The sequence below is a fragment of the Coffea eugenioides genome, chromosome 2 (assembly GCF_003713205.1).
Source record: "Coffea eugenioides isolate CCC68of chromosome 2, Ceug_1.0, whole genome shotgun sequence".
Classification (NCBI taxonomy): Eukaryota; Viridiplantae; Streptophyta; class Magnoliopsida; order Gentianales; family Rubiaceae; genus Coffea; species Coffea eugenioides.
In genome coordinates this window covers 67,144,797-67,213,118 of record NC_040036.1, presented here as the reverse complement: position 1 = coordinate 67,213,118, position 68,322 = coordinate 67,144,797, and the positions used below count along the sequence as shown (strand labels likewise).

The window sequence follows — 68,322 nt, the reverse complement described above, 5'->3', positions numbered from 1 at the left end:
TTTGGATTCCAAACCACTATTTGATAAGTATTCTTGCTTAAGCAATCCCTAACAAATACTCCAGCCATTGCCAACCCATCATTAGCACCTTTGGACATAATAAAGAAATATATATATATAGTTAAAGGTTGGTGGTTAAGAAGTTGGATTTGGGTGACCAACAACAATGGACTTAGATTTGATTATAAAGATTAGTTGGATCAGTACCTTGGACAAAAGGCATATTCAGCCTTTGTTTTTCAACTTTAATTATTACTATTTTTTTTTCTCTTCTCTCTTATCATCCCTTGGAATATTGCAGGCTATACTTGAGTAGTTGAGTGTGGTGTCATTATATGCTGGATCCACATGGTTTTCGCGTGCAGGACACGCTCTTTTCGTAGAAAAATGCTCGAAGGATAGAACAAATTGTCTGTAAAATTTTTCTCCCAATATAAATGGTCCCAAGGACTTGTCCACACTAAGGCTGTCAACGGGCCGGGTCCGGGCCGGAATTCATTATTCCGGACCCGGACCCGAATTACTATAGCGGATCCGGATCCGGATCCGACCCGTTTATCCGACGGGTCTTTTATTTTATGTTCCGGATCCGGGTCGGGTCTACCCGAACAAATTTAGCAAAATTTATAATTTCTAATAAAAATGAGAAAAAAATATATTTGTAAACTAATTTCTAACTAATGCAAAGAAAAAACAAAATAAGAAAAGAAATCAAATTGACTTTATTCAAATACATCACCCTAATCAAATTATATTCATAAATATATATTTTTTAAATTATTAATTCATTTATATCCGGATCTGGGTCTAATACGGGTCGGAATACTATATTCCGTATCCGACCCGTTTTTTTGTTTGACAAAACGGATCCGGATCCGGATCCGGGAAACGGAATTAAATCCCTACCCATACCCGCAATAATTTCACGAATCCGGTCCGGATCCGGGTCTAGACCCGACCCGTTGACAGGCCTAGTCCACACTGCTTTTTAGGGGTGGCAATCGGGCCGAGTTGGGGTTAGCGGGTCGAGTTGAGACCCGGGTATAACAGAAAACCCGCTGACCCGAACCTGACCCGTGCAACTCGAAACGGGTCAGGATACCTGACACGAACCTGAAAATTTCTGGTTGGCTGGTCGACCCGAAATGACCCGAAACTTAATTTTAATTTTTTAATTTATCACTGTAATTTCTAATAAAATCAATTTCTGACAAAATTAATTACATAATCAAGTAATAAAAATTTAAATAAATACTTTCAAACCAAATCTAAATTAAATTAAACACTGTAAAAGTGTTTTATCCCAAACCAAATATAAAATAAATTAAAACAGTATAAAAGTAAAAAAATAATATAATATATTATTTGTTCAAATATAATAATTTCAACTTCACACAAGTTAAATAAATTCATTTAGGATTAAGTAATTAATGCCTTTGAAAAAAAGAATAACTTAGTTTAGTTAGATAAAATAATTTTTATGTTTATTAAATTATTTTTAATTCGTAAACGGGTCATATCAGGTAACCCACGGATTGACCCGAAATCGACCTGTTTTCTTTTCGGGTTCGACCCGATTCTGACCCGAACCCTCGAAACCTCAACCCAAATCCATTAATTTCGTGTTAGGTTCGTGTCGTATTTTTGGGTCTTGTCGAAAATTACCACTCCTACTGCTTTTCCAGGGAGACAAGGGGAGCTTACATTTCATTGTCAGGAGTGAATAGTCTGATGGGTTCTAAAATAGATCGAGTCTTTGCATGTTACTCATATTGCATGAGGAAAATTGATTGATTTGGAGCATTTTGATGCACTTAGGCAATGTGTTAAAAATTGCCCAAGAATGTCCCTCATATATATTTTGTGCGTCTCTGTATTAAAATTACTAATTTAACAATTGATTGTGTTTATTAGGCCAATTGGTAAAGAACAACTTGATTATCTAATTACTTACTGAAATTTGAAATCTGAAATCTGAATATATTAAGTTATTGAATTGTTAAGTGTTAAATCAAATATTTTTGAGTGTATATCACATTCAGTAATAACTGAATAGTTTATCACTTATTTTTTAGAGTAAGTTTTACCTAAAAAATTCAGTGCCACTTAATTAATTTAGATGTTCAATTTTTTGTTATCAAATATGACTAAACATATTAAGATCTGAACCCCTTATATTTAAGTGTTGAATTGGGTTATCAAACAAGGCCTAATCTTATGTATACTGACGGTATATATACTATTATCCATGACATGTGTGCAAAAGTTGGATCCATGACATGTGTACAAAAGTTGAATTTCAAATTTAAATTTTGTATAATTATCATTCATCCAATACTTGAGTACATACACTGTTAATGTAAGAAAGATTAATCCTTAATTTTGTTTATCTTCGGTAAGATGGTGTAAAGTCTATTTGGATGAGTGCAGTAGTGACTTTTCGTTAACTTGGATGGTTGCCTTATGCTATTTACTTGAGTGCTAGTTATTATATTGACTACTATTTGCTTCTTTACATTGTACGAATATTTGTCATGACTAAAGTACTGAAGTATTAATGCAACACATTTATGATGTATAGCTTTATATTTTAGCATAAACATTCATTTAAGCATTATAAAACAAAAGCCCTAAGCCCTCTAGTCGAGTTTGGGGTTTTCTACTATATATATTTTCATATTACACTATGTTATATAATTTCTCAAAGTAACAAGAATTTTTTTCAATACTCAAACTCCCTATTTTATTAGTTACTACAAAATTCCAGTGATTGGATTTCTATGTTTATTTATATAGGAAATAAAATATTCAAATTCAAATAAATAAATTTTGGATTGAATTACTATTCATCTATTGTATTTTCATGCAAATGGAAGGCAAGAATAGTCTATGGAAAGATGATGGTTTAATTTGATATTATTTAAGAAGAAGTTCAAATGTCGGTGTGGGCTAAATAAATCAACGGAAAGTCTTGGTTCTATTAAAAAAGTCAGTGAAGGTGATGAGCCAGATATAAAAGATAGGACTAAAAACATTCAAAGTTGGGGGAGTCATGATGATTCTAGTTACAGCAAGGTTAATCATTTATTCATCATTAAAGACATTCGAAATTTCATCTCTGATGACACTTTTTTAGTTAAGGATAGTAATGGAGACAATTTTTTCATATATTTTGATATTGAAAATCAAATTTTTGAGATTGACAACAATCAAATTGTTCCAGACAGTGAGATATTTTAAAAGTTGAATTCTTGTTAATTATTGCATGAACGTGGTGTCAATCAGATAAATAGTATAGCAAGAGCGAAACATAAAAAGTTCTAATGGATTATTCTTTGCCCTCTAGTCGGAGGAACCAATCAGTTACAAATCGCTGGTCGAGCAAGGATTTGGTTGACATTTTGAATTTTTTTTTTTCAGCCTAGAGGGTCAATAACTTCATAACCATAAAACAATATGTACACCATGTAAGTACAAACTGAGGTAATGACCTACCGTGGCAAGCCACAGATGGCAGCAAAGCTAGCATATCAAAGCTTTGACAATTTGACATCAACTCTTTTTTGGCTGCAACATTTCATTATTCAATTTTTGAATAATGAAGTAGTTAAAATAGAATCTACATGTATGATTTAGAAACCTCAAAGTTACTACCTTACTCTTGGCTTTATATTACTCTTGACTCTTTTTTTCCCCCTTTTTTTGGCCCTATATATCGAGAGGATTGGAGGAATCGTGCCGGGTTAAAACTGTTAAGTGTAATGACATTTAACCCCTTGAATTAGGGGCTGGTCACATTTTGCCCAGTAAATTTAATATATTAGCTGTTTATCCCACGACTTAATGATACTATGACAATATGCCATACATATCACTTTGTGCCCTTGAGTATGCCTAATGCATGGACTAATATTTCTTCCATGTGTTCCTCTCTTTTTTTTTTCTCACTTTTACTCCATTCTAATATGATACCCCTTTTTCTGTTCTACTAATATTAATCTTAGACTTAAATTAGATACTTTATATGACCTTTAACTCATTTTTGTTTCCTTTCTAGTTGGTTCACATTGAATAATTATTTTTTAGGACTAAATTAATGATTAATATAGTGACTATATAAGTTTTTTGTTACCATTAATTGATACCGCTAGTATAGATTAACATTCTTGTTCTTGTTAGCCATTTTGTTGATGTAATAGAAACCTAGTATAAATATGACTAATAAAGAATTTTGTCATGATGAATTAATTATTAACAATGACATATAAAACAAAAAAAAGGGAGAGAATTAAAATCCATTGATAAGGTAAAATAAGTATAAAAGTTTATTAATAGTAATTGAGGAGAGATAAGTAAGGCATGACGAAATGGATTATAGAAAAAAATAAAAGTGCCTAGGTATATAGAATGGATTAACTTTTTATGCACTAATAATGTAGTAATTTTTCACACTAGCAATTTTGGATGAATGCCACGTGTATATGATTTGCATTTCAAATTTGAATTCATGTTATGTGACAATGGTCTAAACCCGCTCATGTAAATAAATAAATAAATTATAAACCGATAGTATATAAAAAAGTTATGCATAAAGAATTTCACATGACGCAAGTAATGTTAAACTAATCTTTTTGGCTTTGTATGGATTAAGAGTATTGTAATGGATAATTTTTTTTATTCGGTCAAATGGCTTGACCGGATAAGAATAACTCAATCTCATATGGATAGTCAATTTTATGAGAATACAATATAGGATTCGCGTTTGGATAGTATGTTCTATCCTTGCAAGTATAAATTTTTTTTTACCACCGATTTTTTGACTATATCACATTATTCACCTAAATTTGCAACCTCAGGCAACAAAAGTTGACTGTATGTGCATTTAATTTGCAGGGGCTAAATAGTTTTTCATTAAATTATATGAAACCAGCATTAATACATATTACATCACTTTCAATACAGAGAATTGGACACACTCTTGTGATGCAAGCATATACCAATTAGGAAACGTACACACATGACAGAAACAAGTTGAACTCTTGCAATTTAAAATGAGGCTGACTACTTGGATTAACGTTATTCGCCTCACATATTTATTAATATGCAATGGTCATAAATTCATTTACCCTCTCACCTTCGTCTCGCACTCCAATACGAATTCCACATTCCGTTTGCCAGTTCATCCCTCATTTTATGCCATTCATTGGCCTCTTCTTATGAGGCACTTAGGGGTTGAATTTCTGGCATTGGTGGGACCCCTCCTTCTCCCTCGATATCCATCTCTTGATCATGATAATTGAATATGTCATCATCTGGCAATTCATCCCGTATGAAATTGTGTAAAGTGCAGCAAGCTATCACCACATTTATCTGTGTATTCATATAAAAATTAGGTACAGGACCGCGTAGGATGGCGAATCTCCTATTAAGCACCACAAAGCATCTCTCAATTACATTTCTAAGTGATGAATGACGAGTATTGAAAAGTTGCTTCGGGGAGGAAAACCCACGTCGACCCTGTGCAGGTTGTCGAGATGTTCCACGATAAGGTGCAAGGAATCCAGGAATATTTCTGTATGCTGAGTCCACAAGGTAGTATTTTCCTAGAAACACCAGAATAAAGGTCAAATATAAGTAAAAACACACTCGGTCTCAAGTCATATACTCACATACCACAGTTGCACAGAAGCAAAACAATTTGAAAAAGAATTGAGTGCACCTGGAGGGGGTATCGAAAAATGTGTAGGTCCTGTTAGTGCTCCATCCAAGACGCGTGCATCATGGGCGCTTCCTTCCCAACCAGTATAAATATATGAAAAGCGCATATCAAAATCACAAATGGCTAGTACATTTTGAGTTGCTTGGCCATGCTTATTCGTGTACGCCACTTGCTCTCCGGGTGAAGGATGTGCTGGAACATGTGTACCATCCATTGCACCTACAACATTCTATAGATTTTGAACCCAAAAGTTAGTTGCTTAGCGCATAAGTCACAATTTGAACACAATCATTGGATTATGATGTAATATTTTTGGAAAAAAATCACAAGCAATACTATATATTACTAGTATAAATTTCTTCTATAAATACTATACCATAAACCACTGGGCGAATTTCCGACCGGTGTAAATCTTAGGATGAACCTCGTTCTACCGTCTTGGACGAATGAGAATTTTCCCAACTCACAAAGCCCCCGTAACACCTCGTGAATGTTCCTACATATGGTCTCCGGGGAATGTTGGAATCGCTCAGCAAGGCACCGCATTCAATGATTGTGACTTAACATAACTAATGTCATGCATAATACTTCCTCTACGAGGACTCTTTTTTGGGAATTTTGCGAGACATATCCCCCACTCACAAGAATGTCACATAGGCGCATGAAAGAATCCATTGTTATTCTACAGTTCTCAAGTACTCTTGCAGGATGGCCATGAATAACTTCTTGCACATAATCTCTGCTAGTTAGCATGCTATTTTGGCATGGTAGAGGCAATATATATCCGGCAAGCCGTTCAGCCACAGGGTTGAATAGAATAACCATTGCCCATGGATAAGTTGCTAGTCCTTGTCTTCGTTATCATCATAATTCGATGATGATCCCAAGTATTCCATCTGCCATCCATGTTCCTAATTTGGTCGTGAATCAAACCTGGTGTACAATTCATTAAAGAAGCTCTGGCTAATTTGTTGCAGAATGACTAAAAAGTATTTTTTAATCAAATAAATCGCTTGGGAAACGTAGAAATGATTTTAGATGTATCTAATGTATAATACCAAACATAATCCGCTTAAAAAATTTGAAAATCATCAACAACCAACAATAGTATCCAACATTAATTTAAGAAACCGACTAGGTAGTAATTAAGTATATGCATATACACATATACATCTCCAAATTTTCCAGGTTTGTAACTCTCATGCAATAAATAATTTGAACTACAATTACATATATATATATATATATATATGAGTATGAATACGGACCATGACCATTTCACCTTAATTTTAAAATTGCCCAACACCAGAGATATGGCTATGATAAGTTATAAATTAGCAATACTGGGGTATGGAAGTAGATACTGAGAGGTTTGGTCGCCGTAGACGAAGCAGGATTCCTATAGCAGCTTTTCTTATTGGGTTTGTGAATTTAGTAGCAACTATGAAAACATAGTAGAAACTGCTATAAAATTTAGCTTTATATAAATTAGACTGGAAACATGTTTTGTAACTATTTGATGCTATCGACACTACACATAGTGTACACTTTGAATCATTATGACGGGCTGGGTAAAAAAAGTTGCTGCCAAATAGTGCATCGCGTGTTAGTAGCTTGTTATTGATTGATAGATCTTTACTACTACTCATACAACTTAGTGGAAAAAGCCAATAGTGAGCAGAATCCTACTGGGGCCATAATTAATGTTAAAGGCCATCTGAGCTCCCGTGAAGATCCAAAGACCCATGTGCATTTCCTGCAAATAAACTATTGAGCGACTTATGTGGGACCATCTGCATCCCAAAGTTTCAAAAAAATCCAGCAAACTGTTTAATTCAGGTGCAAACTTGCAAATTTGTCCGTATTGAAAAGCTACTCAATTCCATATTTAGCCCCTTTGGCTGCGGGACAAATTGTGGGCCAGGAGTTATTAAAAAAATGATATGGACATAAGCAGGGGCAAACTGAATTTGTGTGCCATCCATGGGTTTCAGACTATAGAGTTTACACAAGTTTCAAATTCCTACTTTTAGGCACAAGTTAACATATATATATATAAGGTTTACCTGTGACATATATATATATATATACAAATCCAAAATAGCTGATCAACATTTTTGGTTAAGAACTGGAGCTAAAAAATCTGCTGGTATGTAAATGAATACAATTGTCCTCAGTCATAAATTGTAACCCAACAATGGGAGTAGCAACCAGCTCGAACAACATATAAAATTAGTACAAGTACACCATCAAATTCATAAGTCATAGCGATTAAAAGTCTCAATTACATACATACTACAACTGTATCTCTAATGGCAAGCTAATTAGATATAAATCCGCAGGACTGGAAAATTTTTTGGTTGAGACAAGCAATCCAAAATTGGTCACCAATGACACGGTTATCCCAACCCAGCCAAGTTTCCTCAAATAGTAAATGACACCAGCAACTCGCAACAACTATTTCGGGTCAAGAATGGTGTCAGCATACCAATATTGGAAGCCTTCATCGGACTGAAGAAACATGTGGCAGCACCTCTAACTATTTTCAAACTCTTTCATGCATGCAAGTGGTTTTCAGAACCACAGATCAATTGGCTCATGTTTTGGGTAGCTTTGGTCCCAAATCTTTAGCGCCACTACACACCACTCATTTCGTCTAGCGTTTTCCTCAATTTTGATCTGTGACAATTTGCCAATGTTGGTTGCTGCGTCTCGCAGAGCTTCCCCGGTCTTCTGAGACTTAGTGCTTCTTGAACCATCATAGGATGACGTCCCCCGACTCGATACCGGTCGTTTACCCGGCTGCTAGCAATGAATTTGACTTCTTCATCAAGAACAAGAATATAAACATCCTCCCCCCAAAGTCTGAAGTAGGTCCGTCTACCTTTGCCTTTCTCTTGTGCCTTGATGCAGAAACGGTGGTCTTTTCGGCAGACCAAGGAGAGTGGTAGACATCACTCTGAGCAAATGATTGGGCATGCTTTCCTGTGGCTGATTGACCCTCAAGAATGTCTGTCAATTCATAGAAGCAACTGCAGCTGCGCCCTTCTTTGAATCTAGCATAGAATTTGTTTTCCTACAAGTCATGTGAAATGCCGACTAATTCAAAACGACAACTACATACAATTGATAGAACAGGCATGGAAATGTAATTACAGGCCATACTTCAAATAAGTAACAATTTCTGTGACCCCAAAGCAATATTTAAATTGCAGCACTAATGGAAGATATTTAGGCCAGCAATGAACCATAACCAGGGCAGCTTAAACCATAACTTGATTGCACCAATTAATCTGGTTGGTAACTATTTCAGCGCCCCATCCATTGCAAAATTTAAATCCCATAAGCAATCAAGGGAGTTGATAGTGCTGACATAAAAAATACACCCTCAGTTTTTATAGTATCAACCAAGCTCAGCACTAATCAAAAATAAAAAATCTTGCAACTTTTAAATAAGTCATAATTCGAGTGACTCTCAAGCAGTGACAGATCCACATTATAATTGCTAAAACAGGGCAGCAATTTAATAGGGCAAACTATCCAGTTGGACTATGAAAGCAATTTGGGAAGCCCAAAATTTAATCATATTAATTTCTCAAGAATTAAGGGGAATGACTAGAGGTGCAAACGAGCCGAGTTCGAGTCGAACTTTGGCTAATCGAGCCGAGCTCGAGTTAATTTTGTGAAACTCGAACTCAAGCTCGAGCTCGACGAGCTCAAAATATCAAGCTCGAGTTCGAGCTTAAAAAATACAAAAATAATTATTATTATTTTATTTTTAAAAAATAAAAAATAAATATTTATTTTAAAAAATGAATAAAATAATAATTTTTTAACAAATAATAAAAAATTAGGGATATATATGTAATTTTACTATTAAAATAAAAATAAAAAATAAAAAAAAAATATATAATTGAGCTCGTGAGCCGCTCGCGAGCCAACAAGCTTAATGTTTTTGAGCTCGAACTAGACTTAATTAGCTCGAGCTCGACTCGAACTCGATATTGACGAGCTCGAGTCGAGCTCGTATTCGAGCCGCTCGCGATCGGCTCGTGAGCGGCTCGATTCGTGAACACCCCTAGGAATGACCAACTATATCTCAGAAACAAGCAAAAAACTCTAAGCACACTGATGAAAAGAAGTGACAACGAATAAAGTATGCAACTGATGAAAAGACATAGAAACGCCTTTTCATCTCCCAAGCCTGTTACTTGCAGCATGTTACAAGGCCAAAAAAAATGTTGAGTTTAATTGTACCATCTCATTCATTCCAAAATTTATGGAACTGTACTGAAGTTATACAAAATTTTGGTCAATTGAAGCTGAAAAATGAAGACATAGTGGAAGTTTACCCGCTTTAGAGCGCTTCTTTTTTCCTTCATAGCCTGAAAGCACAGAAGCTTCAAATTAAATCCAACTCCCGTCTATGCTGTTGACTGTGACATCCCCGATAAGCGGACAAAACATTTCCACTCGGCTTCTAGCCTATAGAATTTTGACTGATATTGCTCCCACCTCAAGCTGACGTGGCACTTGTCATTCATGTGTAAGCTCAGATGGTGCCAATTTGACCTGCCCATTTGGTGCCTGTCCCAAGCATCATTCCTATGCCATTCTACAAGTGTCGCTACAAAGGATGCCTCAAGTGTAGGGTGATTTTTTCAATCGGCCACTTCAGAATCATCAGTCATTTAATGCAATAAACGTATATAATCCATAGTCAAGCGCAGGTACATTGTAGAAAAAAACACAAAATCATAAATAGGTGCTGATACAGCAGTTTGTGGAATCATTTACATATCTTTATGAAGTAGTTTCTCGCACAAGCACCCAAATCGTTTGAACCGCTCTCGGAATGTACTTGTTGGACTGCATTAAAGTGAAATATAAACAATAGGACTGCAGTTAGGGGCTTAATAAGGAATGTGAACCATTCATATGTGTTAGCTTACAAATACTTTTGGTGTTAGTATTCAAAAAAATATGAAAGAGTTTTTTTTGGTAAGTAATATATACAAGTAGTAATCTGGCCAGAATTTTACATGACCGAGGGTCTTACCGCTGCTATTACAGACTCGACGACGCTTATGTGGCATATAAACGTGGGTACGACGAAGAATGGAAGAACGTAACAGTTCCACACCAACTGGCTGCTAAAGTAAAAAAAATGCAGCAATAACGAGTGAAATTCAGGCAACAAAAAAGGATTGCATATGGTAATGAATTTCAGGCAACTAAGTGCACAAACTGCAGCTATGAGGACATACAATACAATTTTTTCAACTAATGTCATAACTAAGGTTTTTTTTCATATATCTGTACATATAATTTGAGACAAGCCTTCATTTCTATGAAATTAAGTGTAGATTTATTTTGTGCAGGGATAAGTACTTGATTTTGCAATCTAAACAAATGCGAAATAGGATAAATAAAATAGGCATGAAAAAATCACCAAATGAAGTGTAATCCTCTATTTGTGCAAGTATAACACCAATATTGTCTCCCCCAACTAACAACCAACACCAACAAAAAAAATCATTAACACATCAAAAGCCATATAGCTGACATAGAGAATACCTAGAATACACTCACATATGTCGTAAAGAGGCGTCTCCATTCATTGGCAGTAGGTTTGAATTGCTTCACGGAGCAAATTGCTCTAGTGGGCTAGGTAAAACATGGAATTACCAAACTGAATTTTTGCTTGGGCTTAACAATGTTGGTTCCATGCCGGTAGACTTGTGCGACTTTTTCAAATTAAGTGCATTTAATTTTTGAAAAATGGCAAACTTAAAATAAAAAAAAATGAGCTAGTGCAGCAGAGATCCACAAGGAAATATATATCACCAAATACTATGAAAGTATTTACAATGTAGGAATTTGCATATGTTTCAGGAACGAAGATTTGGCTCCGATATGTTGCCGAACCCTAATTAAATTGAAAAATACGACTCTGTTCATATGCTTCTGTTTATAAAATCGAACTCAAAAGAATCAGCACATCCTTGCAAGAAAAATCCCAAGTATTGTTGGCAACCAAGGAAACGTACCTTGAACACTATAAATTGGGAGGAAACGCAGAGAATTAAATACGCCGGAGATGATGACGGTCAGCGGTGGAACAAGCCCTTGAGCGATGCTGAACCTTAATCGAACTGGACTTGATTGAAACTATCAGATTGGTGTAATAGGAAGTGGAAGGTTTTTTCACCCAAAGCTAGTTACTTCCTTGATCGAACAACTACAAAGCCGGAGTCTAAGATAATGCTATGTCAGTGAATAGTTGGGGGTGATGAAGAGGAGGAGTAAAGAAGAAGACAGAGAAAAACTAGAAGGTGTTTGTCAGTTTGCACAGACTCAGTACAACGGTCAGAAAAATGTTTTGGCTTTTTACTATTTTGGGATAGAAAAGTTGGGATGAATTATTGGGTCACAACAAGTCGGAAGACATTTTGAATCCTACTGTTCCAAAAGTAAAAAAATGAAATACACTATAATACTAGTAGTCCAAACAGAGCCTTTCATTTCTCTTTGTGTTAATTTTAAACTAAACTTCTTCATTTCTCTTTGGCTTAATTCTACCTTACAGTCTTACACTCTTCAATAATACTCTAATTTTCACTTTGGTCCTTGAACTATAAATTGAGATGTTTAGTCCCTAAAATGTAAAACTCATCTTACTTAAGTACAATCATTATTAGAAGACCCAAAACCAATGAAATACTAGTCAAGTGAGAAGCAATTATAACCCAAAAATATCCCAAAATTAGAGAGAAAATAGAAGTGTGGGAACAAAGTAAGAATCAGAGGATAGTTTGGAGACTAAAGTATCTCATATTAGAGTTTAGGGACCAATGATGCATAGGGAGTTTGATCTTTAATTGCTTCCAAATTTTAAATATGACTCAAACTACCACGACTACAAGTGCATCGATCGTATACGATTATAGGGAATATTTGAGTGTCGATCCCACAGAAAACATTGTCAAATACCCGTGTGATTCAAATTCTTTTATTATTTAGACTACTACAAATAAAGTACGTAAATCTACACTAATAATATGCAACAAAAGTAATAAAAATGACAAGAAAGAGGTTCCTAGGGTTATGAAATTCCTAATTACTCTTGTAAGTGAAAATTACTAGTTAATTGAGTTTATTATCTTGGTTAAGTCATGGCTAATTTCCTAATATATGTGATATCTGCTTCCGCAAGTACACCAACCATATTTATAACTATTCCACACCTACTAGTGTGACATGAAATTAGTTATAGATTCATTAAATTATTTGAAATTATAAAATTAAAGTCACACAAGTTCAACCCTACATTAGTGAGTAAACTTTTTAGGTTTAACACTTCCGTAAACTAGTATTAGATCTCAAAGTTTATTGATGAAACAATGCCTTTACATAATCACAACTAATGACACCAAATTAATCATGATTGTAGTAACAAAAGTGCTAAATAACCTATATAAGATCTAACTCAATTAACTATGAAAAATTCATGTGACAAGCATAGATAATTCATCCATTCCTAAGTATATAAACTAGCAAAACATAAAAGATAAAAAAACAAGAACCTAATTTGTATTATAACCAAATATAAGAATCGATAAAAGAAATAAAGTGATAGGAGAGATGTCACCCTTGTCACATGAGTTTTCAACTTCTCCATTTTCATTCTTAATTTTCATCTATGTTAGCTAGATACAGGATTGATAAACTACTAATCCACACTAAAATAATGAATTAGGAAATTCTACTGAAAGCCTACATTTGGCATAGTTCCTTTAGGTTTTAAAGTTACAAAAATGCTTCACAAGAAGGCCGATATATAGATGAATCATACACCAAATAATCTTGTTTCAAGTTGCCCAAATAACTCCTTGGAATCTTCAAAATTTATTTCTTGAAATCTTTAAGATTTCTTGAGTAGCTACAGCTGAAATTCAATTTGGAAATGAGCTATAAAAGTTGTGAGAAAACTATGCACTTGCATAGCCGCCATCAGAAAATGTAGGTGAAAATATGCGAGTGATGACCTCGTTTTTCCTCTCCTGCATTTTCCTTGTTTTTAATGGTTTCATCCCAATCTGAGGGTCAAAACATGGGTTACCCTTATCTTGGTCCTCTTTTTTTATGAGCACAAGATATGCATACAACAATAAAGTTCAATTCACAGTCAACTTTTAAATTTATAAAATTCTAAATATCCTATATGCAATTTTCTACAAGTATACAAGTTTTGATTGAATAAAGGGTATTAAGGGTTGAACCCACAAAGAAGAATGGATAACTATCGGTACTACTAATGCTCCTCTATTATTTAGATAATCAACAAATTAAAAAAAAACTAAGCTAAACTGTGCAATAAAATAGCAAATGAAAACTCCTTAGGCCATAATATTCCTAACTATTTATGTTAGTGCAATTTTTGGATCATTAAGCACTATTACGTTGACTAGTTATAGTGCAATTTCCTTATGTATTTGAAACCTACTCTTGTAGTGAATCAACTATATTCATAATTAATCCAAACCTACTTTCGTGGTTATAAAATTAGCTAAAAGTTCATTACCTATATGAAATTATATGAAACAAAGCTACCAAAACCACAAAGGTGCAGCTCTACTGTCATGAGTATATTTCCCAGGTTTAACACTTTTTCGAACTAGTGTTAAATCCCAATTTTTATTGAAGAGACAACACCTTTAGAAAATCACAATTAATGATACCAAGTTACTCATGATCAGAGGAGCAAAAGTGCTAAATAACTTGTTTAAAATAATAGTTCAAATAACTAAGAAATCAATATAATATAATCATAGAAAGTTCAACTAAAAACTTTAGAAACACATAATGAAGATAAAATCCAAACTTGTATATTAACCAAATTTAGAATCAATTACAAAAGATAAAGAGTTAGGAAGGTAAAGTAACCCTTATCATATGAGCTTCCTCCTTACTTTATTCATCCTTTAACTTTATTTTCATCTAACAAATACACAAGAAAGGATGAGCTAATTAAGCTAAACTAACTATCCTACACTACATAAACTAAAGAGTTAAGAAACTACGGCCCCGTTTGGAACCTGAGTTTTTTGAAAATTTGTCTAAAACTTTATTGTAGATCACTGTAAAAATTATAAAAAAACTTTACTGTATAAGTTTTTTAAAAACTTTACTGTAACACTTTTTTAAAAACTTTACTGTAGCAAAAAAAATTTAAAAAAATTTTACTATAGCAATTTTTTTTTTACTTTTTTCAACTAATTGATACAAATAAGTAAACATGTAGATTTTCATATATTTCACAGTAATATGGAATCTCAAATAAGTATGCAAATAATTTAGCCATTCCAAAATAATTTGGAGAAGTTGTGAAAATCTATTACATTCATACAAGTACCAAAGAATCCGGTAAACAAGTATATGACCAGAAGGCTTCAATTGCTACATGACCTAGTTTGGGCTACGTGGGAATCAAGTAATCAGCGTGAAAATTAGGACAGGCAACCATATACTACTCGTTTCGGTGAAGGAACATGTGATCAGCCACTGCATTTCGTAATTCCTTCCAATCATGGAGTACTTCTGGAGTGACGTGGAATTGTGACATTTGAACTCCCTCGATACCTCCGCCATCCATATTAGTTTCATCCGTCAAATAGACGTCATATGGCTGTATCTCCCTAATAAAATTATGCAGTACACATCATGCCACTACAATGTTCTTCTGTGCCTCAATAGGATAGTTTTTCATAGGACCTTCCAAAATTTTAAATCTCATTTTTCATACCCCCAAACGTCCTCTCTATTATATTCCGAACCGAAGAATGACGGCGATTAAATAATCCTTTCTGTGCAGTCTGTGATCTCCCTCCTGGACCACTCTTGAAAGGGGCCATGAAACCTGGCATGTGTCTGTATGCTGCATCAACTACGTAATACTTTTCAACCGGTGGTACGGAAAATATTGCACTTGGATTGGAAATAGCATCTGACAAGACACGACTATCATGGGCACTATCTTCCCAACCAGCTCTGACGTATACGAACTTCATATTATGGTCACTTACAGCTAAAATATTTTGTGAAATCGTGCCCTTTCTGTTACGAAAGGCATCATGTTCCTCTCTTGACACATTTACCGAGACATGGGTTCCATCAATAGCCCCAATGCAGTCCTACATTAAAGTTTGGGTAAATTAAACATAAATTTAACTTATTAGTTTTTGGATGAGGGGCACGTACCTTAAACTAGGGATAAAATCGTCTATTATTCCGTATTCTGGGGTGAGTAGCATTTGTGTTCCTATGTCGGAATGCAATAGGTGCTAATTGGACTAAGGACTGACACAGCCGGCGCACGTGTCGATGAATTGTCTCAATGGAATGCTGGAATTGCTCACCTAGCACTCTTTGTGTCAAATCATGGCTCACTCCATATAACGCAACTGCTACTCCTTCCTCTAAAGTCACTTTATCACAGGAGCCCTCAGTAATGTATCCACGTTCTCGCAATATCCGGCATAATTGAACAAACGTGGGCATATTCATGTGCATGTTCTCGAGCATCCTAATGCAATGTTCCTCCAACAACTCGTCAACCCAACCCTGACTTGACATAGCATTTGTTCGGACTAACTGCCTTATCCTTGGTAGCTGTTGTCTTTGAAAGTGGTACAATAGTATTAGCACAGCAGTTGCGGCTTGTCTTGCATCATCTGGGTCATCTAAATTCACTCCAAAATTAGGCGGAACCGTAGCCATTTATACTTTGTTTGGGCAACACCTGTACCTTGAATACATATGACGGATAAACACCAAATGAACCATAACAAGGAAGATCAGAACTTAGAAACTACTCTTATATTGAAGTAAAACTCTATTTATTATTCGCCATGAACAAGTCAAATATTTGAAATAGAGAAATATTATGGTAAGTCTTAAAATGATCCAAACTACGTAATAACACAACGAAAGTGCAAATTCTTGTCCCAACAGGGAAAACAAGCATCTTCCAATCACAAATAAAAATCTATTACATTAATACATGCAAGTGAAACCTTCCAAAAGGGGATGACCCCCCTAGGCACATGCAGGTTTCAGTTATCTAGTTCGCCCCCCCAATTTTCTGTGCATATAACCGCTTCCTAGCCTCACTCTTCTGACTCAAAAATATTCTCCGATGCTCATCGAAATCAGCCAACTGGAAAGCTGCTGTGACCGCTATTTTATCGGGAAAGCCTTCTATTTTTTCTAAGGCTTCATTTGCCTTTGTCACCGAGTAAGGGTCATCATCCAAGTAAATTGGAGGAGAATGAGGAGCAGAAGTAGCTGTAGGTGGGGGAGGAGGGGCATCTACGCTCTGGGACGTGATCCGATCAGAAGCAAACGTGACATCCATCCAAGATATTGCATTATTGTAGGAAGTGCGACTTAGACCACGTGAGAGATCGCCGTCTTGATCTTTGGCGGATGAAGATTCCGGAGTCTTCCTTTTCCCTTTGCCTTTTGAATGTTTGGCATCCGATTTCTCAATTGACTGCATAGGCGGGTTCATATCGTCAATTAAGTCCACGTGCTCCGGGCCTTGTCCACCTATATTGCCAGATGGTTGACTTTGCCTCGCTTTTATCTCAGCATTGATGTCAATTGGTGGTTGGTTTGCATCCCTTGCATATCGCCCTTGGGCATCCATTTTGTCAAATACCTCCGATAATATGTAGAAAACACGATAGTTCTTGTTGTGGTAATTCTCAAATGATGGATTCTGTTACACATTTAACACCAAAAAGAACATAAGATGTAGGCTAAAAAAACTTGTATGAGTAGTAAAAGCTTATGTAATACAACAGGAAAAATTAATTTCAAACCTTAATCACAACTTGCCATTTGCTTTCGTCCATGGCTACAGTCTGTTGGAGGGGATCCCATCCGGCCCCAATGACCCGCAATCGCATGCGATTGTATTCTTGTGTCAGACTACGTAATGCATAATACTTTGCCTTGATTTGAGATGCATCAAAGTGGCATCCTTTTTTGGCAAATTTATCAACAATTGCCCGGAAGACCTCACTCTTTAGGTTGCCCTTGTTCATTATATTAGCTTGCTTAAATTCGATCAAGTACTCTGCAAATTCAAGTTCTCTCTCCATTGGAAATTGGACTCGACCTTGCCGTGATGAAACAGCCTTACCAGCCATTGGTTTTTTGCACTTTATGTAGGACAAATGTATTAGCGAAAGTTGGCAATAAAGGATGCAAGAGGAAGTTATACATCTATTTTCACAGTATATATAGCCTAATTCTAGTTACAGGTGAAGACCATGTGTAAATAATACCAATAAGCAGCACACGGGACCATGAAACCGAGACACACAAAATAATACCTTGAAGTAATTAGTGACGGGGTTGGAAAAAGAGACACACAAAATAATATCTTGAAGTAATTAGTGATGCAAAGTTGTAAGTCGTTCTCTCCACACTTAGACCAGGCAGCGCTCATAGGATCAGGAAGTATGAGTTTTTCGACTGTGAGCGAAAGTGAAAATTAGCCCTTACAATTCTTAACAGTCCGACATGCAAAGCCAAAAAAAAAATCCCCAAAACAAACCTCTAGAAATGGATCTAGTGCACGGCGGCATAAACTTGTTAACAAAAGAATGTATGCCTATATCTCAAATTTTGGAATTTAGCTTAATTACTTGTTTCTATAATAAAACAGAAAACTACGCTAAATAAAGAAATGAAATTCCTCATTCAAAATATTGCCAAACAACATAGAATTTGAACTAATTCCACTAGCCCCCTATCTTTCTCGAATCAAATGAAGCCATGAAAAATATTACTACTACTCATGGATTAATTAAACCAAAGCAAAATTAATAGATCAAATTCAATTCAAAAAAGAATTAAACTCCTAGAACACTTAGAAAGATTTGTTTGAACGACTCCCTCATAATCAGGTGATGTTTTGCAGTGAATTAGAAGGCTCTCAAAACCTGCTTCTGACTTCAAGGTGTATGATTAGAAAGTCTAATAGAGAGGTACTAAAATATCAGATATTCCGCCAAGAAACAAGAAAAATAAGCAGAACTCAAGTTAAGAGGCAGACTCTTTTGAAGAGAAATGTTGTACAAATTCTAGATTATTGTCCACCTTCACAACATCAGATTTTGAAAACCAAAGTAGTAATTCCTTATTGCCCATAACAACTAGGATGAAACCATCTGTGTATCTTTGCATTTTTCAGATGTTCAAAAATCAGTTTATATATGTTTGCTATTTTCTACCCAACTGGAAGAAAAGAATTAAAAGACAGATGCCTGGGATCTATACAACTGGACCACAGAAACAAGATGTTCACATGACAAATAGCATCTAAATCCCAATTAGAAAGGCTAACTTATTTTGTCAATCCCAATCCGAATAGCATCCGAATCAGCAAGATGTTCCTATAACTTATTAGCAATCAATGCTCCAACCTCATATAAAAGGCACAACCAACTCAGAAAGAAGGACAATTTCAAGTATGAAGGAAAACAATGAAAAGAATACTAAAATTCAGAAGGATGGAAAGTTCTTAAACCATTAAGGCAATCAGGACAAAATGAGAACATGTTGCCACAAAACTGAGCTAGCATAAGAACAGTAAACTCTTCCAAACTATGAGGGGTTTATATCAGTCTATGAATAATAAACTACTTTTTCACTGTTCCTATATAATAGGTGTGCAGTTTAGGGGTTGGATAGATTTCAGCATCAGGAATCTTATATAGAAAATTCAACATTACTCCCTCAATGCAGGCTCTTAGATTGTATTTGGATATGGCAGGCAACCCCTCTTTGTTTTAGGCCTGTATCTTCTGCTGCTATTTGGTTTCTTTAGTTAAGATATTGAACGTTGTCACAAAAGTTGCTAACACAACTGATTCAAGTTTATAAAAGGTTCGTCATGTGAATATCATTTAGTAGCTTTCAATCTTTGGATACAAGTGACAATGCCATCAAACCTGAGGTCCCAACAGTGGCGTAACGGATAAATTTTAATAATCATTATCAATAGAATCCTAAGGATCCAGTATACAACCAATTTGAATTTCAATGACTTGAGATTGTCTAAAGTTGAAATGTATACCGCCATCAAAGCTTGCTCGAGTCTGCTACCAAAGCCCTAATATGGAGCCCCAAGATAAAACTGCTACCAAAGTCCCAAGATAAGTCATTTGTCTATCTCTGTCGTATCTCTACTTAAGGTTACTTACAATAACCTATGTATACAACAATCAGTACCGTCAAATTGTTATTCAATCCTTTAAGGAAGAAAAGAAGCAATAGCTTCTACAAACAATGGAACAAACAAACTCTAAGGATTCCAGCAAACTCTGAGGTTAGACACACGGCCACATTCTAAGGACAAACACATGGACACACAACATATATAGAATTTAAAAAGCAGCAAAAGAGAAAAACTGTGGTAGAGATTCCAGCTTCGTAAACATCCTCAACATACTACTCGAATCAAATTGCCTTCTAATTAATTAACTCAGCAGCCTAAACCCAAAAAATTAGCATATTTAATAACAAAACCGCCAATAATCCTTCACTAGTATCTAATTCAGAGGGAGTAATCAACAAATATTTCCATGAACTGTTGACTATACGCTACATAAAAAAAAAATTGGGGAAGTAAAAAATGCCGAGCTCAATTCAATAGTTGAGTTAGAAGGGAATGCACCTAAAATTAGCACAACAATCTTCCTTTGGCAATGACAACAGCCGTTTCTTGCAGGGCGGAGCGTGGTGGAGGGGATGAATCAGCCACTGCCGGAGTGCCGGATGGGATTGCAAGAGCCCAATTTCTGAACCTTCGGTGGACCAATCAAGCACACCGAATGGGTTTCACAAAGAAAAAATAATCCCGCCGCTTCTCTTTGCTCCGATCAGCTGCACACTCTGACGTATTGCTTGGTCAACTCCGGAGAACTACTCAGAGAGCCCTAGCCTTTTGTGCAACGAAAGAAAAACAAGGAAGAGTCTTCTGTTTTGCTATGAAGTCAAAGGGAAAAAACAAGGTGCCAAAACGACGTCGTTTTGTTAAAAGTTTCAGAAAGGGGCTACGAAAGTTTTATCTAAAGTTTTTGGGGTTCCTGTAGCAAAAGTTGTTAAAAAACTAGTAGCAAACAAACTTGCCAAAAAACTTGGGTTCCAAACAAGGCCTATTTTTGTAGTATTCCTTGCCTCTCTCCAAGCTCTCTTAAAATGAAAGATACATGTTCTATTTATAGAGAAATCTTCAAATACTTCGCTTGTATCTTTCATGCGAACATACCTCTAAACAGTCATCAATTTTGGCTTGAAAACAAAATCACATCATTATTGAAGAAATAAGGTCAAGAATTATTGTTAGAATCCCATCTTTACAGTTGCAAATGAGATGCCAAACATCCCTCAAAAAATGTGAAAGAATGGAGGTGAAAACAAGTTGCGCAAGTTGAAGTTGCAAAACTTGACTGGAATCCCTCTAGTGATCCCTCCAAAAACTGGCCAAATTCCTCCCCTATTTTTTTTTTTTCAAATTTTGCTTCTTATTCCAACTCATTGCCTCAAATCCCTCCGACAATCCCTCCAAAAACTGGCCGAATTCTTTGGAGGGATTTGAGTCTACTTTCTTTTTCAATATGTTTCTTCGTTTTCTTTTTCTTGTGACTTGAACCACCTTTGAAACTTATCATCTTGCAAACTTTAGAACTTCAATTAACATAATGCAAGTTTATTTCTTATCCAAAATGAAGTTGATTTCCAAATCCTACAAAAATAATAAAAAATTGTTGACCTTGGTTGATCAGTCCTTGGTTTTGATGATTAACAAACCAAAATGTAGATTTGGGCTAATGTTTTTATGTGAGCAATTTGTTAGAACAGATTCTTGTGGCACAAAAGAAGAAGCAAAAACAGGGCACTCATGTGGGACGTCCGAAAGGAAGCTATCGGACGTCCGAAAGGATGAAGAACCACGCATCGGACGCACATCGATCGCATCGGACGTCCGAGAAATTTCGCAAAGATTTGATGACTCTCTGACGATGTTCGGACGCAGGGTTCGGACGTCCGACAGGTGGTTTAGACGCAGGGTTCGGACGTCCGACAGGCCAACGGCTAGTTTTGACAGCATTTAATATTTGACCGTTGGAGAGCCTTTTGGAGCCATTTCTCACCTTCTATAAACACCCCAAAGCACAAGAAGACACAAGACTTTTGCCAACACAAAATACAAGCTTACAAGTGAAATTTTTGAGTAGAAAGATTCTTTGTTGGTTGTATAAGGGGTTGGGAAAGTTGGGTTGTGAGGTTGCTCAAGTGAAGGTTACTCTCTAGGTGGAGTAAAACCTTGGTGAAGGTGAACCTATCACTTGAAGTGGTAAAATCTTGGTGAAGGTTGCCTCATTTGTATAAAATAGTTCTAAATTGGGTGTGTGATCTTTCAAGTGTAGGTTGTTGAGAGTTAACTAGAATAGTTGTAAAACTCCTTGGCTCAACCAAAGTGTGTTTGGGGTGAGGAAGGAGTGAGCCTTCACTTGTACATCTTGGTTAGCATCGCCATCAATTGAAGAGGCTATTGGTTTGATATTTGGTTTGCATTTCTTATCTTTTCTCTTTAATTAAGTTTTCTTTATTGTGCTTAAATTTGATATATCTTTGTGCATCATTGTGAATTTGTTTGTACTCATTGGGTTGCACCGGGCACTTACAATTGGTATCAGAGCTTGGTCTCCTTGAGACTAAGCTCAATCGGCTTGGAGTAAAGATCATGGCAACCATAAAAGTTTCCTTTTTAGAAGGGCAATCTATTGATAGACCACCTATGTTTAATGGTTCTCATTTTAGCATGTGGAAACAAAGAATGATGATTTTCTTACAATCCGTTTATATTGAATTATGGTATGTGGTAGAAGATGGTCCTTATGAAGCTAGAATAGTTGACTCTACCGCCAATTTGAGTAGATTAAAGACTAGACAAGAATTGAATGAAAAAGACAAGAGATACCTTTCTTTGAATGCCAAGGCCATGTGTATATTGTACAATGCATTAGATGTAAATGAATCTAGTAGGATTAAAGGTTGTAAATCAGCTAAAGATATTTGGGATAAATTGTGTGTATTTCATGAAGGTAACCAAGATATTAAAGAACAAAAGAAATCTTTGCTTGTTTCTCAATATGAATTTTTCAAAATGCATCCTCTTGAAAATGTTGATGAGATGTGTAGTAGATTTTATGACATTATTGAAGATCTTAAATTGCTTGGAAAAGAATATTCTTTGGGTGAGAAAAATAGAAAGATTTTGAATGCATTGCCAAAAGAATGGGAAAACAAAATAAATGCTATAGAAGAGGCAAATGATTTAAATTCTATGTCCATTGAATCTCTTGTGGATACCCTAACCTCTTATGAATTAAAGCTGAAATTCAAAGTGCAAGAGGAAGAAAATGCAAGAATGTATAAGAGAGGCATAGCTTTTAAAGCATCTCAAGTGGGGGATAACCCATCCTTCATGGGTAATGAAATCATGAAAATGGACAATGATATAACTCCTCACATCAAAAGTTTCAAGAAGATCTTCAACAAGAGATGTTCAAGAGGAGATTGCAAAATTACATGGGATGAATGCAATTCAAAAAGAGAAAAAGAAGAGTTGGCCCAAATGGCACTAATGGCCGTTGGAGAATATGAGGTAAGTTCTTATCACTCTTCTTGTGATGAAGATAATGAAGATGATGATGTGAAAATTCTTATGATTAAAATGCATAAAAGTTTGAGAAAATCTTATGCTAAAAATAAAGATTTGAAAACAAAAATAAATGATTTGTTGGAAGAAAACTCCAAACTTTTTCAAGAAAACAAATATTTGAGAATGGAAAATGATGATTTAAAAAATCAAAAAAGTGTTTTTGATTGCAAAAATAATTTGAAAAGGAAGTTGGAAGAGAAAACAAAGTTTTATGAAAAAATGTTGGAGGAGCAAAATGTGTTAAAGAAAAGAATTAATGACTTGAACGAGTTTCTCCAAAATGAAAAACAAACGTTTTCTTAAACAAAAGAAAGCAAATCTTTTCAAGGTACAAATAAGTTTGCTATGATAAGAAGTAAGAAAATTAGTTGCATTAAATCCACCTATGTGCAAAATACTTCTATCATGTGTCACTTTTGTTGCCAATTTGGACATATGCAAAATGATTGCTATGTAAAGAAAAATATGAGAAAAGGTATGAAATCCATGTGGATTGCTAGATCATGTTGTAATAACTCCCAAGGACCCTATTATGGTCTTGACTTGAAAAATAAAGGGGAAGTTGGCTTTTTGATTGATGCCAAAAGGGGGAGTAGGACTTATTGAAGTTTCTTTGTATGTTGGCATTTTCTAAGGGGGAGTTTTATTTGAACTTATTTGATCAAAGAAATCTTCATTTTGTTTGTCATCATCAAAAAGGGGGAGATTGTTGACCTTGGTTGATCAGTCCTTGGTTTTGATGATTAACAAACCAAAATGTAGATTTGGGCTAATGTTTTTATGTGAGCAATTTGTTAGAACAGATTCTTGTGGCACAAAAAAAGAAGCAAAAACAGGGCACTCATGTGGGACGTCCGAAAGGAAGCTATCGGACGTCCGAAAGGATGAAGAACCACATCATCGGACGCACATCGATCGCATCGGACGTCCGAGAAATTTCGCAAAGATTTGATGACTCTCTGACGACGTTCGGACGCAGGGTTCGGACGTCCGACAGGTGGTTTGGACGCAGGGTTCGGACGTCCGACAGGCCAACGGCTAGTTTTGACAGCATTTAATATTTGACCGTTGGAGAGCCTTTTGGAGCCATTTCTCACCTTCTATAAACACCCCAAAGCACAAGAAGACACAAGACTTTTGCCAACACAAAATACAAGCTTACAAGTGAAATTTTTGAGTAGAAAGATTCTTTGTTGGTTGTATAAGGGGTTGGGAAAGTTGGGTTGTGAGGTTGCTCAAGTGAAGGTTACTCTCTAGGTGGAGTAAAACCTTGGTGAAGGTGAACCTATCACTTGAAGTGGTAAAACCTTGGTGAAGGTTGCCTCATTTGTATAAAATAGTTCTAAATTGGGTGTGTGATCTTTCAAGTGTAGGTTGTTGAGGGTTAACTAGAATAGTTGTAAAACTCCTTGGCTCAACCAAAGTGTGTTTGGGGTGAGGAAGGAGTGAGCATTCACTTGTACATCTTGGTTAGCATCGCCATCAATTGAAGAGGCTATTGGTTTGATATTTGGTTTGCATTTCTTATCTTTTCTCTTTAATTAAGTTTTCTTTATTGTGCTTAAATTTGATATATCTTTGTGCATCATTGTGAATTTGTTTGTACTCATTGGGTTGCACCGGGCACTTACAAAAATATGCAAGTAAAAAGGACAAAATTATCCTTTAAGTTCTAAGTAGTTTCTTAGAACTAATTCTAGTAAAAATGGATCATTGTTTTTCTTATAATATTGAAAAAGTGACTAAAAGTAATATAAAATATCATTTAAATATACCACAAAATAGTCACTTATCAGTTTTCTCCTCGGAAGACTAATTTTGTAGCTTTTGTCATTTCCAAATTGTCCTCAAATAATCTCTAACATCTTACTTATGTTTCACTTGATCTGAAATGAACATAAAACATCAAAACCCATAAATCAATAATATGTTTTGCACATTAAATCATTCAAATGCAAGTTTTGGTTATTAAATGCAATTGCTTAAAAGGAGCATTTTTCATCTTTAAAACCCTAAAAACAAACAAAAACTAAGTAATAAAACACACTAAAAATATGTAAAATAAATACTTATCAACTAAAAAGGGAATTAAAATATTGTTTAAGGACTGAAATGTCTTAATTTAGAGTTTAGGAACTAAAGTGGTAATATTAGAAAAGTTAAAGTTGCAAAATGGAATTAATCCTTTCTTTTTTTCCCTTGTAAGATTTAAAGTTTCTTTTCAAGAGAAAAACACTCAATCTTCTAGTGCTTGGTTGTTGGATCATTAACTTTTGTATTAAAAGTCGATTATATGAAGGTTGATAGTTGTAAAACTTTCTTCGAAAAAGTACTTTCTAATTAATGTATCATAAGTTGAAAGTACAATTACTAGTCTTCAAATAGTAAAATATGATTAAAATATGTGTACATATATGCATTACAATTAATTACAGTAAGCACATTTGAACTATCACTGATCTAAACCATTTATCTCAAACTATCAATTGTAGCACTTAAATTTAATATACTAAAAAAATCGTAATACATTACTTAAACTAGTTAAAATCCATAGGAACTTTGATAGTTATTTTTTAACACAACACAAGACTATTAGAAACCTAAATGAATAAAAGCACTTTGATAAGCGTCCTTAATTTAGGGACTAAAATGATCTCACTCAAAAATAGTTAGAAAAGTTTTGTTCTTTTTCAACTAATTTCAAGAATGTACTTCAAATTGATAGTATAAGAATTAAAGTGCTACAATTGATATGCAAAGTACAAATTAGGTGATGCTTCGAGGCTCTTACTACAAATTTACCCTGTACACAAGTTTCATAGTACATAGTGGGTCTGAGCTGAAGTACAAAGACGTGCCCAAACCCATTATCGTCTCACAAGCCCTGGGTTTGGATTGAGTTTGAGCGTGAAAGTTTCTCTTCAGAGTCATGAAATTGATATAATCTGGGCCATTCAATCCATAGATAAACCTAACATGTGTGATCTGAGTTTTTTGCCATTAATGGGCTTTACGAGCTTCGCACTTCTTTCTAATTATTAGAAAATTTTATAGCCCTTTTACTTTTAGGAAATTTGTCATTTAAGTGGTTCGTTTGGATTAGTTATTTTTTGGGTGTTTTTGAAATATTTTGACTATAATAATATATGTGAAAAACTTTTATTGTAGATACTTGTTGTGGTATTTTTTGAAACTATTTTTGAAAATATATTTTGGCGCATTTTTAAGATTTAAAATTTTAGTGAGACATTTTTAAAAACTTCAAAAACTTTACCACTATCCATCACTCCTTCCCTTCCCTCCCTCCTCCTCTCTTCTTTTTCTGCCTTCCCTCTCCTTTCTTTCTTCCTCTCGCTTCTTCCTCCGTCTTCCTTCACCCCCCCTCCCCTCGGCGGTTCTCCCGTAACCCCTTCTCCTCCCCCACATTTTGGTTGCAATCCACGATTATATCTAGTCACGATATAATGGGTTGCAATCCACATTTTGGTTGCAATCCACGATTGTATATAAAATTTACACTTATGCAGTTAGCTTAGGATATGGATATAATCATATAGCATAATTTTTTTGGGTCTTTAAGGACTCACTCAGCTGTTGCAATCTGTTATTAGGGAAAGAACTTTTTAGGAAAACACAACAATTACTATCATTCAAGATTGAAAGGAGCTTATAGGAAAGGACGTTTCATGTTTGATACAACATGCTCTAAGAGAAGGCAATGGAGTAGGGCAGTGCCTAATGTGATTGGTAATATTACTGGTCATGCTCTTGAACTAATTGGAACATTTTCTCCAGCCGTCTTGGGGCTTTACATCTTCTATTTTATTTTATTTTTTTCAAAATCCTATAAACAAAAACACCTCTGCTATATTACATAAGACCTATCCAGACTAAAGGAGGGTACTGTTGTCCACTTTTTGAATTTTATTAACTGAAGGGCGCAAAGTTTGAACACGTAATTTATAATCCACTGAAACATATTAAACAAAGAATTTACATGTTTTAGGTGATAATTGTTGTGGATTAGCTCCACCACACTTTAGATGATAAAGGAATCATATACCTAAGCCCTCTTGTATACAAAAACACAAAAAAAAAAAAGAGAAAAGAATAAGAAATGCCCCCATCAAGCCCCTCAATTATGCTTTTTTTTTTTCGACACAATGGATTTTATTATACACCTATTTCTACTTTATACTAAGAAGAGGAGGACTTAAAGAGGTTAAAGGGAAATTTGGAGGAAACTGAATTATCGCCGATCCAAACAAGTGCATACTACGTAGACACTCATGGCGAAATTTTCAAGAAAACTTAGATATTTAAAATGCAAATCCCTTGACCTGCATCCAAATAGAGATTTAAATCTCTCTTAGTGGCTAACAACTCTATGAATAGTTGGTTCAACTATGCTTGTCACAACTTACTGAAAAAAAAAGTGAATAAGAAAAAGCAAAACTAAAAACATCAGTAAACTAAAACTTTCACTGTTCTATATCACATGCTTCTAATTTTGGGCCTTGGTGAATTCTTAATTATAAACCGTAGTTTAGATTGATTAATTAAAGCAATTGTTTCATTCTCCATTTTGAAAAACTTAATTGAACTGATTTAGATGAACTATTTCTGCACTACAAATTCTTTCCTTGACAGAAACGTCAAAATTTAGGCTTTTTCCATATTAGCAATATATTATATACAACAAGGGACTACGCAGGGAACATATAGATCTCTTAGTGATTAAGCTATAGGAATCTTGTACATCATCGAAAATTTTGAAACAAAGATTTTTTAAAAAACCTAAAATAGTTCAACTATAAATTTTTTGACCGACACATGAGGTATTAATTTCTCAGGTGAAGGATGGGTTGAGTGGTACGAGAGAAAAGAGTATGAGTGAGAAGTTTCGGATTCGAAAACTCACACTTACACTAAAAAACAAAAAAAAAAAAATTCTCACAGTCCAATTTATTTTGTCACCCATCCAAATTTCCAAGTACTCTCTAGGAACAAAAAAAAATATCCTGCGGATAACTTATAATTAAGAGACGCAATTTGTCAACTATGAATCAAATTAGTAAGGACTAATTACACTTACCCCCCCCCCCGAGGTTGGACCAAACTACAATATAAACCTTGAGGTTTGACTAAATTACAAAATAATCCTTTAATCTTGCAAAACCATAACAAAAGGGTCCCTACTGCCGTTAGTAAGATGACGTTGACTGCTAAATCCTAACATATTTATACAATGAAAGTTCAAAAAATAACCATCATTTCTTCCATTTCCCCAGCTATCAGTCTGCACCCACCTTGCTGCTAAATACATATGCCGCCACCATACTTTGGGCATCGAATTCTTCTTCTTTATAGTCAATCCAACTTTCTAGAACTCCCGTCTTTGAATTTGTTCACAACAGAGTTTTGACTTGAAAATTTCAAGATAGGAACAAAATAATATTCAAATAAAGCCTGTTGTGACTCCATGACCACATCTGGGAAACCATTTAATTTCATCAAATGCAATGAAAATACTCCAACCAATATCAAATAAGTATTTAGAATGTGTCAGATGCAACTATTTTAATACCCAACAGAAGATCTTCAATATGATATTGTCCCACTCATCTTTAGCTGAATCCCTTGCGTTTTAGATCTTTTCTCTACAATTTCATGAGTTGCAAATTCAACTGGATGTATTTGTGGGCATTTGTTTACTTGTTTGGATGATTTCATTTTTTTACATTTGGTTTTCTTTTATTGATAGACCTTTCATGATTTAGAAAAGTTTTGTGGATTTTACATATCTATTGTATTGCATATTCGTTAAAAATTTTTTGCATATCAATTTTAAATTGAATTTCAATTTGACTCTTTCAAGTAAAGGGGTATGTTGTTTGTCATTTTTATGACCTCCATGGATCGAGTTTAGATGGTGTTACTGGCAGGGGAGGTCAATGTTATTTAACTAAACCTCAAGGTAAATTTGGTAGTTTGGCCTAACCTCATGGGAGGTAAATGTAATTAATCCAATTAGTAAACTTCACCTAAAAATTTATCACCAAAAAAAGAAATTTAGAATTTTTCCACATCAGTGATGTACTACAGTACTACTATATATATATGCGTTAACAACATATTAGATTTCTTAGTGATTAAGCTACTTAACAAAATAGCGGATGAAGAGGTTTGACTATTCCTTCACCTAGTCAAGAATTAGGACCAGAATTAGACAGTGTAATTTTATTCCTAAGACATCAAAACCGAATCATCCGGCCAATAACTTTGTGCCACACTGGATACTTGACAACTGGGTTTAGGTTCTTTTGTCTACATGTATACAAGTATATATACAAATTTGCTGGAGGCATAACGAAGCAAGATATTCTCTCCTTTTTCAGCATACCAAATCGTTCCCTAATTTTTTTTTTTTTAGTTTTCGTTCGCAATATACTAGCAAATTCCTATTTCATTGTAAGTCCTCACAATTTTATTTTTTTCTATTGATTTTTTTTTTTTTTATCATTTTTGTGATTTACTTGCTTATATGATTATGTTGAGTTCTGATCGAGGTTTGCTGGCGTTATTTTCATGGATGATGAAGATATTTTTTGGTTTGTTATTTCTTGTTTATCCATCCCTCCCCCAGAATCAAAATTACTTATTTCACTATTCAACGGTTATCATTTTAGTTGGAGGGTATGGTATCTACAAAGGACGGTAGAATCCCCTAATATCTTGTTTCCAGCTATTGCAGGTGTAATTAAGAAGAAGAAATTAAACTAGATGGGATTGTTACTTACCAAGCTGAGCCAACTCTTTGCCCAGAAGCAAGCGCGGGTGCTGATGGTGGGTCTTGATGCTGCCGGCAAAACTACTATGCTGTACAAGCTCAAGTTGGGCGAAGTTGTGACTACCATTCCAACCATTGGTATAAATCTTCCATCAACTCTTTTCTAACATTGGCTTTTCTAACCCATCTAGAAAGTTGGTATAAATCTTCTATCATTGGTATATGGAACTTTCTACGGTTGCCTGTCACAGTTGCACACTATTGACTCAATGTAGAGTTTATGCACTGGTACAATAGATATAAATATTATAAGGGTCTGACTAACCGATGCTTATAGTCTGATTAAAATATATTTCAGGTGTCACATTTTGAAAAATGTAAAGTTTACTAGGAAAAGTAAATAAATATAAGGGATGGTAGATAAGATTAAATATGAAAAGTATATAGATGCAAAAGAGGGTAATAATTGTTAGTGAGTGTCTATAATCCATCCGTTAGAAAAACCTATGTTAGAATACGAATTTCAAAAACACAGCAAATTTCACTAGACTAACCTACTTACCTTAGGTTCCTAATGTTTTTTTCAATTCTTTGAAGAAAAATATAGAAAAATTTTTAATACGTACTTGAATGTTCATTTTAGCAAGGTGTTACTGCAGGACATTGTGTTGTACTCTTGAACTGTATTTTTAAAGTTTAAACGACTGACAACTTGAGTTTGAACTTTGTTACTGTTTTGTTAAAAAATTTGTGCAATTAGAACTTTGTGAAGATAGAACACAATGATTAATGAATAATGTCTCAATATATTTGGAACTATACATTTTATCAATTCAGCATCTTTTTAAGTGTTCTTAGTCATGAATTATTTTGTCAATTCAGCATCTTTTATACATTTTAAGTGTCATCATTTACTTATTTTTTTCTCTTTGTTTTTGCCAGGATTTAATGTGGAGACTGTGGAATACAAGAGCGTCAGCTTTACCGTTTGGGATGTTGGTGGTCAGGATAGGGTAACCATATCCCGCTTTTCTTTCAACTGGATAACATGGTCATCAATTTGGAAGCTTGACTGGCATTAAAATATCCATTGAAGAGAAGTTGAGGATTCATTGAGTCTTAATTGCATGAATTGCTCACCATTTATTCTTGATTTTCAGATCCGACCATTGTGGAAATATTACTACCAAAGTACTCAAGCATTAATCTTTGTCATTGATAGTAGTGACCGAGATCGTGTAGCTGAGGCTAGGGATGAGCTTCACAGGATGTTAAATGAGGTATCCTATTCCAATTTCAGGTTGATTTGATGATAGAAGTCAGGAAAATTTTCTACAACTTAAACATGAATCCTTTCTTTCACTTTCTCTATTTGCTCATTTTCTTGTAATATATAACTTGTGCTTCAGTTAGAAACTGAGTAAAGGTCATTGACAAGATTGTGGTTCAGGTGACATGTTATCATCTTTGAAATTATATATCATTCTAACAAAGATAAATTTGTAGGATGAATTGAGGAATGCTCTGCTGCTTGTGCTTGCAAACAAGCAAGATCTTCCCAATGCAATGAATGTTGCAGAACTTACTGACAAACTCGGTCTTCACTCCATCAGTCAACGCCAGTGGTAAATTCTCTCTTCATCATCATCCCCCTTTTCCCTCTATTTGCTTTTTGTTACTGAAGAAGAAATGCACCTTCCATATAATTGATTGTAGGTACTATTGATAATGATGTAACACATGCGATACGGGAAATTCTATGGTCTCTTTCGGGAATCATTCTTTCAATTTCTATCTCAAAGTGATGATAGTTGTTCAAATTTTAAACGATTGAAACAGATATAATCTAAAGGTTTAAAACACTTATTTCACCGTCCAACGGTGAATTAAAGTCGAGAGTATGATACCAAAGGAACTATATATAGAATCTCCCCGTGCTATATATAGTGTTTGTGACTTGTACCTTAGCTGTCTAGTAACCTTTTCAATTGGTTGCTGTGCTTGTCTGAATGCACTGGATGATCCAGAGCAGTGACATTTTACAATTTGACAGTGAATCCAGAGCTGAGATTCTTTACATTTGGGGGAAAACTAAGATCTTCTTTTTGGTGTTTCTCAGGTATATCCAAAGCACATGTGCAACCACTGGAGAAGGGCTTTATGAGGGCATGGAATGGCTCTCTAGAAACATAGCTGACAAGGTAGAGTATTATCAAATTGCTCAAAGATAAATTTAAGTATAAATCTTATATACACTATCAGGATATATACTATCACGGTTGGATGAATGTTATATGAATAAAATTTGAATATCAAATTCAAATTTTACGTGTGTCATATATCTAACGGTGATAATGTATGCACTAACAGTGTATACAAGATTAATCATGTAGTCTAAATTTAATTCATTTTGAAAATCATGTAGTCTAATTGTTGTGTGTTTATTCATGTTGTTGCAGGACTAGATGGTGGCATCATACCTAGCAAGATTCTGCAGATGAACTGTAACAACATTTTTTTGTTGTTAGCTTGCTTTCAAATCATCTTCTATCTGCAAGATAAAACTGCACTATATTGTAAATTGTTTTTCTGTGCATTCAATATTTTCATCCAGCTTGTTCCGAACTTATGGTATATTGACTTGTTCGGACATCTATGTGACTACCAATTGATATTGCCTAAGTCTGTATTTTATTCCATGATTGCCCGCGACCTCACCGAATACATCCTGGAAGGTGGGCTTACGCTGATCACTAGGCTCACGGTCCAGAACAATGAATAGGCCCAATATACCGTCGATGGGCCCACTGCGGTGGGCTCCGTGTCCGTCGTCCATCAAGGCAGCATCACTGCCAATCAGCACGCTTCCGTCAATGTTAATGGAAGACACCCTGATTTTGTTTCCATACCTATGCCTCGGTCCTTGGCCTAGTTCCGGGAGCTTCATGTAATCGTAGTATACGGCGTCGCAGGCTACGCCTTCATCAGGATCGAATGTCTCGTCTATGATCCCGCTTTGCGCAAAGGGCTGCTTCCTTCCTCGCAGGAACAACCTTGCCCTCCTTCCGAAACTGGGACCCGCACTCACAGCAGCACCGGTGCTGCCGAACAGCCTCCTCCTTCGAGTGATGGGTCTGAAGGGAGTGCCGGGACCAGCATACCTCTTCGTTCCTCGACTTCCCATTTTTCCTACGGGATGCAACGTGACATCCCGTCTGGTATGCAATGCAATTTATATCGCATATTTTCACCATTTCACCTTTATGTCAATCAACAACAGTTTCTTTCCCCGCTTCGACTGTATTTTTCCTCATCTCCAAGCATGTTACAGCAGTTCCGTACGTGGATTTGAATTTCAAATCCATGAACAGTGTACGGAGACCTGCCCTCGGTGCTAAAGCACCGAGATGGGGGCCATACAAGGGGGCCACAGTGCTCACCGAGCACTGTGGAGGCTTCAAGGTTCGCTTCGCAAACCGTACTGAGGAGAACAGTATGCTCACGAGCATACTGTTGTTCACCAAGTCCTCCGCGGTCCATCGATGATCGATGCACCTTCAATCATAGCCGTTCAATGTATTGGGTTGAGTAAATCTCAACCGTCCAATTATCCCTTGGGGGGTGACGTGGCCCCCCTATCCACCATCCACGTGTCCGCCCCGAGCGTCTTTGTAATATTATAAGACGTTCGGACCGTCCGATCTGCCACGTGTACTCAACCCAGTCTACCCAATACAACAGATACTTTGCAATGGGTTGAGTGACGTCATTCTATTGGGTTGGGTGACGTCATCTGGGTAGAGCTCTCCAACAGTTCCTTCACCACATCATTCTATATAACCGACACCGTTTCATCAACACAACACAAACACTTCCTTCCTCATCATCTCTCCTCCATCACCTTCAGGAACACGTGAACATTTCAATGGAGATTCCAACAGACCAGTCCATCGCCGGTTACTATAAATCAAATGTCACGGAAGCACGAGCATCATCAGATGCTCAGACCATAAGGATCTCGTTCCCTGCGTTGTCATCGACAATTGTCCAGAGGGTGCGCAGGCTCTCCATGCTAATCGACCACTGTGAAATCAAGTATACTCCCCAGATTCCGATCAACAGCACCGGGAAGGTGCGGGTGCTCATCTTCGACACGAGAGTCGAAGGGGAGGATCAATTGCAGGCCGAATACGTGTTTCCGGTCACATGTCCGATCATCCTCCATTACTACGGCACTTCGTATTCCTCATTGAACGATGACAAGTGCCCGTGGGTAGCCAAGTACAAGCTCGAAGATTCCAACATCAAGAGTGGAATCAATTTCTGCAAGATAAAGGCACACATGAAGCTAGCAACCGCTAAAGTACCAGACAATGTCCAGTTCCGATCACCGAGAGTACAGATACTCTCCCATCTCTTCACCGAGGAAGACGTGGACATATGGTCCAAATGTTCTCCGTTTCCTGATCCAGTGGGCCGTTTAATTCCCAGTGGGCCTTGCACCAGGCCCAATAAATACTATCTGATGAATAATGTTCCAATATATGGAACAAGCGTTGGATTCAACAGCTCAGTCAGAGGACAACTGGGCCAATTAGTTCCTTGTGGGCCTCGCACCAGGCCCAATAAATAATATCAGAGTATATGATCCAAATGTTCTCAATTTCTTGATCCAGTGGGCCGTTTAATTTCTAGTGGGCCTCGCACCAGGCCCAATAAATAGATTACACTAGGCCCAACCGTAGTGATCATCAATAAAGCGGACTTACGACTCCGTAATTGCGTAATTGGCTCGTTACGAGAGCCCTGACCCTACTATTAATCCTGATGGGATCCACGTCCTTCAAGGACCCCTTGGTCCTAATCAGGAGCCGTGCCCACATCTTGTCTAGACGCAGCCTCTTGCGGAGGCTGTAATTTGCCCGAATTGACACCGATGGCGGGCCGTGCAACCAAATGACAAAAATGCCATTGGGTTGAGCTCGTATTTACCGAAATGCCATTGGGTTGAGCTGATCTCAACCGTCCGTTTATCCCTTGGGGGGTGACGTGGCCCCCCTATCCACCGTCCACGTGTCCGCCCCGAGCGTCTTGGGGCCACTGCCTGGTAGCCGCGGTGCGCGACACGTGGCAGAGGGGGCGGACACGTGGATGGTGGATAGGGGGGCCACGTCACCCCCCAAGGGATAAACGGACGGTTGAGATCAGCTCAACCCAATGGCATTTTGGTAAATACGAGCTCAACCCAATGGCATTTTGGTCATTTGGTTGCACGGCCCGCCTGGCGGGCCCCCACCTGTCCCCCCACGTTCCTGTCGGAACGTGGGCCGCTGTACTTTTCTGCCACGTGGCCGAAGGCCACTGGCCACTCGGGAGAGGAGGACCTCGCAATGATACTTGATTGTTCTAATTTCTTTGTATTTTCTTGTTAAATATATTTGAAACATCAAATATATATAAATATACCTTTATTAATATCAATATGTTATTGGATATTTTATATACAATAATTTAATTTTTAAATAATTTTTATTTATGACGTCATCCGGTTTGACCCCTATCGACCCCCGGTCGAACCCATTGACCCCCGGTCGAACCCATTGACCCATGATCCCTGACCTCGATCGAATCGATATCCGGTCCGGTTCTGAAAACATAGGTTACTCTCTCGGATCCTGTTGTTGATCAATAACATAAAAGCTATGTTCTTTGATGAGTTGATAATTGCAAACTTCTTTCAAATTCAATATGTGAAGGCTTCAATGTAATGGCAGCTGGTGGGGAAGAATGGAGGATGAACCAAGTCTGTGCTTTGCTAAAATGGGCAATGAAAAAAAAAATTAACAGTTTATATTCTTGTTTACCATTGGAAAAAAAATCTGGGCATTTGATGTAACAATCTCGTAGTACTGTTGTTTTCTCTTGGCCTTTGGACCAAATATAATTTAGTAATTGAAAATAATTTCTCAAGTTAAATTCAAATAAGTAAAATGGTAGAAACGCCGTTTTGATCCTCAATATTCAGTATATTTGTGATTTTAGTCCCGTTTCAACAAAAATAAATGCGACCCCAATGTTTGGCACCTGGTACAATTTTAGTCCATAAAGTTTTAGCAAAAACGAATTTGGTCCCTATCTTTGCAATTCCAAACAAATTTAGGACAATTTACAGATTTTTTTTCCAATGATTGACGAAATTGGTCAGAGTTTACTAAATTAAATTGTTTAAAAAAACAAAATCAGAGCTAATTTTGAATAATAAAAATAACTCACCTGATGACACATGAATAACTAATTAACCATGAAAGACAAAAAAAAAGAATTTATTAAACTATATATAAAAATTGATTGTTACAGATTTTTGCTTGGGCACTGTGGGAATAGAAAGTGAACTAAGTATTGGACCGATAAATTAGGTGCTTTGATTGGATTCGATTTTGTAGTTTGACAATTTTTTTTCTTTTTTTTATAGGCTAATTAGTTAGTAGGTGAATTATTAGTCCTAAATTTTGTGGTTTAAATTAAGCCACTATTTTACTTTTTATTTTTAAATGCAAATTAATAGGCACATGATTGCGCATGACTAAATTCTACCAACAATTGAAAATTTTTTTGAATGTTTTAAATCTGCTTTAAATTAGATACATTAGGGACCATGTTTGTTCTTGCCAAAACTTTAAGGAGTAAAATTGTTTAGCTACTAAACATTTCGGTCTAGATATATTTTTGACAAAACTTTTTTTTTGGACGAAATTAGAATTTTATTTAAAAAAATTAGCAATAAATATCCACAAGTCAGTGAATTCCTGCTCTATACAGTAAACTCCTATCTATATTCCTTTACATGACCTGTGTTGTTATATATAGACTTTCTCTTATGCACGTTTAGGAGTTGGTAATCAATATTAGTATTGTTTCTAACGTGAAAAAGTATAGCACAATAAGGCGAAAGCATCTTGTGTCCAATGAATATGCATGGTTGACGGCTTTCCTCTTGATGATTCATGAAGATGACTATTGGAATTGGAATTTTTCAAAATAGGGAACAACCTTGATTAGGGTGGAATTTTGTAGAAACAAAAATAGAAAAAGATGAGCTATAATTGGAGAAATGTGCAAAACAAGTGCAGAGATGGTTACTTGAATGGTGGTGACGGTTTGGGATTGAAGGAGCTGTTAGTGATTAGTTCCTTGGGAAAGACGTGCTGAATTACAGATTTAGTTTCAAAATATGTTATTATGGCAAAATGACCTCTAAAGTTCTAAGATAATGATGATAAAGCAATTAAAATATTTTGAAAAATCCTTTATGGCCCAAAAGGTTTGAAATTGGACTTGTTTTGAATTAACTAGTCCTATTGATTAAATTGAGTCCAAAGTGTTTTATAATTAACCTAACAAAATATAATAATGTAATGAAATTTCTAAATTAATTAGACCAAGTCATTTTCATAAAATTAAATTATTTTGAAACACCAAATTTATTGTAAAGACCTAAATTTAAGAATTTATTTTAAAAAGTCCCATGTTATCACAAAGAACCAATTTTAGCTAAATGAACTCAAAAACTCTTTTAAGTACCCAATTCAATTGTGAATCCAAATATCAATTTGAACATTACTTTTTCATGAATGGACATAACTTTGAGGCCTAGTCTAAACTCAAATTCGGTCTGAACTAATGTAGGGTTGTTTATAATAGAATATAAAAGTTTCTTTGTAAATATATGAATTTAGGCAATTTCCAAAAAGAAAAAGAAAAAAAAGTAAAGTTTTCAAATTGAGGAATTTTCTGAAAAAGAAAAAAATGAAATGAAACTGTCTAAGTTAGGAAATTTTCTAGGAAGGGGAACCATTCTATTTTTTTGGGAAACTATTCAAGTGCATTTTAGAGAATGTCCAAACATGTTTTTTTAGGGTTATTTAAGGTAGGACTAGACACTTTAAAAAGAAGATAATTGAATTGATTAAGGTATATATGTTATTGGTTATAGGTTTGAAGCAAGTTTAAGGGTGCGTTAAGAATCCCTTCAAGAGAATAGTTTGAGGTAGGTGGTGCTTACCCTCTATATTTTTGAAATGTTAAATATGAATATTTTTAAAGTAAGAGCTTTATTTTGGTATATGAAGAAAAGGATCAGGTATGCCTATTTCAAATGTTTTGCAAGCATGAAATTACAAATACTTGAAATATTTTGCTCTGCAATATTTTATGGAATGAGTGGCTTATTTTCATAAAACGAAAGAAAGGTGCGTGTAACGTGTGAAATGATTTTATATTACAAAAAACTCTAAATGACCATGAAATAAACGGTAGGGGCTATAGTCCTGTCTAATGGTCATGGTAGCCTGGTATAGAATCTGGCTTGATGAGAACATGAAGATTTGGATTCCTTTCAAGTCCAAGAAAATTTATTTTACAAGTCTTCACATTCCAATGATGGTTGATGGTGCAATCGGGCTCGAGAATCATTGAAGATCCAACCCCGTGTCATGCTTATTTCGTGTTATCATTTATTTAATTGAGTTTTCAGCAATGTTAGTTGTTAATTAGAGTTAATTTGAGAGTTAAGTAAGATGTTTGAATTAGGGAATAAAGGCTAAGGTCATGTTGACCATAGTTAAGCCAATTTGAATTAGTTAGTTTCCTATTCTAGTCGAATTAGAGTTTTAGGAAAGTAGTTAATTGCTTCCAAATTTATTTAGAAAGTTGTGTCAAGTTTGGAAGTCAAGTCAAATAAGGAAACTTGTATTGTTTCCAATTTAGATTAGGGTTTTGAGTCTTGCAAAGATATAAATAGCCAACTTTATTTAACTATTCAATATATGATATTGAAAATGAATTAATAAAAAGAGAGTTGTCTCCTTTTATGGAGTTCCTTGATGGAACTTGAGTTTCTTCTTGAACTGTATCAAGTATTTAGCTTGGATACTTGTAGTGTTCAAGGCAAGATGATCACATCATCTTGTTCTTTCAAGCCAACAACCAATCCACTAGGTTTCTAGAGACGGGTTCTCTTTAGATCTAGTAAGGTAGTTATTGTTTCATAACCTAATCAAGATAGATCCTTCCGCTGCCTGATCGATACGGTTCTTCAAGACAGGTTCTTACTGGGTCGAGTTCGGATCATCTGGTATCAGAGTTTCGGCTCTTGATTTAGGTTAATATCTTTTTCTTTTCTTGTTTTCTCCTTTATTCTTCTACCAAACCCTTCCCAATTCAAAAAAAATAAAATTGTTACCTTAGGGTATGAATTTGCACCGCTTTATTTGTGTCGTTGTTCTAGTTGATTCCTTAGTTCGTTGTTGAGTCTCCAATCGTGTCTTGTTTTGTGTCGCATCTTGTTTCGTTGTTTGTCAAAATCTGTCGTAGTAACTTGTATTGAATCGTCAAGAAAAAAAATTCAGAGATACTGTTCATTGGTACTGTTCACACACTGTAGCAGTACTATTCATCGCCGCTACTGTAGCAGTATTGTTCATCCGAAATTTTTTTTTCCCATACCTTGTGTTTGTTTCTTGTTGTTCTTGAGTCTTGTAGTTGTCTTGGTAATTTCTTAAAGTTTGTGGATTGCATATTGGGTTCTTGAAAAAAATTTGACATTTTGAAAACCCTAAAAGTCATCCTCTTGAATCTTGAAGTGTGGCTACCTTGTTTGGTTTCCAAACCTTGACTGGTTCCCAAATCTTGATTGGTTTCGAAATCTTGATTGATTTCCAATCAAAGACCTATTCCTACATTTTAGCCACCACCTCTCCTACTTTTTAGGACTTTCCTTAGCCCATTCATCTTATCCTCACTTTCGGCCATCTCTTTCTATATTTTAGGGAGTTAGCTATCACTTGTCACCCCTTTTTAGGAGAACAATTCGGACACACAAAGACAAGAAAAGGCAGCCTTGCACTAGATTTGGAAATTGAGAGGGATTTGGAATCTTATTTCCACATTCTTGATTTCTAATTCTTGTTAGACTTGGTTCATATTATCAGCTGCCAAAATCCAAAAATACACTTAGGAAACCTTCACAAAATAGCAATTTGTTTTCCAAAAGTGAATTCAAGAATCAAACAAACTAAACTTCCAATTCCAACCAAGTACAATTGGATTGACAAATGGAGCATGTGCAATGGTTCGTGTTCATAATCAAGTTGAGTTGGCAACATGCTTCTTGGATTGCATATATCAAGACATTCTCCTAGTTACTCCTTTGTAAGCAAGCACTCGATTTGAGGAAAAATCGTCTTTCAAGAGGAGGGGAATGATGAGAGCATGAAGATTTGGATTCCTTTCAAGTCCAAGAAAATTCATTTTACAAGTCTTCACATTCCAATGATGGTTGATGGTGCAATCGGGCTCGAGAATCATTGAAGATCCAACCCCGTGTCATGCTTATTTCTTATTATCATTTATTTAATTGAGTTTTTAGCAATGTTAGTTGTTAATTAGAGTTAATTTGAGAGTTAAGTAAGTTGTTTGAATTAGGAAATAAAGGTTAAGGTCATGTTGATCATAGTTAAGCCAATTTGAGTTAGTTAGTTTCCTATTCTATTGAATTAGAGTTTTAGGAAAGTAGTTAATTGTTTCCAAATTTGTTTAGGAAGTTGTGTCAAGTTTGGAAGTCAAGTCAAATAAGGAAACTTGTATTGTTTCCAATTTGGATTAGGGTTTTGAGTCTTGTAAGGCTATAAATAGCCAAATTTATTTAACTATTCAATATATGATATTGAAGATGAATTAATAAAAAGAGAGTTGTCTCCTTTTATGGAGTTTCTTGATGGAACTTGAGTTTCTTCTTGAACTGTATCAAGTTTTAGCTTGGATACTTGTGGTGTTCAAGGCTAATCATCTTGTTCTTTCAAGTCAATAACCAATCCATTAGGTTTCTAGAGACGAGTTCTCTTTAGGTCTATCAAGGTAGTTATTGTTTCATAACCTAATCAAGATTGATCCTTCCGCGGCCTGATCGATTCGGTTCTTCAAGACAGGTTCTTGCTGGGTCGAGTTCGTATCACGGCTGATTGACAAGGTCAAGGTAGTTCGGTATAAAGTCCGGCCGATTGACAGTCATGGTAGTTCGGTATAGACTCCGACCGATTGACCTATATATGTAATGAGACCAATCGGTAGTCATGAAACTTATTGGTCGCCCACATAGAAGGGGTTTAATTTCTAGACTGACTACTCAGAAGCCGCATATTGCATGTGCTTGTTTGTGAGCTATGTTTATGAAATGAGATGGCATGATTGATATATTTTATGATTTGCAAGTATGTTCAATGAATATAATCATGCCATATTATGTGTATTTCTAACCCATGTTCGGCAGGAGCCATCTCTAAAACTTACGGGACTAAGTGTCACGTCTGATAGATGCCACTTATGTATAAGCCACTCATTTTCAATGAAATATATTTATATAATATATGAAATGGGATGACAAACATTTGTAATTGATGTATGCATGTGACATGGTGTGACCAAATTTGCAATTATATATATATATATAGTATGTATATAGCTAAATGATCTAACAGGGGAGTAAGTACTACCTACTAGGCATATGTCGCTTAACCTACGTCTATTTATCTTTCTTGCAGATCAAGAAAGCCGACTCGTGTACGTTTAAAAGATAAGTGAGAAAGGTTTATAGATAGATGTTTAAATTTTGAGAAGTTGGAGTAAAGCATTTTGTAGATACAATTTAGTGAAATGTATGTATTTCATTGGTATACATAAGATATAAATTTTAGTGAAAATTTGTAAGTTATGATCATGATGCCTTGTATTTATGGGAGTAAGGTCTCATAGATATGGCATGCCACGTTGCAAATTGAGCTCAAGTACCCAGATTTGGGGCGTGACACTTTGCATCAGTGATTAACACAATTAATTCAGGGAAAAGCTCTCAGGATCAAAATTCCACTCCAAGCTTAGCTCCTAATTTGTTTAGTTCTTGGTAACTTCCTCCTTCCAGTTGCTATATTTCTAATCACTTGTACTATCTTCCGGATCACAAAAACTTTAAAGAGTAAAACTATATAGCTGCTAAACATTGGGGACTAAACCACATTTTTCTCAAATAAAATTGCTCAAGATCATCTCGCCTCGCCATTACCCAAATAATGTAAACTTTTACTGTTCAGGTAACTTAGCATGGCAGAGTGAACAAAAGCTTCAATATCTTCAAGGTTGACAATCAACTAAGAAATATAGTAAGGTTGAGGCACATAATGTTTCTTTTTCAAGACGATTTGCATCCCTATGAATTTTTTAACTTTGATGCAGAAGGTCACAGTGTGCCACCCATATTATTCCTCAGTTATGTCTTGGGTTTCAAATTAATCAACTAACTAGGAGAATGAAACCCATTCTAGTTTTAGACCAAACAAGTTAGGGGGATGACCAAAATTGATGTTCACATTGAAGTATATAATTCCAATACAGATGCTGATTCTATTAGGGGTACAAACGAGTCAAATTCAATTGAGTAACTCACGAACTTACTCAGTCAAAACTCAAACTCGAACTAGTATTGTCCGAGTTCAAGCTTGAACTAGTCAACCGAGTATGAGCTCGAGTTCAAGCAGCTCGAGTTGCTTGATGAATCAAGGTCAAGGCTAATATGTGAATCTCGACCAGTCTCAAGTTTAGTCGAGTTCAATCAAGCTTTACATATATATGATTTTTAAATTTTTTTTTATTTATTAGCATGAAATGTATATTTTGTCCCTTGTTTAAAATTATATAAAACATAAATTTATATTTCTTAAATTTGATTATGAACTGGGTTCGATTTTCACGAGTTCGAAATTGAACTCGAGTAAGGTAAAATAAAATCTAGCTTAAGCTCGAGCTCGACAATTTCGAGCCCAAGTTTTTTAACTCGAATAGTATAATATTCAAATTCAACTAGACTCAATTGTATCCCTATATTTCATTCTGATTCTTATTTTCATTCCAAAATTCAAAGTAAATGCCTCCTTAATGTATGTTCAAAAGTAGAAGTAGCTAGACATGACCACTCTAAACGGAGGAACTAAACAGCTAGAAACCTGCAGCTCGAGCAAGGATATTGCTACATTTTGACAACTATTGTTTTCTTAGCCGTTAAAAATGGGGTTAAAGTCGATCACAAGACTCTAATCCAAATATATGATGTGATCTTTTAAATATGCATAACTAGCTGAGATAAATGTGCAGCATTAGTGAGTGATGCAAAAAAGCTTGTGTTTGCAAACAAGCAAAGATCTTTCGCTTACACAACGATAACTCTCTCTGTCTCTCTCTCACATTAACGTCCCATTAAGGCCCACACATATACCTCTTTGCATTTTGGGTTTCTCAGGTATATCAAGAGCACATTTGCAGGGGGGCTTTTATGAGGCATTCCTCTCTAAGAACTTACCAAAGAAGGCTATAGATTAATGTTATATACATGTATATACAATCAGTTTTGAGTAAATGATAACTATGCAAAATTTAAATTCAAAATCTAATTTTTGTACACGTATCATAGAATTAATGGTGATAGTATACGGACACTGTCAGTGTATATAAGATTTACTTTAAAGTATTGATAAATTGTTCAAAGTTAAATTTAATCTTTTCCCAAAATTTATGTCTAAATGTCTAATTTTTGTGATATGTTGTTGTAGGCCTAGATGAGGGCATCATGCCTCAGGATTCTAGGATCGCTATCTGTTTGGATACACTAGTTTTTCAAAGACTATAAAAATTTTTAAAAAGTACTCTAAAAGGTACTGTAAAAAGTAGTCTAAATTTTTTTTAATATTCAAAAAATATCTTAAAATATATTTTAAAAACTCTATTACTCTTAAATATTCCAAAATATTTTCTAAAAATATCCCAAAATATACTCTAAAAACTCTGCTATAGTAAAATTTTTCAATAATGCCCCCAAAAACAGTTATCTGGAGTGTTTCCATTCATCTTGCATCTGCAAGATAACAAGGCCATATTTGTTGTTGTTGTTTTTTTTTTTTGGTACAATTTGACGTTTTTATCCGGTTAGTTCCAGGCTTATGGCATACGGGTTTGTTAGGCAATATCTTGCATCAACGAAATTTGACATATACCACACGATCCAGAATAATGTTACATCCAAAGCAGTTTGGCATGTAACATTTCTTTGAACTAGCAAAATATTGTTTCAAAGATCTATGCAGTATAACAACTGATAGTACCTAAGTTTGCATATATTCCTTCAATGCTCAAATTACACCTTCCTTATAAAGCCAGATTTGTTAATGAGTTAATTGATGCATACTTGCTTAATACTAGCTTCAATGCAATGGCATGGAAAAAGCCTGTGCTTGTGAAAATGGCGACGGATAGGAGTAGCCATGTATAAATCGATCTTGTTTAACGTTGAACAAAAGCTACCCATATTATGACCACAATTTCTTAATGTTGGTCTAGGTGGTATACGAGCATACAAAAATGCAAAAATTTGTAGTACACAAATTTCATAAAGAAAGTAAGATTGCGGATGATGATCTTGAGGTGTATTTGACACCATTTTTAAGGTGTTATCTGCCTCCACTACATAAAATATTTGTTATAGTGTCATGACAAATTCCCTCTAACATACAATAAGATTTAGAAAAAATAAATTACAAATGTCATGATTTTCTTCTAAGAATGATCAATGATGAAAGTTCTACTTAAAATTGCCTTGTTTTTTTTCAACTCCAGTAAATGACTTTTCGTTGAATTAATTAAACTTAATCCCAAATTGAACTCCAAAAGCCGGCAACTCTTGGAGCCAATCTAGGAACTTAACTACCTAACCAAACCCCACCCCAGAACCGATGTCGGATAACTAGCCTAAAAGGGGGAACCCTGCTACTAAGTGGGATACTACTACCCAAGAACCCAATCCCAGGAGCCAGTTGTCTTTTTTCAACTCCAGTAAATGACTTTTTGTTGAATTAATTAAACATAATCCCAGATTGAATTCCAAAAGCCGGCAACTCTTGGAACCAACCTAGAGACTTAACTACCCAACCAAACCCCACCCCAGAATCGATGTGGGATAACTAACCTAAAGGGGGGAACCCTGCTACTAAGTAAAATTGCCTTGTTTGAAAAGCAATTTTTCACTAAAAAGACTTTTAACATTTTTCAGCCATCTTACGGAAATTGTACCATTATCGAACCGTATGAACGTAAGTGTTACTCGTGCGAAATCTAAGAGAAGCTACGTTAGGTCCTACTCTAACCATATGTCACAAGTGTACCTCCGACATGAAGTGATTATAAAATTTCAGGGCCTACCCAAAGTGGGCCACTAAGCTATTTCATTTGCAAAAAGATCCAAAAAATTTGGGGTGGAACTTTAAAGAAGGACCATGGTTGGTCCTACTATTCAAATTGATAAATATGATTTCGGCCACTAGAGTTTGTAAAATTACAGTTAGAGAACTAGAGTTTTACGGATTTAAACATGTAAACTAAGAGATGTGAAAATAATTTGAAATTTAAAGTCTTATATTTCATGAATTTCATTCTTTTAATTTTTAGGACTAATTGCAGTTTGCACCACTCAGCAATTTGACTATTGTACTTTGCACTCCGAACTCTCAATTTCAACAATCTATTACCTTCACCTTTTAGTTTTTAGAACAATTAGCAAATCAAGAAAAGAAGGATTGTACTAGTTTATTCTCAATTTCCTACTAAACATCCAAAAATGCCCAATTCATTTTCACACTAACAAAGTCAAATAAATCTTTTGGAACACCTTCAAACACACAACCAAAAAAAAAAAAAAAGCCATGTCAAATTTCACCACCATCAGCACATCAACTACCACCATAACTTCTTCCCATACCATCATAACCTCTCCACCAATTTACCACCACTACTATCTTATCATATCAAACAAATTAATACCAAAAAATATACCAGCCAAGAAAAAAGAAAAGAAAAGAAACCTTATTATCAGACCAAACAAATTAACACCAAAGAAAAAAAAAATTCATAAGACAAGAAAACAAAAAAAAAAAAAAGGGATAAAAAATTCCATATCCAAATCTTATCACCACAAACAGCCACACTAACACCACCACCACGACCTCGTAAGTTTAGCACCATCAAAGCCTCTTAAACCTTATCCAATGAATTAATCCCGAAAAACCATCAGACAAAAAAGGAAAATCAACAACAAAATATCGCATACACAAATCTTTTCATGATAGGTGGATTTCCACCACACTGTTACCATAACCTCTCGACCTCTCGAATCCATTAGGATGGCCATCTTTCCCTCCAGAAAAAGTAAAACCTTTTTTTTTTTTGTCAACACCATATTTTAAATTCCAATCCTTCAACAATTAATTCAAATTTTCTAACTCCTCCAAGATCCAATTTTTATTTTTTGCAAAAAAAAAAAAAAGAATTTCACACCACCTTTGCTCAGCTCCTCGTTGGTAGGATGGGAGGCGTAAAACCCTTCCTTGGGACAGCAAACCGGAAGCGTGAAGGCAGTGGAGGAGGGAGAGGTGGGGTGTTGCAACGTCTTCTCTGGGAGTGGAGTTGGGGAAGCTGGGTAGGGGATAGAAAGCGAGGAGTTGGGTTTCACTACTGTTGTTTTCTGAGATAATTCTATGATGGGGTTTTGTGGGACTCTGGTGATTGAATTCACAATGCAGGAATTTGTTTCATTTGAAACCCTTTACTTTTATTAGCTAATTATTGGTGCCAAATTTGCATATATATACAATGATAGTGTATACAGTATTATCGTTAGATTCATGATATATGTATAAAAGTTGGATTTTAAATTTAAATTTTGTATAATTGTCATTCATATAAAATTAATAGTGTATACATTGTAGTGCAGAAAAAAATTAATCCTATATTATATGGATAAAAAAGGGTATTTTTGGAACAAAAGACGATAATGGTCCTTTTAATTGCCAGAGTTTAGTGGATTGCCAAAAATCAAAACTTGAAAGTTGTTAATTGCTAAAATTAAGGTTTAGAGGCGCAAACTGCAATAAACCCTAATTTTTAGCCAAAGAGTGAGATAAGCTTTGGAGTGACTTGCATTTTCTTATGTTTAATGTTACATTGTCTATATCTATTGATTGTAAGCTCACAAATAATAAAACAATTTTTTTTGTTGCATTTTAAACAAGATTTTATGATTTCACGATCTTAAATTTATACCCCGATTATATGCCTTCCAAAACAATCAAATGTGATATCTCTATTTGAAAAACCTTTAGATAGCCTAGCAACATGGTTACTTTTATTTGGAAGGGAATTATTTAGGGAGATTTATACATGCTAATGTCTTAAAATTACACCAAAGAATGTACCTCTTTCACAATCATTTCAAAATATATTTAAAAATCTGCTAAACAGGTGATTTGGGATATATAATTGATGAAGAGGTCACAAAGGATATTTAAACAAAATTTCATTAAAAAATTTGTGTCTAAACATGCCAAAAAAAGGGTTAAACTATAAATAAAAACGTCAATCCACTTTAGTGTTCATAGTCTCATAATTAATACAAATTTTTGTTCCAATATTTTCGAAAAATTTCCCACATATTCATTAAGATGAAAGACAAGCCACTTTGTCATACGTGAACTGGGTTCAGCTCCACAACATGGATCCCGAACATTCAGTTAAGGATGGCTGGATTAATTGGATCAACAGATCTTCTGAAAATAGTACAATACTGCTTATTGTGCTAAATTGGCCAAATTAGCACCGCTACTTAGTTTTGGACATATTCTCCTCTCAATTGCAACGTATCAAAGTAATTGCCCAATTAATTGCTGATTGAAATGCATATGATCTATTTATATATATATATATATATATATATATATATATATATAAAATAAAAAGTACAAACTAGACCCAAGCACAAAATTTATACCTCATTTAACTTTCATGATTTATAATTATCCAACATGAGTTTGATGATTTACGCGACTTAGACCTCAGTTAACTTCTTAAACTAACCACTGAGCTCTAGCTCAGTGGCCACCGTCTCTCCTGGTGGGGTGGGAGGTCAGGGGTTCAACCCTTGCCTCCCACCAAATTGTTTGCCCTTCATGGACAATTCGGTTGGTCTCAACAAGCTTCCTTAGGAGGTGGTGTCCTGTGCTTGGGTCGCTTATGTATCTTTATTTATATATATATATATATATAAATAGATCATATGCATTTTAGATATGTGATTTTGAAAATCACGGATGCAAATTTTCGGTTTGAATTAGAGTTTTCTTATAACGATGTAACGTTTGTATAATAAAAAGATAATTAAAAAAAAAAACAGGTGAAGGACTAAAACGAGACCAAAACGAGACTTCTTAAGGACTGTTCGAAAGTCAACTAATCCAAATCCCAATCCTTCTCAACGCTCTCAGTCTCCAGTTCACTCTCCTCTCCGGTCATCACTCAATCAACTTCTCCCGCCGGCCACCATGGCACAAGAACCCGCCGCCAGAAAGCTCAAAATCATCGCCGGAGCCGACTCCTTCGGCTGCACACTCAAAGACAACTTAGTCTCCCAACTCCGCGATCTCAGCATCGAAGTCGAAGACCTCGGCACCAACAAATACTACTCCGTCGGTGAAGAAATCGGCCGACGCGTCAGCCAAGCCTCGGCTAACCCGGACTCATCAGTCGAAACCCGTGGCCTGGTCGCTTGTGGCACCGGCGTCGGCGTAGGCATCTTCGCGAATAAATTCCCCGGCGTCTACGCCGCAACGTGTGTCACCCCAGAAGAAGCCCACAACGCCCGATCAATCAATAACTGCAATGTCCTCGCCGTCTCCGGCATGTTGACGGAGCCCGATGCCGCGAAAAAGATTCTCCAGAATTTTCTAGATACTCCGTTCAAATCTCCCTGCCCTGCCTTCGGGTCGAACCCCTGGCCGGCTGAAATCGAAACATTTTTGGAGAATTCCGTCTCAGAAATGTCAGGAATAGGAAAATCGGAGGAGAAGGTAGATGTTCCGTGTGACTTATGCTCATTGCTGAAGAATCGGAAGGAGGGGGATTTTACTCCCGTGGATATAATGCCCGGGGCGTCGATGAAGATCATCAGGGAGAATCCAACATCGGCTATAGTTCGATTTAAGGCCGGGGCGATGGAGCCGGCGCATCATCACACATTTGGGCATGATCTGGTGGTGACCAAGGGGAGCAAGAGGGTGTGGAACTTGACTAAAGGGACGAAGTATGATTTGGTTGCGGGAGATTACTTGTTTACCCCTGCTGGTGATGTGCATAGAGTCAAGTATTTTGAGGATACCGAGTTCTTCATCAAGTGGGATGGGCATTGGGATATCTTCCTGGATGAGGATCTTGCTGCTGCCCATGCTGCTGCAGAAAAGGATGCAAATTAGTTGGTGGGATCTGTCTGGAAATGTAAAATGATGGTAAAAAAAAAAATTGTACTACTTTCTAGTATGTCTCTATGAGTAAAGTTGCTTGCTTCAGTTGCTTGTTATATGGGTGGTTTTAGTTTGAAATACTCGATTAGGTTTATGTTTGGTTTGATGTAAAATTTGCTTTTTGCTGTATCCCCAAGCAGAAAATGAGGAATATCTTTGTTTGAGTTTGATGTAACAAATGAATCATGAGAAAATATCATGTCTTTTTTCAATTAAAGTGCAATTTAAGGGATTCTGATGATGAACAAGTTGTTGGTTAATGGTGAAGAGGAGAATACTGAAGCTATTCGAATTACTATTCACATGTTGGATTATGACAGAGTGCTTTTTATCTATTATTATCATGGTATTTTAGCTTTAGTATGCTAGAAAGAAGAAATATTGGGAAGTTGAGTGTCCCCCCAGTCAAATGTATGAGATGAGGATTTAGATTTTTATTACTCTAAGTTTACTTGTAGCGTATAAATTGAAGAGGAATGGGAAGGTCATCATGTTGTAAGAACATAGTTTTGGCTGACAAACTTATAATATATTATGCAAATTGATTTTACTTTTTTGAGTAGGGCGCACATTGTCAAATTTCTTTTTGAGAGTTATGCCTTTATATATCCCATTGGATAGCCATACAAATCAACAATGCTGCATAGAACTATAGTCAGGGGCAAGAGAGTGCTCAAAAGTTCAAAATTTTGTGATACAATTTACTTGGAATTAACATAAGTTTTACGGACCATCAGTTTCTTTTGTTACTTGGATCAATATATTCTCGAACTTTCAGTTTATGATTTAGATGAATCCTCGGCAATTTCTCTTGAGAATATTCTTTTCCTACTTTATTCCTTCACACTCAAATTGTTGTTGATATTTCAGATTTGGATTTGCATACAACCTACGGTTCAATGGCACAATATGCTTAATTCTTGTTTCCTTTCTGTCTTGGTTATAGTGCTAAAACTGTTGTTTCTTTCATGTCAATTGCATTAAGTTGTGGCTAAAAGATCATGAAGTGACTGTGAGTTGGAATATTATGCCTACTTATTAAGCATTATCTTCATCGCAGCCATATCAAATCGTTTGAGATATGGTAACTGAAAGAGTTCTACTAAATTGCTTAGCTTTCACTTGAAATTATTGCAGTTCAGATTCACAGCACGAGTGTTTGAGAAATGTTGCATTCAGCACTTAAATAGTAGCAAAATTTATTTTTCGATTGAGAAGTTTGTATTTTTTTTTTTTTTTTTGGGCAAGATCTATTGATGCAGTTCTAAATTTTGTGATACAATTTACTTGGAATTAACATAAGTTTTATGGACCCTCAATTTCTTTTGTCACTTGGATCATTATATTCTTGAACTGTCAATTTATAATTCGGAATGAATCCTTAGTATTTTCTTTTAAGAATATTCCTACTTATTCCTTCACACTCAAATTGTTGTTGAGGTTTCAGATTTGGATGTTGCATTCAGCACTTAGTAGCAAAATTGAAATTTTCAATTGAGGAGGTTTTGTTTTTCTCCTCTCAAGATCAATTGATGCAGATTACATGAAGGAGATTTAGAAGATAATACGAGAGAATGTGCAACTTGATTATTGAATGTAAATGCTGTCTTCTGGAAAGTTTTTGTATGAAGCTGATATAAAAATTGTATGCTGAGGATGTTTTGCAAATTTGTCCGCATGCTTAATGTTGGGCTGCTGCATCGATAACTTTTGCTCTGGCCTTAGTGTAGCATAGCCTTGCAGTAGAGATGAAATAAGATCAGTCATATCTTGTCAGATCTTCATCTCTAGTTTTTATTTGAAACTTTGGAGATCAAGTAGTGTTGTCCCCAAGAGTAATTTCCCTACCAAATTTTCATGTATCAGAGCATATTGGGTAGCTTATGAAATGGAGAATGTTATCCAGAAACCAACTCCCTCTCTGAGTCACCCAAAAAAAAAAAAAAAAAAAAAGAACTCCCTATCTGTGAGTCCCAAGTTCTCTCAATCCTTTTCTTCAACTTCTTCTGTTTCTTAGTTTTTTGCTTTATCTACTTTCAAAAGCGTATGCTTCATTCATGTATTCACCGCATTATCGTTAACTAAATACCTCCTCAACCATCAACTCTACTCCATTTAAGCACAGAAGCGTTGCAATTTCCTGCAAAGCCTCTTAAAATAAAGCTAATAGTGATTTAGCCTCTTCTGTCTCTGTCTCCATCACAAACTGGATGTGCTTAGTTTGGAAGCTGAAATTAAGGTCCTGCATCATTCGTGAAGCTACTATTTTCATGTAATCTACCTTGATAATTATAGATAAGGAATCTTTTGAGCTTAAATATGTATGTTTTGTCTTCACTCTTTATTACTTGGAGTCCTTTCAGAAGTGTATAGAATGATAAAACTTGGGCAAACCCAAGATGCTAATTGCGCAAAGAAATAGTGAGTAATTTTATTTAGTGAAGATTGCATGCTTAGGGAGAAGAAGTGTTCATGAGAAAAACACATGGCGGAATTGAAGGATATGAGAGAAATATGTATATTCCTTGCTTTATAACTGCCATTAGTATGTTTTATGGGACACGAGCTTCTCTGGCTACCTGAGCTGCTCGATGTTTTCTGTCAACTAGGAATGGCTCTGGGCGGTATCTGTCTCATTAGTTCAAGTCATTTTCTTCGTGGTTCTTGTCTGTGCTTATTTGGTACTTATGGGGATGCCTCTGCTGCCTTTGGTTTTCTTGTGATTCTTTTCTGTGCAATGGATGGTATTTGGCGGATGCCTCTGTTGCCTTCTGTAAATGTTTACCACGACTGTCAAGAAGCATCTTTGCTGGTGCACTTGTAAATTGCTTTTCGATGTCCCGCAGCTTGGCTTCCATCTCCGGAGTTCGTTTTTGTAGCAGCTGTTTGGTTGATTCTGCCTCAGGTGGATCATCTAAATAGGTTAAAAGCATTATTGACAATAGTTAAGTTGGCAGCAATTGATGTGATGCTTATCAGATGATGATTATTATTTTTTATTTTTTGTGAGAGCAGTTTGAAGCATACAAGCACTGAATGGCTTTTGAGTGAAAAAATCTCAATATCATAACTAGGTTATACGAAAGCTGAAATTGTTTGATTGTCTATAATTTTGCATGTGTCCATCCGACCATGATGAATCTGAACATTGTAGTTGTGTGATAATGTAACTGTACCGCTTGATTCTTGATTGAAACACAATCCAGTTTGCCTGTGGATTTTGGGCCAGAAACTGAATCTTGTAATTATATAGGAGAATGCTGGCATGATTTGAAAAGCCTTAAAGATATATTGTGCCAGATAATGTAGTGAACCATTCTCAGGCATAACTAAACTTGGCACAAACTTCATTTGGCTATGAGCAGCAATACGGGAATTACGCCATGGTTTGATCTTAACCTCAACGGCTATTAAACTATTACTATAATCAACTATCAAACTATTTTCCGTCTCAAATAAGTCACTCACCTAATTAGTCACTACATTAGGACCCATTTCGGCAGTTTTAAGTTAATTTAGATGATAAGCCCAGCACGCAACTTACATGCCAAAACTTATAGGCAAATATGTCCGTCCACAAGAAGGGTCTTCTCAACACAAGGACACATTTACCAAATTGTGGATGGACATATTTACCTATAAATTTTAACATACCTATAACTTTTAACATTTGAGTTGCGCGTGTTTGGTTTACCTTGTAAATTAAGAGCTAAATCTGATGAAATGGCCATCAGTCTACTGATTAGTTTGTTGAGTGGCATGTTTGAAACGGAAAATAGTTTGAATGGTTAAAAATTGACGACGAGAATAGTTCAATGGCTGTTGAGGTTTTTTGCCCTAACAATTTCCAATTACAAGGTACCATTGTTTATCAGGGCATGTGCAAGACAAAAAAGGAAAGGGTCATGTGTTAAGCGTTGGTGGGGTTATCAATCCAACTGCACCATCCAATTCATCAATTATGATTCCTATTGAGCTGCATGAGCTTGGCTTGATTTGGACCGTTGATCTCAAAATTCCGTTGGTGGGGTTATCAATCCAACTGCACCATCCAATTCATCAATTATGATTCCTATTGAGCTGCATGAGCTTGGCTTGATTTGGACCGTTGATCTCAAAATTTGAAATTTGAAATCAACAGTCCAAATTGAATCGAGCTCATGTAGTTCGATCAATACCATGAATGATACCATATGGTTAGATTGAACTACTTCAGATTATCTATCAAAAATCAATCATAGGTTTAGTTGTAATCTTTTTGAACATCTTTTTCATCAGTTCCTAAAATGGAAACGACTTGATTGATTTGTATGCAACTATACCAGAAGATATAAGAGCAAAAATACAACAAAATTGTGAAAAAAGAAGGAAAAGAGGAGAGCTGTGAAACATACTCATGCAGTGATCAACACACAAGATATAACAGGCGAATTCCAGTTCCCCCCACTTCTGACAGATATTGGGACATTCCCGGGCGCAAGGTGAATCCGCCTCCACCTCATGGTTCAAAACAAGAACAAGAACTAGAACAGCAAACAAAAGAGCTTGCACTCTCCCCATTCTTCTTGTTTTTCCTCCCTAGTTGTTTTTCTTTTATTGAATGCTAGATGGCCTGTGGCCCATGACAGTGTTAGTTTTGTGGATGGGGCTATTTAAAGCATTTGTTTGTTGGGGGAAGGGGGGGGGGGGGTATGTTCTGTTCTGGTCAAATATGTTCAGAAGAATAGAATCTAAAGTTCCTTATTCTATGGTTGGAATTGGTTAAAAAAAAATTATTAGCTGGATGATGTCTTTGCTATTCTAGATGAAGAGATCCTCCCAATTTCTCAGGTGCACCTCAAATTGGTTCTCAATTTACCAATCATGTACATATATGATATGTACACTGCTTTTGACTGTTTCTTGAAATCTTGAATTACAGCTCAAGGTTGGTATTAAACAGTTGGAAATTAACTTGATTCTGATTTTTGACCACAATATTCAAGGTATCTGATCAATGGAATTGCAATGCATTCGGCAGTGCCATTTCCATTTTTATTTGCCAGACATCAATTTCGTTGTACCTAAGCCAATCTAAGTGTTTGAGAGGTGTATTTGTCCGAGTTCTCATTCATTCTAAAATGAATTCAGTGGAAAAAAAATCTTATTCCGTTTCTTACAAAAAGAAAAAGGAACATTTTATTCCTTCTATTTCTTACTTATTTAGGCCTTTAGTTTTTTTTTTTTAAACTATAACAGTTTAGGCCTTTTACGAAGCCACATAATTTGATAGAGTAAGGTAGCTCATACATCTTTTAATTTTTCTCAAGATAAACCAAATTTTTTATGCACACAAACACATTCAAATATAAAACTTCTGTACTAACATTTTTCTTGAAGAAGTTTGGTGAATTTTGGATGTTAACAGTGGACGATTCTTTTGGGAGAACTTTGAAAAAAGGGACCACTAAACAAGGGACAGATAGAAGAAGCATAAAAAATCAATGAAAGATTGCCATTTAGGATGGAAGATTGCCATAAAAAATCACTTGGCAGACAGATTTCCAAGACAAGAACTGAATAGGGCTGTATTGAGCATTGATATAATTGACAAGTTGCATTCTTGATTAAATGAATTACATTAGATACATAATGCACATACAGGCTCTTCTGACCTTCAGTTTCCTCCTACTTAATGGTGCTGGCAGTTCCCTCCTGCTCTTCAGGCAAACTGCAGTGTTTTTGTATCCGCTCCCTAAGTCAATAATGTATCGCATCTCATTGATGAAGAAAAGAATTTTTCGATCACACGAGACTCAACTGGTCAGATGTAATAGCAGCTTCCGTTGTTTCACTGGATTCAGCTGCCACGATTTTCTTCCGTAGGGTCACCAATTCTTCTCCAGCATCGCATATGTAAGCCGAAGCTTGTCTACCTGACAGTGTTGCTCCCTCCATACTATCTATATAATCCTGAAACAGATGAAGAAGTTCAAGCTGAGAAGTCATTTTATGACACCATCGATTTCCTCGAATAACTGCTGCACTTTCGTTGAGCAGAGCAAGTAGATGCTCTTAATCCTAGACAAATTTCTGTATTGCCTAATGGTGTTTCAGCATTGACAGTTTGATCAGAAATTTGTAAATTTTTTTCTCAGAAATGAGCCCATTTCAATCTCTGCAACAATTCCATTTCTTGTTAAATAGTTTAGTATCACTAAGTGGTACGCAACTTCACTAACGCACTCTTCTCCGAACAAAGATGCCAACCGCAAGCCAACAAGTACCTCAGACCAATTTTTCAAAAAGGAATGCTAAGAAATTAGAAGCTGTAGATATAAGATGTATGCTTTCCCCAACAACAAAACAAATAAGATAATATGGGGATCTAACTGAACTTCTGGGAGTGGGAACAAGTAAAATTATGATTATTAAAACAAGACAACCATTCACCTGTTTTGTGTATGAACCAGCAAGGAAAAAATTTTTCACTGGTGTCTTTTGATCTGGTCTAAATGGATCTTTACCAGGTCCTTCACAGTATAACGACTGCCCAATTTTCACAACAGATGACCAAGTAACCTCCAGACCTTGGGAAGAGGGGAATAAAGCCAAAACCTGATACCCAAAGTTCCATGATCAGTTTAGTTCATAACAATCTTCCAACTGGTAGAAAGTGTTGACCTCCATGATGAGTGAATAAGAAAAATGTGCCAATTAGAAGAGAATAAGAAAAGGACGAAACAAACAACTCATAGCTATTGGGAACCTAATCTAATAACTGATGAAGATTTGTCACTCCAATGGCAGTCACCATCTGGAAAAGGATTACAAACCTGCTTTGAAACTCTGTTTATGATTTCATCATTAGGTAGGGGCATGTAAGGGTCCCCAGGAGTTAGTACACACCTATCAGTCACCAAAGCAAATATAACACGAGTAGAAAAGATTACTGGAGCAAAGAGGAATAGAAAATTTAAGCTAGAATGCAAACTCTATCATAAGGGTAAAGTCCTTACTGGAGCAACGAACCCTGGCCTTCTAGGTAATAATCTTCTGGAGATGCAAGTGCAAGGTCCGCAAAGCAAGAGAAATCTGCATCCGGTGTGTAGAGGAGATTATCTAGACCTGCAGCTCGTCTTAATTGCCTAAGAATGTTGAAGAAGGAAATTATTCTAATCTTAATCAAGAAACAACTCATTTTGATCATGCTATACTAACATGAAAGCAGAAGTCAGTTAGCAACTTGCAGCGCTAATCCGCATAGAATCCACCAGAAGTTTAACATAAAAGTTCTACCTTGAACGTTCCAAATCCTGTAACTCCGTAACCCAACCATTGTATCTCAGTTGCACAGTAACAACAGGAACTCCAACCAGTTTATAGATATTGTCAAAAAATTCCCACTCCCTCCACTTCTGAGGAACTAATCTTTTAATCCCAGGGACATCACATGCTGCAAAGGAAAGAGAACATTTATGAGATGTTCAATCTGCACATCAGTTACATCTGAAGATAAAGATTAAAAGTATACAGCTAAGATCAACCACCGACCTGCAACATAAACATCAGCTTTTACAACTTTTCTTTCAGTAGCCTGAACAGAGAGGCAAATGGGCTGTTAGATCCCACCACGATAATGCCGCTTTTCTTAATATGTCAAGGCTTAATTCAGATTAAAAAACAAAAAGATCCCAAAATGTTAGAGGATCTCAGGTACTGATGGTTCCTTGAAGTCCATTGATGAATGTGGATTGCATTTCAAATATTTCCATTTTGATCTTTGAAGCATATGTCAAATTAAGCATGCAAAAGAAAATTCTAAAAAGACAAATGCCATTTAAAGTATAAGAAATAGATCTACCACCAAAACAGCTATTCGATATCTCAAGGAAAATAGTGGGTTAGTGAAGGAGAACAGGCCTTGCAGGGCTATCCTCTGGATTTGTCAGATCATGAACCAACAATTTACCAGATGCTCTACAGGTAGTCTACAACAGATTCTGAAATAAAACCAAGTGAAGAGATTTTGGCTGTCCGATCTTCATAATTATACTTTGTTTACTGCAAAGAAAATATTCTACCTTGGAAATTAAAAGCCCAGTGACATATGTGTCTCCATCAGGAGATTTCTCATAGAGTACCTCTCTGCATCCCCACCTAAGATGGAATCTATATGAGCAGTGAAATACAGTGTGAGAAGAATCATTTTGACCAGCACAACATCAAAACATCAGGCATACAGTTTGATTTACCTGCCTCCTTTGTCCATGATATATTTTTTAATAGGGCCACTCAGATAAACATCAGGAGAACCTTTCAACATCCGTAGTAGGGAAGCCTCAGTTTTGGTGGCAAACAATGCAAATATGGTAAGCATACAACGAGCACTGATATTATCACAGTCAATGAATCCAAGAGCATATGCAACAGGATCCCACATCCTCTGTATACTTGCGCGAGTCCCTCCTTTGGATAAGAACCAATCTGAGAAGCTTATCTGTTAAAATGTCACTACTGTGAGATAAGAATTATTGAGAAAATGACATATATAGTGCTGCCAAATATTGGTAGTCATGTACAGGGATAACGTTCCTACCCTGTCTAAATCCCGTATCTCCCTCAGCGCTCCATCAGGATCAACCAGAGCCCGTACAACTGGACTAAGCGCGAGAGCCACGGCATTTCTTGCCTTATCATAAATCTGCAAGCAAAAATTGAGAACACAATGATATTTAAGAACTCTGCCAGCTATTTTTATCAAATATAATTATATATAAAAAATTGGGGAAATATAATTTTTTAGAGACCTTGAAGACCAAAAAAATAAAAAAAGCTCAAGGTAATCAATGTCATAATGAAGGTGGAAACTGAAAATAGGGAAGCGCAATTCTGTTGGTCTTGGCGATTTTTGTTGTGTATTAACTTTCATGACTACAACAATGTCTAGGCACTGGATTGCTACCTTCATTTCGTCTACTTTACGTGGTTCCACAATCTGAGGGGAGTACTGCGACCTTTTCCTTCCTTTTTTTAAAGGTGGGGGACGAGAAGTAGATGAAGTGAGAAAGACCTAAAGCTACAATATAATGTATCTTATAGGCAGAGCTCACCAGCAACACAAGGAAATTATGATAACTTCAACAGATTCAGAAGATTTGCTGTATTTATGACCAAATCAAACAAGAAGAATCACATCCAAGGGGGTACTCTTCAATCTTCTTTGCCACTTTTCAGGAACTGTTAGTACTTTCAATGCACTGTTGTATGCCCTGCTTAAGCCTCTCTCTCTCTCTCTCCCCCTCCCTCTCCCCATAAGAAGATTCCCAAGTGAAATGATTTCCACAAAATAGGACAGTTGTTTTTCCAGTTTATTTCCAAGTCAACAGGACGAAACAAAAGGAATAGTAACTATATCCATACAAGTACTTAGTAAATGCCTCAGATTCTCACCACTAAAAAGTCTGATGGTTGAGATTTAGTGTAAGTCAAAAGTATGTTGCGTATGCTTACACACTAGATACCTCATAGTATAAATCCAACAGAAAACTAGTTATTGGAGGTTATACGATCATTCCTAATGGTAAGGGACAAGTGCTTGAGTTCTGGTTCCCAGGACATGTGATTCACTCATATACTCCAGATATAGGATTTCAGAAGAACGAACTGCAGGATCCTTGTTGAATAGAATAGCCACTAAATTATTTGATGCAGATATTAAGAATCTATGACAATCTAAACAAGGGAGCATTTACAAGGTCTACTACCTTTAGCTGATTGGTAGACAAGAATGCATTAATTCCATGTAAAGGTGCCCCAACTGGAAAGCGGAAATCAAGTTCTGTAACCACATGTAAGCTACAAATCAGATTGTAAACCATTTTACTGAATAACGATTGTAACATATAAAAGTATATTAGAAACTATACGCATTAAACATCCAGGACTATTTTTCACACACATCAAGCTGTTTTCTTACCACCAATTTCAGCCCCTTTGTTAACAAATGTGTGAGTATGATCCTTCACGAGCAAATTTTTATCAGCACCTACCTGCATTAGGAAGCATCCCAAAGGTAATTAGTGGCGTCCAAAACTATATCATGCATTGAACTCTTAATTGATAAAAAGCACTATAATGGGCAATATTTAGGTAGACTGGTAGTTTCTATACCTGTGGAGAAGGGAATAAATGTAAAACGACAAAGAGCTTATATACAGCTTAAAGATTTAAGAAAAAGAAAACTCCTCTAAAGTTTGATCATTGAGGGCTCAACTTCGACCAATTCTAATGTGATATATTGTGGAGATTCTGTTACTGGTTGCACAAAAGCATAGATAATGCATTACCGTCTCTAAGTAACCAGATGGCATTCTTCCTGCCAGGCTAGTGAGGTATCATGATACATTTCCTTCTAAAAGGACAGTTCTCCAATAGCTTTGACCAAATGTTTATCTATTTTATTCATCTGTGAGAAGATAAAAGATAATAACTTTAGAAAAGGGACTTTATGTCACCTTTTTCATCAGGCGGAAAAGGTTGTTGTAGCAACCAAAGAAGACATGCAGTCCCATTTCAATGTGATTTCCTCGTTTATCAACAAAAGAACCTACTTTACCACCAATAAAAGAATGTGATTCATAAATATCCACCTGCAAAGGAAATGTACTATGGTCAAGACATTCTTCTGCCATTTCATATTAATAGAGAACTCATCATGTCAAATTTATGTGGTTATTAGCTGGTAAACTAGTTTAGGGGTATTAGAAAGTGTATAAATAACAATATTTCTGAATCTTCAGGTAAAATCCGAAAGTAGATAAAGAGATCAACTAGAAAGGGTGAAGAGGAGCAGATAAACATGATTCTTTTTTATTATAGCTTTTCTGGATTTTGGGGGTTTTCTCCTAGGGCTGTCTTGGGAAGGAGCCAGAATTGGAGGAGAGAGGAGGAAGCATTCAACCAAACCTCATGGCCTTGATCCAAAAGCTCCACTGCAGTTGACATGCCAGCAAGCCCAGCTCCAATAATTGCTACTTTTAACTTTGGTCCACGATAATGTTCAGGTTCTGGTGGAAATAAGCCTTTTGGAGCTGCAAAATGGACTATTAATTTAGTTCCAACAAATTGCAAAATATAATAATTCCCTTACTATTACTTCATGTTTTCTTCAGTAACTATCACAACAATGTACTTCTTTTTCTCTTAATTTCATTATTAGCTTCTGTTAGTTATGGAGATCAGACCTCAGAAGAATTAATCACACTTTCCCAGGACTCCCCTTCGAATGGCAATGTAAATACTTATAGCATCCCAGTTTTATACAAGTTTATTTTGCAGCAGATAAGGGCCACTCAAAATTTTTTCAGAGGAATAAGTTCAAGCAATTGTCCCCTTTCAAGTCCAGTTTACTCTTCAACCAAGGACTAGTAAGCACTACCGGCAAACTTTTAAGCAGAAACATGAAAAGATTATAGAATCCACCAGCTTCACTGACAGAAGCAACAAACAAAAGTTCGATTCTTGAATATAAAGACATGTAAATTGAAAAGCGGTAACATCCAATGATTTATAACTGTCCACTCAGCAGAAATCTCAGTGCTCATTAAACTACTGCATTGACTACCAAAATGTGATGACTTCGACAATTGGTACTTTGAAAACTAAAACCTTTTCTTTTCCCTGCTTAATTCGCAATCCTGACAACTTACCATCTAGAAAAGACTAAAATTAATTTCAACGGAAGTCTTTTAGCTGCTATGACATACAGGGGAGAGAGGGTAGAAGAATGATAGCAATCACTAGTTAGTCACTACATCATTTTGTGTTTTGGCCAAAGGAAATCAGGAGTTTTCCTTTCTTCTCAATCCTTCACACTAAAATATGCCCAATCAACTTAATCAAAGTTGCCTCTGGAAAACATTAGCTTGCAGCTATCGATTTAACCAATTAGCTTGCAGCTATCTATTTAACCAATTATCCCTCAAGACAGATTGAAGGATCATTTGGGATGCACAATTCAGAAAAAGAACAGCAGATATTAAGGAAACAGAAATCCAACAAATTGAATTTCCAAAAGTGCAAAATGACTTTTACCATTATTCCTCATGTCAGAGACATTAGAGTCCAAATCAGACCGAACAATCGAGCTCCTACACCTCAACTGAGTAGACACCCCCAGCCGGCGACCGGATATTAAAACTCCGGCAGGCCCAGAGCCGGTAAGAAGAGCCCTGTTATTCCCTCCTCCACCAGTAGCTGATGTCCCGGGATAACAAATAGAAGCAGATGAACAAGCCATGTGAACTTTCCTTCTTTATTTCTTCGGACACACAATTCAATTCCCTTCAAGCTCCAAAACCCACCAAGAAAAACCCAAAATTGAGAGAAAATTGAAGGGATTTTAGCTCAACTAGGAAGCAAGAAAATGAGTGGCAGTCAAGAGTATAAGAGAGAAGGATTAAAGGGTATCTTGGAAAGATGAAGGAGGGGATGCTGAGACTGAGGAAATTTGTCAGCACATTAACAAAATAGTTAGATTCTGAGCAGGATTTTGGACGGTTATTGGGTCGGCATTTTGGATGTTAATGGATGGAAGTGTTCGAGTTTGGCGGATAATGTGACAGGAAGTGTTTTGGTAGTGGTGCTGTCGATCGGGGGCTTGTTATTGGCGCTTTTGGTATGGTGTTTGCCGCCACCACCACTAGAGTTTGGTGCTTCATCCAACTTCCAATAATAAAGTTGGAAATGCGTAAAAGAAAAAAAGTTCAACTTGATACACCCACTCATACACAGTACCGTCACAGTTTTTTTTTTTTTTTTTTTTCCAAACGATAAAAGATTAGTACCGTCACAGTTAGATACACTTTTTTTTTTTTTTCTACTCAGGGGTATCCGGGCTTCGGGTATGCCGGACCCGACTAATTCCACTGAGATCCGAGAGGAGAGGCCCCATCCCCTCGAACCGATAACCACTGGGACTCGATCCCTGATGGGGGAGAATGGACAACAGGACCTTAGGAGGCTTCCTGTGACCAATCGAGCTGTCCCGGAGGGGCGTCACAGTTAGATACACGATGAGATGAAATTATCATAAAATTTGTTCGTGTTTCAGAATAGGAATCAAAATCATAAACCGAGCTATGAGTATGATTTTAGTCATTTTTTTGGAATCTCGTGAAGTTTCTTTTAAATAATACTGATCTTCTACGAGGTTTCGAACATATTATAAATTTTTTGGAATTCATAAAATTTTGTAACATGCCTAATTCAAAGAAAAATGAGGCTAAAAAATTAATTTTATTCATAAATTTTTGTAACAGTTAGGCTAACTCGGAAGAAAAGTGAGGCTAAAAAAATAATGTTACGAGTGAGAAGAGATTTTAATCCTATAAATACCCTTTTAACTTCTAACATCATTAAATACTTTACAACTCTTATCTATGACTTAATTGTAGGTTATAGCAATTGATTCCATGTATTCGAGATATACACATATTGTCCTTTGATGACTAATAGTCAAACACATCAGTTAACTTTTATTGCATGAAGGCTATAAGAAAACAATTATAGCCTCAGGAATGTAATGATTTAGTAATCTATGTGGTCATACATTTTGTTTTCATGAAAAGTATGCAATTGTCATAAGTTAATATAATAAATTAAAAAGTACATATCTTTAAAAACTATAAAATTTCTACCTTATTACCAGGTCCAATTTGCTAACATGGATTAGTAATTTTTTTCTAATTCTTATATTTTTATTAATTACGTCCCAACAATTAGCGCATTAATTGTCAATATACTAGCTATAGAAGGTTGGTTGCATCGAAGAACGAAGAAGGAAAAGGATAAAGATGAAACAAAGAAGAAGAAAAGAAAGAGAAATAAAAATTCAAAATTAAAAGAAAAAGTTATAATGTAGAGGGCATATTTGGCCACGTGTTAGTGCAATGGTTAGTCATCTGGGGCAACTTGCATATATTTGTGAACATAGTGGTGGAAAATTTTGATCAATTCCTAATCATAGTGGGCCAATCTACAATTAAGCTCAAAATTTTCACCTTCCTTTGTGGGCTACGGGGATAGAAGTCCCTTATAGAAGTCCTTTCTTATCTTTCCAATAAAGCTACGGGGATAGAAGAGGAAACTAGACCAAAACAAAGCTTTGTGGGCTACCGATGAAAAAAATGCACAACTCCCTAAATGTGACAAATAATTCGGGAAGGGGAAGCATCATTCCCTTAGTAACAGCAATGGCAACAAGAGTAGACGGAATTGTGGAGGGAATTAATCGATTCGCAAGTGAATCAGAATTTGAACCCAAAATCCAAAGCCAGATCCACTATAAATTACTCTATATTTTTAATTTTTTTTCTTTTTCTTTTTTGGAAACAAGAAGCATACCATAGTAAACTAGACAGCTTACTAGTACAGACATGTTTTGGAGGTAAACTAGTAGGAATCCAGGGGTAGACAGTATGAAATCAGGCATGTACTCGTCTAATCAGAAAGCATGATATACGTGAATTTCAGAAATGAATACCCCATTTTAGCTTACTTCTTGTATAGTATGTGATTGACTTCAGCTTAAGTAGGGCTTTAGGTTTAGACTTGGCTAATTAATGAGCACAACTCTGCTGCCTTTATCTTTAAGTTCCTCCAAACAGAAAATCCTCCAGTACTAAGTACTTCTCTCTCAAATTATGACCTTTTAACCATATAACTTCCACCTGAATGGATGAACTCGATTTTATATACTCTCAGAAATTGATGAAATTTTCCAGAAATAAGAAGGTTTTCATCAGAATAAGATGAGATCATGAGATGAAAAATCAAACCAATTCCAAGAAGTTCTTTTGCTTCAGAGTGAAAGAATTATCTATGAATATCCCACCATGCATATGGTAGTTTTGAATCAGAAACCTAATTGAATGAAGCGAAGCACATCATGGTTCCAACTCAATTTGTGACTGGAATCTTATTTAGCTCCAACCAAATGTTTCTCTTTGATTTCACATACAAAACGGGAAGAATGCAGTCACTGGCCAATCTGCTCATTAGACAACTGAATTTCTGCTCCTACTTCCTCCCTATTGCCTGGCCAGCCAAGGTTTACGGCCAGGTCCTCAACTGCCACCTTGATGACATCCGTGCGAACACCAATATCAGTGGCATACCTGCTCATACAATACATCCCAGCTGTTAGTGTAACCACGCCAACAGGACTAGGCATTAGCAGCCTCAAGAGTAAATATATATGCTTTCTGTATCAAGAGAAATTTGAGATTCTCAAAGCACTTGATCTCCCATCTTAGCTAGATACACTAACATATTTCAGAACACTGCACAAATATAAGCACAAAAATCTACGACCAGTGTTCCCTTGACTGCACAGCTCTTTGAAGACATTATTCCTATTGATTTAGATTCATTTACATTCCAAATATAAAATAACTCGTCAACAGAATCAATGTTAATGACTTATTTTCTGGAATCTGTCTCTGCACATTTCTACCATAAACAGCTGTTCCCTTAGTGGTGATAAACTAGTTCTTTTTGCTTTATCTACCAAATGTACTTATCCAAAACTAGGTTGAGAACAAATGAGCTATACTTCTGCGCCTCTCCATTACTTGGATTTTAGCATTCATGTGTCTAGAGAAAGCATATTTTGACACATATCAAGGGAAAACGTACCACACAATATAACCAATTTATGCCAAAAGTTATCTACATAATCAACATAAAATTGAGCCAAAAAAAAGCATCACTCATTTATCAAATTCATAATAAACAACTTTTCTACTTTTCCATTCACAACTCTAATAAATTTTCTCCATATTTCTTTATTAAGATGAAACAAAAAATTAGCAATTTTTGTGAATTTTCAAATGGATTAATGTACTGGAGCATATTGGAAGGATTGAGCAGAAGAATAAATGGAAAATTGAGCCTCTCTCCCATTGTTTAGACAAGGTGTTAGTGTATTGGCTTATTTGGTTGTAGGACAAATAAAAATGGTATGAAATGCTAATAAAATTTCGTTGAAAAGTAGTGGGGCAATCTTTTCTAATTGTGGGGTTAAACCTTTAATTATTCACATACATATGGAGATTTTGGTGGGGTTTTAGTGAAGGTAATTGCCCTAACTGTCCATTTGATGTCTGTCTAGGTGGTACTAGAAAATATTTGCGTGAAGAGCTTTGTTAGCTGATGATGTTAGGTCCAAAGGATTCCTCGCACTTGCTATTGCCCGAAATTGCAACCTCCATTTAACCAGGCGGAAGAACAGGGGCGAAGCCAGAAAAAATTCTTAGTGGGGGCAAAAGCAATACTAAAATTTTTTACTTACTCTTTTTCTAGTTTTTTAAGCAAAAAAAAAAAAAAATTTCACCAGCAAGTACAAATGATGCATATATTTCATGAAAAACATAAAAAGGCAAATTCAAAATTATTAATGTAATAATAATTTTATTTCAAAAACAAACTAAACTATTTACAATTGCCCACTGCGAGCTTTTATCACTGCGAGTTTTTATATTTTGATAACTAATTTGGTTGTGGAAGTAAGAATGACTCTTGGTTGTGGAGGGAAAATGAGGGACTAGTGGAGGGAAGGGAAATTGGGAAATTGGGAAGTGGGGACAAAGGAAGTGAATGATATGATTGGATGAATTGATCAAGAGAAAGAGTAGCTAGCTGCTTGGTTGTGGAAAATAGTGACTTTCGGTTGTGGGGGAAAAATGGGGGACCGAAGGAGGGAAGGGAAATTGGGGAGTGAGGCTCAAAGAAAGTGAATGATATGATTGGTACTTGCTAGTTAAAATGAAAAGGCTTTTTTTAGATTATTTTAAATGGAATTTGTGCCCCACGTATCTTTCTAAAATTTTAGTTTATGAACTAACTTAAAAAATCACGTAATTCTTTCACATCATTTCTAAAAAAACTCTGGGACACACTTAAAATTATATTAAAATTGTATAAACATTATAGGAATTTAAGGGTGCCCCCGCCTTAAATCCGCCCTTGCGGAAGGATTGCAGATTCTAAATTTAAAATTCTAATAAAATTTCTCTGAAGGCGCAACATGCCGAATTAGTAAAAAAAGATGTTTGGCAACTATGATAAAATAAGCCAAATTGATCATGATATGGGGCAAAGTGGATAAAACGTAATTATTTTTTAGGTGCACTTATTTAGAGTTATTGGTTAAATAACTAAACTTACACTTTATGTTTTAGCACTGGACCTTTTTTTTTCCTTTATTTTGCAACATAGAAAATTAGAAGTTGCATTAAAATAAATGATATATTATGTACATAACTTGATAACATTACATACATACATACACTAAATACATTATGCACATTATACTAGTAAGTTTTGTGCAAAATTAAATATAATTAGCACATTTTAAAATCAAAATAGCCTAAAAAATAGTACATCAAGTATATGCAATTTTTTCATCTATATTTTCAAAAATCACGCTCTAAGTTATATATTTCTAAGTATCTATGAACAACATGCTTATCATCATCATCATCATTTTAACAACATTCTTATTATACTCTCTAGCATAACAATATATATATATATATAGACACAAACGCGTGCACACATACATATATATACATATGCATGCATACATACATATATATATATATATATATATATATTTGTTGCATGTGCACAAATGCTTTCCAATATTATAAAATAAATTCACATGTTTGTAACATAATATTTTGATTTAGCTGTGCAATAATTTTAATATTGAGAGAAAAAAATGTATGTAACAATATATATTGTATATTAATCATAATCAATTTTGCTCAAAAAGTACCTCTACATTGTGCATAATGTACTTAATTTTGCATTTGTACTCAAGTTAATTGGGTGCAGATCCTAAAATTTAATTTGTATATACCCGTATACTTTCTTGCATTGTAGAAAAGAAAAAGCAATATATACTTTTTCTTTTAATTTAGTGTAAATGAGAGGGATCGAACCCAAGATCTCACTTACAAAATATTTATTGTTTGTATAATTAGTACGCAATGTAATCTCTACATGTGTGACTAATTAGTAAAGAAATAAATCTAATGCAACCTTTAACTTATGTTTCTTTTGCATTTAAAAGTCAACAATTAATCCCATGATTTACAAGTCTTGGGTTCAAATTTTCCTGCCCCCTCCCTACTTCTTAATCCTATTTCTCCCTGTTTAAAAAAATTAAGAATAAAAGTTAGACTCCATAGCTTAGTTTTATTTTATTAATGATTTAGGAAAACATCCAAATGATAAAATGAGGTTTTGATTGGTTTTTTTACTTAATGGGAAACTAACTTAGTTAGAAACAGAAATAAAAACTAGCACACTGAAGTGCTGAGTTGTGAAGTGAGAAAAACATTTGGCGCCGAGCTGAAAGTTTGGACTTGGCATTCAAAACAGAAAAAGGGAAAAACATAAGGACAAAATCTCACTTTACCTAACCTTACGTAGAAAAATAGTAGAGCTAAGAGCAGAAAAATTGTATTTTGGAAGCTCCATTAAGGTAATTTTTTTTTTTAATTTGGATTTTCATGTAACA

General features: G+C 35.6%; 3 protein-coding genes across 4 annotated transcripts; 2 read left to right on the top strand and 1 right to left on the bottom strand.

Moving 5' to 3' along the window:
- Positions 1 to 29,928: 29,928 nt before the first annotated feature.
- On the top strand, positions 29,929 to 32,994 carry LOC113762645 (ADP-ribosylation factor-like). 2 transcript variants are annotated; one of them, XM_027306191.1, is made up of 7 exons: positions 29,929 to 29,993; positions 30,268 to 30,450; positions 31,255 to 31,325; positions 31,473 to 31,592; positions 31,819 to 31,937; positions 32,432 to 32,513; positions 32,772 to 32,994. In XM_027306191.1, exons 2-7 carry the CDS (start codon positions 30,306 to 30,308, stop codon positions 32,775 to 32,777), a joined length of 543 nt encoding a protein of 180 aa, XP_027161992.1. In that variant the 5' UTR covers positions 29,929 to 29,993; positions 30,268 to 30,305; the 3' UTR covers positions 32,778 to 32,994. The 2 variants fall into 2 exon arrangements, with proteins under 2 accessions (XP_027161992.1, XP_027161993.1); XM_027306192.1 differs by having other exon boundaries at positions 29,974 to 29,993; positions 30,277 to 30,450.
- Positions 32,995 to 48,674: 15,680 nt separating this feature from the next.
- Positions 48,675 to 50,014, top strand: LOC113759951 (DNA damage-repair/toleration protein DRT102). The gene has a single exon (XM_027302529.1). It carries the CDS (start codon positions 48,780 to 48,782, stop codon positions 49,704 to 49,706), a length of 927 nt encoding a protein of 308 aa, XP_027158330.1. The 5' UTR covers positions 48,675 to 48,779; the 3' UTR covers positions 49,707 to 50,014.
- Positions 50,015 to 55,221: 5,207 nt separating this feature from the next.
- On the bottom strand, positions 55,222 to 62,437 carry LOC113761635 (zeta-carotene desaturase, chloroplastic/chromoplastic). Its single transcript, XM_027304706.1, has 14 exons — positions 61,830 to 62,437; positions 60,702 to 60,826; positions 60,251 to 60,385; positions 59,713 to 59,785; positions 59,501 to 59,574; positions 58,333 to 58,437; positions 57,989 to 58,233; positions 57,818 to 57,905; positions 57,288 to 57,330; positions 57,033 to 57,189; positions 56,753 to 56,881; positions 56,570 to 56,642; positions 56,187 to 56,351; positions 55,222 to 55,706 (listed from the first exon to the last, which is right to left on the bottom strand). Exons 1-14 carry the CDS (start codon positions 62,032 to 62,034, stop codon positions 55,539 to 55,541), a joined length of 1,785 nt encoding a protein of 594 aa, XP_027160507.1. The 5' UTR covers positions 62,035 to 62,437; the 3' UTR covers positions 55,222 to 55,538.
- Positions 62,438 to 68,322: the final 5,885 nt, after the last annotated feature.

Excerpts from the sequence above, each read along its gene's own strand:
- LOC113761635 (XM_027304706.1), bottom strand. The coding sequence starts at position 62,034 with ATGGCTTGTTCATCTGCTTCTATTTGTTATCCCGGGACATCAGCTACT. Across the intron at positions 57,906-57,988 it reads ATCATGGACAAAGGAGGCAG|ATTCCATCTTAGGTGGGGAT; the intron begins GTAAATCAAACT and ends CTGCTCATATAG. Across the intron at positions 56,882-57,032 it reads CAGGATTTGGAACGTTCAAG|GCAATTAAGACGAGCTGCAG; the intron begins GTAGAACTTTTA and ends CAACATTCTTAG.
- LOC113759951 (XM_027302529.1), top strand. The coding sequence starts at position 48,780 with ATGGCACAAGAACCCGCCGCCAGAAAGCTCAAAATCATCGCCGGAGCC.
- LOC113762645 (XM_027306191.1), top strand. The coding sequence starts at position 30,306 with ATGGGATTGTTACTTACCAAGCTGAGCCAACTCTTTGCCCAGAAGCAA. Across the intron at positions 30,451-31,254 it reads GACTACCATTCCAACCATTG|GATTTAATGTGGAGACTGTG; the intron begins GTATAAATCTTC and ends TGTTTTTGCCAG. Across the intron at positions 31,593-31,818 it reads TTCACAGGATGTTAAATGAG|GATGAATTGAGGAATGCTCT; the intron begins GTATCCTATTCC and ends ATAAATTTGTAG.